Genomic DNA, 69,948 nt, shown 5'->3' with positions numbered 1-69,948 from the left:
ATATGATCCCTCTTTCTCGACGCGAAAGTGAAATCTTCCGAACGTCATCTCCATAGGCTCCTCCAGATACGCATATGCATCCAAACGGGAGGGCGGGTGAGGAACAAAATCGACAAGACCAGTTGCGATCTGTTTACCTCGATCCATCGCGTTGCTTGCGGTTGATGAAGTCGACGATCTTAAACGTGCCATCGAGATCGGATCCTTGACGCCTCTAGTTCCCACAGACGGCGCCAATTGACAAGGTATTAACTTGTCAATGCCTACGGGTTGTAGACTAGGGTTTAGTTGGAAGTAGAGGGCAAGTAGATCTCGAAGGTTTCAGCCGAAAAGTACTCGACGATTATAAAACTAGGGTTTGAGAAACAATGATTCGATCCTTTCTTTGTCCCTCGACTCCCCCTTATATAGGAGGCGGAGCCGAGGGATTCATATTGTACAAGTTACAGAGTCCGGGAAGGTTTCTAACTCATCCCGCAAGATTACAAATAATGCTTCCTATTACAACTCTAGCTTTCCTTAACAATATCTTGGGCTTCCGAATCTTCTTATTCCTCGGGTAGTGGGCCTTCAATAAACCCCGGGTACTATCTTTGGCAGGCTCATTGGGGATGCCTATGTCACATATCATATTATGAACATTGCAAACATGCAAATATTTATGTTTCATGTTGCTTATTATTGTTGGTATCCTTTCATTACTTGCATAACTATTGAGTATTCTTAGTTGCACGCTTCTTATTATGAATTGCATGAGCATTTGATCATGTAGTGAGAATATATACATCATATGAAGCAAATAGGTTCGTGAAAGTTTCTTTTATTGCACTCAATTGTCACTAAATTGCTTGAGGACAAGCAATAAGCTAAGCTTGGGGGAAGTTGATACGTCCAAAACGTATATACTTTCCCGAATACTTTTGTTGTTGTTTGCCCTCTATCTTGTGTGTTTTGAATAAAACTAACACGGACTAACGATGTTGATGTCTACGTTCCCCCTCCTTTCCTGTAGACAGTGTTGGGCCTCCAAGAGCAGAGGTTTGTAGAACAGCAGCAAGTTTTCCCTTAAGTGGATCACCCAAGGTTTATCGAACTCAGGGAGGAAGAGGTCAAAGATATCCCTCTCATGCAACCCTGCAACCACAAAGCAAGAAGTCTCTTGTGTCCCCAACACACCTAATAGGTGCACTAGTTCGGCGAAGAGATAGTGAAATACAGGTGGTATGAATATATATGAGCAGTAGCAACGGTGCCAGAAAATAGCTTGCTGGCGTGTAGTTGATGGTGGTAGTATTGCAGCAGTAGTAACGCAAAGAAACAAGAAACAAGCGATAGCGATAGCAGTATTTAGGAACAAGGCCTAGGGATTACACTTTCACTAGTGGACACTCTCAACATTGATCACATAACAGAATAGATAAATGCATACTCTACACTCTTGTTGGATGATGAACACATTGCGTAGGATTACACGAACCCTCAATGCCGGAGTTAACAAGCTCCACAATTAATGCTCATGTTTAAGTAACCTTATAGTGTAAGATAGATCAAAGGACTAAACCAAGTACTAACATAGCATGCACACTGTCACCTTCATGCATATGTAGGAGGAATAGATCACATCAATATTATCATAGCAATAGTTAACTTCGCAATCTACAAGAGATCATGATCATAGCATAAACCAAGTACTAACACGGTGCACACACTGTCACCTTTACACACGTGCAGGAGGAATAGAACTACTTTAATAACTTTGCTAGAGTAGCACATAGATAAATTGTGATACAAACTCATATGAATCTCAATCATGTAAAGCAGCTCATGAGATTATTGTATTGAGGTACATGGGAGAGAGATGAACCACATAGCTACAGCGAAGCCCTCAGCCTCGGGGGTGGATTACTCCCTCCTCATCATGGAGGCAGCAATGGCGGTGAAGATGGCGGTGAAGACGGCTCCGGGGGCAATTCCCCGTCCCGGCAGGGTGCCGGAACAGCGACTTCTGTCCCCCAAATTGGAGTTTCGCGATGGCGGCGGCGCCCCTGGAGTCTTTCTGGAGTTTCGTCAATTGGTACTGCGTTTTTAGGTCGAAAGGGCTTTTATAGGCGAAGAGGCGGCGCAGGGGGGCACCTGGGGGCGCCACACCCTAGGCCGGCGCGGCCTAGGCCTGGCCCGCGCCGCCATGTGGTGTGGTGGCCCCCTGGCCCCTCTCCGACTCTTCTTCGGTGTTCTGGACGCTTCCGGGAAAAATAGGAGGTTTGGCGTTGATTTCGTCCAATTCCGAGAATATTGCCCGAACAGCCTTTCTGGAACCAAAAACAGCAGAAAACAGGAACTGGCACTGTGGCATCTTGTTAATAGGTTAGTTCCGGAAAATGCATGAAAATGATATAAAGTGTGAACAAAACATGTTGGTATTGTCATAAAACAACCATGGAACATCGGAAATTATAGATACGTTGGAGACGTATCAGCATCCCCAAGCTTAGTTCCTACTCGTCCTCGAGTAGGTAAACGATAAAAGATAATTTCTGAGGTGACATGCTACCAACATAATCTTAATCATACCATTGTAAAGCATATGAGATGAATGCAGCGATTCGAAACAATGTAAATGCAATGAGTAAACAAGTGAATCATATAGCAAAGACTTTTCATGAATAGTACTTTCGAGACAAGCATCAATAAGTCTTGCATAAGAGTTACTCATAAAGCAATAAATTCATAGCAGAGACATTGAAGCAACACAATGGAAGATTAAGTTTCAGCGGTTGCTTTCAACTTGTAACATGTATATCTCATGGATAGTTGTCAATGCAAAGTAATATAACAAATGCAATAAGCAAGTATATAAGAATCAATGCACAGTTCACACAAATGTTTGCTTCTTGAGGTGGAGAAAGATAGGTGAACTGACTCAATAATAAAAGTAAAAGAATGGTCCTTCAAAGAGGAAAGCATCGATTGCTATATTTGTGCTAAAGCTTTTATTTTGAAAACATGAAACAATTTTGTCAACGGTAGTAATAAAGCATATGTATCATGTAAATTATATCTTACAAGTTGCAAGCCTCATGCATAGTATACTAATAGTGCCCGCACCTTGTCCTAATTAGCTTGGACTACCGGATCATCACAATGCACATGTTTTAACCAAGTGTCACAAAGGGGTACCTCTATGCCGCCTGTACAAAGGTCTAAGGAGAAAGCTCGCATTGGATTTCTCGCTATTGATTATTCTCAACTTAGATATCCATACCGGGACAACATAGACAACAGATAATGGACTCCTCTTTTATGCATAAGCATGTAACAACAATTAATAATTTTCTCATATGAGATTGAGGATATATGTCCAAAACTGAAACTTCCACCATGGATCATGGCTTTAGTTAGCGGCCCAATGTTCTTCTCTAACAATATGCATGCTTAACCATAGGGTGGTAGATCTCTCTTACTTCAGACAAGACGGACATGCATAGCAACTCACATGAAATTCAACAATGAATAGTTGATGGCGTCCCCAGTGAACATGGTTATCGCACAACAAGCAACTTAATAAGCGATAAAGTGCATAATTACATATTCAATACCACAATAGTTTTTAAGCTATTTGTCCCATGAGCTATATATTGCAAAAGTGAATGATGGAATTTTAAAGGTAGCACTCAAGCAATTTACTTTGGAATGGCGGAAAATACCATGTAGTAGGTAGGTATGGTGGACACAAATGGCATAGTGGTTGGCTCAAGGATTTTGGATGCATGAGAAGTATTCCTCTCTCGATACAAGGTTTAGGCTAGCAAGGTTATTTGAAACAAACACAAGGATGAACCGGTGCAGCAAAACTCACATAAAAGACATATTGTAAACATTATAAGACTCTACACCGTCTTCCTTGTTGTTCAAACTCTACTAGAAATTATCTAGACCTTAGAGAGACCAATTATGCAAACCAAATTTTAGCAAGCTCTATGTATTTCTTCATTAATAGGTGCAAAGCATATGATGCAAGAGCTTAAACATGAGCACAACAATTGCTAAGTATCACATTACCCAAGACATTATAGCAATTACTACATGTATCATTTTCCAATTCCAACCATATAACAAATTAACGAAGAAGAAACTTCACCATGAATACTAAAAGCTAAGAACACATGTGTTCATATGAACCAGCGGAGCGTGTCTCTCTCCCACACAAGCATGATGTAATCCAATTTATTCAAACACAAACAAAAATAAAAGCATACAGACGCTCCAAGTAAAGCACATAAGATGTGACCGAATAAAAATATAGTTTCAAGAGAAGGAACCTGATAATTTGTCGATGAAGAAGGGGATGCCTTGGGCATCCCCAAGCTTAGACGCTTGAGTCTTCTTGATATATGCAGGGGTGAACCACCGGGGCATCCCCAAGCTTAGAGCTTTCACTCTTCTTGATCATAGTATATCATCCTCCTCTCTTGACCCCTGAAAACTTCCTTCACACCAAACTTCTCATAAACTTCATTAGAGGGGTTAGTACATAATCAAAAACTCACATGTTCAGAGGTCACACAATCATTCTTAACACTTCTGGACATTGCTCAAAGCTACTGGAAGGTAATGGAACAAAGAAATCCACCCAACACAGCGAAAGAAGCAATGCGAAATAAAAGGCAGAATCTGTCAAAACAGAACAGTCCGTAAAGACGAATTTTTAATAAATACTTCCGTTGCTCAAATCAGAAAACTCAAAACTAATGAAAGTTGCGTACATATCTGAGGAACATGCACGTAAATTGGCATATTTTTCTGATTTTTCTACAGAGAAAACAGCCCAGATTCGTGACAGATAGAAATCTGTTTCTGCGCAGAAATCCAAATCTAGTATCAACCTTCGATTAGAGGCTTCACTTGGCACAACAAAACACAAAACTAAGATAAGGAGAGGTTACTACAGTAGTAAACAACTTCCAAGACACAAATATAAAACAAAGTACTGTAGCAAAATAACACATGGGTTATCTCCCAAGAAGTTCTTTCTTTATAGCCATTAAGATGGGCTCAGCAGTTTTAATGATGCACTCACAAGAAATAGTATTTGAAGCAAAAGAGAGCATCAAGAGGCAAATTCAAAACACATTTAAGTCTAACATGCTTCCTATGCATAGGAATCTTGTAAATAAACAAGTTCATGAAGAGCAAAGTAACAAGCATAGGAAGATAAAACAAGTGTAGCTTCAAAAATTTCAGCACATAGAGAGGTGTTTTAGTAACATGAAAATTTCTACAACCATATTTTCCTCTCTCATAATAACTTTCAGTAGCAACATGAGCAAACTCAATAATATAACTATCACATAAAGCATTCTTATCATGAGTCTCATGCATAAAATTATTACTCTCCACATAGGCATAATCAATTTTATTAGTAATAGTGGGAGCAAATTCAACAAAGTAGCTATCATTATTATTCTCATCATCAAATATAGGAGGCATATTGTAATCATAATCAAATTTATCCTCCATAACAGGTGGCAACAAAAGACTACTATCATTATAATCATCATAAATAGGAGGCAAAGTATCATCAAAGAAAATTTTCTCCTCAATGCTTGGGGGACTAAAAAGATCATGAAAACCAGCTTCCCCAAGCTTAGAACTTTCTATATCATTATCAACAATGGTGTTCAAAGCGTTCATACTAATATTACTACCAGCATGCAAATAAGATTCCATAAGTTTTTTAATTTTCGCATCAAACAATCCATATTTTAAATCAGGAAATAGCAATAGAAGCTCATTTTTGTCCATTATGCCAAACTAGTATAAACAAGAAACAAAAAGATGCAATTGCAGGATCTAAAGGAAATAGCTTTGAGTACTTACGACGACGGAAAATAGCTTGGTAGCCGAGGTCCGGAGTGTGAGTACCTTTTACCTTTCCTCCCCGGCAACGGCGCCAGAAAAGTGCTTGATGTCTACGTTCCCCCTCCTTTCCTGTAGACAGTGTTGGGCCTCCAAGAGCAGAGGTTTGTAGAACAGCAGAAAGTTTTCCCTTAAGTGGATCACCCAAGGTTTATCGAACTCAGGGAGGAAGAGGTCAAAGATATCCCTCTCATGCAACCCTGCAACCACAAAGCAAGAAGTCTCTTGTGTCCCCAACACACCTAATAGGTGCACTAGTTCGGCGAAGAGATAGTGAAATACAGGTGGTATGAATATATATGAGCAGTAGCAACGGTGCCAGAAAATAGCTTGCTGGCGTGTAGTTGATGGTGGTAGTATTGCAGCAGTAGTAACGCAGTAAAACAGTAAACAAGCAGTAGCGATAGCAGTATTTAGGAACAAGGCCTAGGGATTACACTTTCACTAGTGGACACTCTCAACATTGATCACATAACAGAATAGATAAATGCATACTCTACACTCTTGTTGGATGATGAACACATTGCGTAGGATTACACGAACCCTCAATGCCGGAGTTAACAAGCTCCACAATTAATGCTCATGTTTAAGTAACCTTATAGTGTAAGATAGATCAAAGGACTAAACCAAGTACTAACATAGCATGCACACTGTCACCTTCATGCATATGTAGGAGGAATAGATCACATCAATATTATCATAGCAATAGTTAACTTCGCAATCTACAAGAGATCATGATCATAGCATAAACCAAGTACTAACACGGTGCACACACTGTCACCTTTACACACGTGCAGGAGGAATAGAACTACTTTAATAACTTTGCTAGAGTAGCACATAGATAAATTGTGATACAAACTCATATGAATCTCAATCATGTAAAGCAGCTCATGAGATTATTGTATTGAGGTACATGGGAGAGAGATGAACCACATAGCTACAGCGAAGCCCTCAGCCTCGGGGGTGGATTACTCCCTCCTCATCATGGAGGCAGCGATGGCGGTGAAGATGGCGGTGAAGACGGCTCCGGGGGCAATTCCCCGTCCCGGCAGGGTGCCGGAACAGCGACTTCTGTCCCCCGAATTGGAGTTTCGCGATGGCGGCGGCGCCCCTGGAGTCTTTCTGGAGTTTCGTCAATTGGTACTGCGTTTTTAGGTCGAAAGGGCTTTTATAGGCGAAGAGGCGGCGCAGGGGGCACACAGGGCGCCACACCCTAGGCCGGCGCGGCCTAGGCCTGGCCCGCGCCGCCATGTGGTGTGGTGGCCCCCTGGCCCCTCTCCGACTCTTCTTCGGTGTTCTGGACGCTTCCGGGAAAAATAGGAGGTTTGGCGTTGATTTCGTCCAATTCCGAGAATATTGCCCGAACAGCCTTTCTGGAACCAAAAACAGCAGAAAACGGGAACTGGCACTGTGGCATCTTGTTAATAGGTTAGTTCCGGAAAATGCATGAAAATGATATAAAGTGTGAACAAAACATGTTGGTATTGTCATAAAACAAGCATGGAACATCGGAAATTATAGATACGTTGGAGACGTATCAGATGTTTTCAGCAGAATTTCTCTGGTGTCTTGTTTTGTGCAGAAATCCAACTTTCAGAAAAATTCCCGGAAAATATAGAAAAACCAATATTTCACCTGAAAACTCCCGGAGCCGGAAGACGAGACGGAGGGGCCACGAGGGGCCCACACCTACCGTTGGCGTGGGCCAGACCTTAGCCGCGCCAAGGGGTGGTCTGGCCGCCTCGGCCACCCCCTCAGCCTCTCCTTCGCACTATAAGATGCCCCTGGACCTGAAAACCGAGGGGGGTTCGATGCTTTTCCAGAAAGAGTTCCGCTGCTCCGCTGCTCCGCCACCACCAGAAACCCCAATCCGGGAACCAGAAGCTCCGTTCTGGCACCCTGCCGGGCCGGGGATTTGGAGGAGATCATCGATGCCTCTCTGTCAACCATCCATGATTCGCCCATCCATGTGTGAGTAATTCCCCGCTGTAGGCTGTAGGGGATGGTAGGGATTGGATGAGATTGGTCATGTAATAGCTATAATATTGTTATGGGCACAATGCCCAGTATCCGTTGTTAGTATTTTTGACATTGTTGCAACTTGCTATACTTAATGCTTGTCACTTTTGGCCTGAGTGCCATGATCTCAGATCTGAACATGTTATTGATTCATGAGGATAATTATTATTTTTTATCATATCTGCAAGTTGTATACACATATTGTTGTCCGGAACCCGAGGGCCCAAAGTGGCTTTAAATTGGAATAACCGGAGAGGATGGTTATGATGTGAGGATCACGTGTGTTCACGGAATGTTAATGTTTTGCTCTGGTACTCCATTAAAATAAGTACCTTAATTACCAGTAGTTTCCCCAGAGGCCCCGCTGCAACAGGCTGGTAGGAAAAAAGATGGCGTGCAAGTTTCTCATTGCGAGCACGCACGACTAAATAGGAACACACACCTAGGGTTATATTATGCTAGGATGCTTTTATCATTATTACTTGCAATGCCTATGTCTTGCTATTACATGGACTCTCTCATTCATGCAACACCCGTTCATCCATCCTTGTGCATACAATATTTTAATCATGTTGTCTACTGCAATCATCGCTACTGCTATTTTTATTTCGCTACTGATGTTACTTCACTACTACCACTGCTATAAAACTGTTACTACTGATAAACTGTTGCGAGCAAATCTATTTTCAAGTGCAGGTGAATTGACAACCCACTTGTTAAAGCTTATAAACATTCTTTGGCTTCCCTTGTGTCGAATCAATAAACTTGGGTTTTACTTCCCTCGAAGACTGTCGTGATCCCCTATATTTGTGGGTCATCATAGATCATCACCAGAGGCCTCTACATCGCCATGCCCGCCTCCGAAGTGATGCGTGAGTAGTTCATCCCTGGACTATGGGTCCATAGCAGTAGCTAGATGGTTATCTTTTCCAATTTGTGCCTCATGTTTAGATCTTGTGAGCTACCTATCATGATCAAGATCATCTTTATGTAATGCTACATGTTGTGTTTGCTGTGATCTGATTAATATTGAATACTATGTTGAGATTGATTATATACTTATCATATGTCATTTGTGATCTTGCATGCTCTCCGTTGCTAGTAGTTGCTCTGGCCAAGTAAATGCTTGTGACTCCAAGAGGGAGTATTTATGCTCGATAGTAGGTTCATGCCTCTAGTTTTCTGGAAGAGTGACAATAACTTCTAAGATTGTAGATATACTATTGCTACTAGGGAGAAAAAACAATATTTTATCCAAGGGTAATTCTATTGTTTACTTTACACACATTGCTTAATGCGATAATCTGTTGCTTGCAACTTAATACTGGAAGGGGTTCGGACGATAACCGGAAGGTGGATTATTAGTCATAGACGCAGTTGGATTACGGTGTATGTATTATGTTGTAATGCCCAAACGAATCTCATAGTAATCATCTTGTCATGTATGGTCTTTATTCTGTCAATTGTCCAGCTGTAATTTGTTCACCCAGCATGTTATTTATCTTTATGAAGAGACACCTCTAGTGAACTGTGGATCCCGGTCATTTCTTTTACACTGATACAATCATCATGTTCTGTTTACTTACTGCAAACATTGTTCTATTTAATTTCACTGCAAGCAATCATCATCTTTCCACACTATACGTCTAATCCTTTGTGTTCAGCAAAACCGGTAAGATTGACAACCTGACTGTAAGTTGGGGCAAACTATTTTGGTTGTGTTGTGTGCAGGTTCCACGTTGTTGCTGACGCCGGTAGTGTGTCTTGCCACAAATCAGCTAGCAACACCTTCAGAAGTCGCGCCTTTCTTCTACTGGTCGACTAAACCTTGGTTTCTTACTGGGGGAAACTTGCTACTGTGCTCATCATACCTTCCTCTTGGGATTCCCCAACGGTGTGCAATCTGCGCTCATCAATCTCCCAACCATGTAAACTGAAGCATGAATAGATTGTCTTGAATCTTCCTCGACGCCACATCCTTCGCCGGGTTCCATGACGAATGCATATCGACATGCAAGGCGATAGGGCTAAACCATCTCGAGGTATGGACCTTGGTGATCGCCGCTTTCTTGGGTGATCCTCCAACTCTTCCTCCCAAGCAAACTCATCCTCGTCTTCCTCGGTGAGATTGAGGCGGCTTAGCAGATCATCCTCTGAATCATTATTTCGCTACTTGATTCTCCTTTCTATATCGCCATGACTACAAATCAGAGAGATCACGCCATTAGGGATAGAGAGACTAAAGACGACTATGCCGTCGGAGGACAGTTAAACCCTAGGATTTTCGCCCAAACAATTGTTGCCGAGCAATTCTCTTCTTAGTTAATGAGATAAGACCACATTTTAGTCTTCCTTCGAAGAAAAATAAGGTTGATGAAGAGGGCCCTGCATAGACAAGCCGACAAAATGGTTTGATGCGCCGATGGCATTTATACTAGCTTGGGCTGTACGCTTCCAATGTAGTAAAGGAGGAGTACAATACAACAAATTGCGCCAACATTCCCCTATTTTCAGTGATACCATGTTTTGATGAATGTTGTCTGAACGTAGCCTATTTCTGAAGTTTTCAAAGTTTACTATGAGAACTATTCTACTCATTTATTATTAGTTACACATTTGAGGAGAAATCACCGTGAACTTATGTAGATAAAATACTCATTTGAATACAGCATACTAATATGAAAATTCAATTCTGCTCCTAGATGTATATGCTCCCTCCACCCAAAAAAAATTCTAATTGTTAAAAAATTTCTAATAATTTTGCATGTACAACTCGACAATCTATGTGTGTTGATATAGTTTCGCGAAAAACAATAATTTTTATGGTCAATGTAAAAAATACAAAAGGTGTCTCACAAAAAGCATTATTTTTAGCACCACATTTTGTTCTTTTTACACAGCCCAAACGACAAGTCGATTTTTCACGGAAAGACATTGTGCGCATGTGAAGATGACCACTTGAATTTTTCGTTTGATTTTTTTAAAATATTTCAAAATATATCAAAGATGCATTTTAAAATAAATGGATCATATAGACCCAAGAGCCAAAACATCACTCTAATACAAATATGGAATTCATTTTACAGTAAACTTATGTATACTCCCTTGATCATGTTACACTAAATTATCTACTACACTTAGTATTAGCTAACTCATTTATTAGCTAGTAACTCGTACTCCCTCCGTCCTGAAATAGTCTACAATTTAGCCCCAAAATTTCTTCTGAAGTACTCTACATTCTAGCTTTTAGTCAACAACAACACTGAAAACGAAATAGTTTTGCTCTCTTTATTGGTTGTTGTTATTTTCAATGTAGTTTGGATTGAGTAGTACTAAGGCTGGCCATAGTGCTAGTATCATGCATATTGGTCCCACAAAAATGATGGTGTGGCAGCTAATTAAGGAGGAGAGATCGAGGAGATTAGAGTAATATAGGTGGATACTGTATCATAGCACATATCACAAGAAAATTTAATGCCAAAGAAATCTTGGACACAAATTTGCATTGAGATTCTAAAAAACAATAAATATAGCATTGCTATGATAGTACTGTATAATACTACCCACTATAGAGATAGTATTATACACAAATATCATGATACTACTATATGATACTTACCACTAGAATGTAGAACAGATCAGAACGGAGGGAGGAAATAGATGCATGCTAGCTGACCAAATCGACCACATAACCCAAACAAGATAACAACAAAAGCAATCAATCAATGGAGAGCTGAACGGTGTTGCACGGAACTCTCATATCCACCGCCACCGCCGACACTTGAATGCTGCCTCCGCAGTAAACAATCTCACGCAATCAACTTCGTTCACAGCCCTCGGACGTTGCCGAGACTCGAGACACCATGATGTTTTACTTTCTTTTAGGTAACTTTTGTAGTAACATATAGCAATTGCGTCATTTCAAGGGCCCAGGAATACCTTTATTTGCTAGGGAGACCCAGCCCCTGCCCCCACAAAAAAAGTTGGGACAGTTTTGTTCCTATACCAGCGCAACTTTTTCCTCCTTGCACCAATTGTGTCCTTGTCATCAACAGTCACCAACCCTCTCTCCCTCAATCCATAGGATGCCTTCACAACCTCCACAGAGTCACAGGTGACCCAGCGGCGGCAGGAGCAGTTCATTCTTGGTAAGCCGCAGCAGAGCCACTACCCACTGTCACTGGGAGGTCAGTTCAGCTCACCTCACTGCTGCCATTCTCATGTTCTTGCAATCTTCCTCCTCCCTTATCCTTTTGATATTTCCATGTTTGGTGGTTGGGAAAACGATGGGGATATCTGGAGCTAGGGGGTTATGGTTTGGTGCTACTGAGATGGCGATGGTTTTGGCTCAGTTGCTTCGCCGCACTTGCTGATACCTAGCTGCTTGCATGGACAAGGTTCTAGCTAGTTGCCAAACCAACTTCTTCTCCTAGCTTAGAACAATCAATTTGTGTGGATATTGCCAGTGAGGTTTTCGTTGCTTGCTTGGCGTTCTTCCTTTCTCCAGTCTTGTTCCCCTTCCCATCCTTGCGAGTTGATGTAGACAATCTGCAGAAACAAGTGTATAGAGAGAGTATCAGTCTGGTCCTGAGTCCCAATTAGCGTAGCAGATTCATTAATGGGTTGTAACATTGAATTATAGTTTGCTGAAAGGGGTACTTGCGTTGGGTGCCATCCTTATCACATAAATGTATGGACAGTTCTAGTAATGTTGTTGACACAAAGCAGAAGCACTCAGCTAGTACTAGTAGTAATATTGGAGACAGGAGAAGCACTTGCTTGCATGCTATTTTTACCACACGTTTACTAATTTTGACTTGTGGGACAATGCACTTGGCTCACATTATTAGATGTTCTATGTACCTACCGGTTTTAAAAAGGCTTCACTGGTAGGTTGCTCACGGTTCGGGATCAATGCTAGTGGGCGGCCACTACTTGAGTTCTGGAAGAAGAGACAATCTGATGGCTAATTTTGTGCTAACTCTTTGGGAGGAAACGTAGTACATTTGGTTAAGAATCTAACCTTTTGGAGCAAGTGGTAGGTGCACTGGGGATATAACTGAGCAAACCTAAATATACTCGGCTGCTTCTTTTTTAGTTGGGTGTCGCTTTCTGTATTAGAACTCAAGGAAATTGCAGCTGGCAGAAGAAGAAAGAGTTGTTAATCTTGCTCGGTGGATTAGGTACCCATAGTTGCACATTTGTAGTAGTAGCAAACAACACATTTTAACAAAGTGCCAAAGAACAGAAATCGTGGAATCGAAACATTTGTGCATAAAGTTCACTGGGGAAAGATTAACCTTGGTATATCTATTGCATACATTGTTGGAACAACTTTGCAAAGTCGACGTGATGCGCATTTTGTGATTCTTTTCCCGAAGTAGCACCATGTATGTTACCTGATGTAAATATGTGACACTAATATTGCATCTACTTCTGGTTTCTAGGGAATATTTGCATATTACTGATTATTGGTGAAAATCGAGCATCCATTGATGGACCAGAAAACATGGCTTTGGAGAAAGAAAGCATCAGAAAGGACAGTTTTAGCAAAGAACAAATCCAATATACTAGAGAGGGAACAGGAGGTACACCATCTACACATTTAGATTTACAAGCTCATTTGGTACTTATTAATTAACCCATTTCAAGAACTTCAACTTTATTTCCATGCTGAAGGAGAAGATTGCACGATTGGAGAGATCCTTGCAAGGTTTACAAGAACAACTTTCATTTGCTCAGGCTGAATGCTTTGACAAAGATGTTATTTTAGCCAAGCAAGCAAAAGTAGCTGAAGAAGCCATACTAGGTACTACTCTATTCATTTTGCTACCATTCCCCACATGTTCCTGGTCCATTAGTTGAACATATGATCTGTTCATTCTAGAAGTAAAACTTCCTGATGCATGTATGATAAATGTTGGTTATTACATTTCTGACCAGCCATTTCTGGTTACAAATGTTCTTCTAGGCTGGGAGAAAGCAGAAGCAGAAGCTATAGCTACCAAGACAGAACTTGATGACACTCTACACCAGAAAGCCACAGTTGAGCAAAGGATTTGTCAGCTTGATGAGGCTCTAAATGTTACAATGGTAGAGAGGGAGTTATTGATAAAGGATACTGCTAAAATAATTTCTTGTGAGAAGGATAAAGTTCATAAGCTGGAAGAAAATTTAGAAGAGAAACAAAACATAATTGCTAGTTTGGACGATGAGTATAGCAGACTATCTGAAATCCTCTTAGCAAAAGAGAAAGTCATCTTAGATCTAACTGAATTAAATGCAGTGAAAGAGTCAGACTTAAAGGACCTTGTGGTAAAGCTAGAGTCAACAGAGAGATCAAATTCTTCTCTTAGATATGAGGTTTGTATGCTGCAGAAGCAACTTGATATTCGAAGTGAGGAAAGGAAGTGCAATCTCAAATCAGCTGATGCTTCACACAAGCAACATCTCGAAAATGTAAGGAAGATTACGAAGCTAGAAGAAGAATGCAAGAGATTGCGTTCAATGGTACGTAAAAGGCTACCAGGACCAGCTGCCATTGCAAAAATGAGAAGTGAAGTTGAAACACTGGGCAACAATATAGCTCAGACAAGGATGGGGAAGTTAAATTCTCCGGCATCATCCAATTCATATGATCCGGTACAGAATTTTTCTGACGCATCACATTCAAGTTCTTCTTTGCTTGCAAGGCTACATGTGATGGAAGATCAAAATAAATCCATGAAGGAATCACTTTCTAGAAAGGATGGTGAACTTCAATTTTCTCGTACTATGCTTGCTCGTGCAAACTCTAAACTTTCCCAAGTTGAAGCTCAACTTGAAGAATTATCAGGCGATCAGGCTGCCACAGAACTGGTAAAAAGAAGTCCTGCACTGGCTGAGAACCCTCTTTCATCTATCTCTGAAAATGGTTGCAATGAAGATAACGTCAGCTGTTCAGGTTCATGGGCGTCAGCCTTAATTTCTGAACTTGAACATTTCAAGAAGGGGAAGCTGACCACACCTTCTTGTCAGAGCACAGGAGTATCAGACATGAGTTTCATGGATGACTTTGAAGAAATAGAAAGGCTAGCGATGGTATGTGACAATAAACCTTCAAAATTGTATGATGCAAAGAGAGAGGCAATAGAATCAGCAGGCAAAGAGCTGGTTCCAGTTGATGGTCCGAATGAAACAAACGATCAAGTTCATCAATACAAGATTCAGAAGGGACTCGTTAAGTTAATTGAACTTGTCGAGGGAGTTATTCAGAGATCGTCAAAGGATCACAATAGAAAATTCGTGCAATCTGGTGACAACATGGGTGATCAGTCCACAGCTATAGATGGTTATTTTGCTCATGCGTTCTTGTGGAAAACATCAGAACTTACTTGTGTACTGCGACATTTCATTGTTGTATGCAATGAGCTCATGTATGGGAATACCGATGCCGAAAGATTTGTTCTTGAAGTGAACCTCACACTGGATTGGATAATCAACCACTGCTTTTCGCTCCAAGATGTACCAGACATGAGGGAAACTATCATAAATCATTTGGAGTTAGATAGCAGCGACGGGCTTGACGCCGTTGCAGCCAAGCAAATAGCAATCCAAACCACAAATGGCGTACATGAACCCAGCACCCCAAATAGCGTGCAGATGTCACTAATTTCTGTTTCAAGCCACGTGGATATTGGACTTAAAGCTGATAATGACACGCGCAGTATAACGAATGAAGTGCCAGTCTCTAATCCCCACGAATTGGAAGGAAAATCTTCAAGTTTGCGAGCAGAACTTAATGCATTGAAGGAAACAGGAAAAATAAATGCACAAAGTGTTAACTGTGAATCAACAGTGAGTGACCTTGACAAACACAAACCCATCTGTAACTCTGAGGTAAACAAGAGCAATCTACAGGGAAGCAGTTACTCCACTAAAGAGGGCCCAAAATGTGTTCCCGGAAACGAAGAAAAAAATCTACACATGGTAATATCCACGTATTACTTTTTTTTGCTGTTTCAAAGCTTGCTTAGTTCTAGTTTTATTTTAAAAGGAAGGAAAGCCATATTTTGAATTCACCATTATGTAAGAAATTTGCTTCATTGTTGTGATGTTCTTGTCGCAATATGTATGCATGTACATAATTATTTTCGCAAGACTATATTGATTTTTTTATTGTAGTACTAACCTTAGTTGCATGCAAACCTCAAATGTAACTTGGTAAATAGAAAGGCAACCTAATATTTTGTATAGGAAATAAGTAAATCTAAAATGAAAAATACTCTTGCTTCATTTTTTGTTTCATTCTGGCAATGGAACATAACATATCACTATCTTTATGCCATTTTTGCATGTTACAAATTTGTGATCATATATATGATGGCAAAAGACCATCTCGAGCAATAAGAATAACTGAACATGTATTTAGATCTATAATCAGTATTCTGTTGTGTGGTTTCTTGACTATACCCCAGTTTGAAGGATCTTTAGCCCATGTGTCATCTTCAGTTTGAAAGTCTACAAGTAAATTAGGCATGCTTCAGTGTGTCCCTCTTGGCCCCCCACCCCCCCCCCCCAAACTCATACCCCTTCATAAGTTTCATTACGAAGGGGTACAAAGAGATCTCAGCCTTTTATGTGTTTGAGGTTGAGAAAGGGCAAAAGTGCAAGTAAATATGTTTTAAGCTTAACATTTAATCACCTTGTTTTCACAGCAGCTAGAGATCTCGACGGCATCAGAGAAGCTCATCGAGTGTCAGGAGACTATCCTAAGCCTGGGAAAGCAACTAAAAGCACTTGCATCACCAAAGGATGCAACCTCAGCTCACCGTGAGCGAAAACCTCGGTCTCAATCACTAAATGAGATGCTAGCTGTGGATGACGGTGGATCTGATTACCTCAGCTCCCCGAAGACCAAGGAGATCATATGCACAGAACTAAGGTCAACACATGAAAGAAAATTTTCTGCTGACGAGGGATGTGACAATTCGGAATCATCATCTGGTTCTCACCCAACGCCAGTTGTTCTACCCGCGAAACCGTACAGAGTCAGTGGAACCCGCAAGAACGAAGCTGCTCCCAAGGTAGCATCCCTTGCCATTGTTCCAAGCAAGCAGAAGGGGAACACTAACTTGCTCAAGAGGATTCTGACAGGAAGAAGAAGAGACGCCATAATGAATCCAAAGGTGGTCCGAAGCGCTTAGTTGACAGAGAAGATGGTAAAATCAATTCATGGTAAATTTATTTTGTGTCTGTAAACTAAGCGTGTATCATTGCTTGTTTAGCTGTGTTCTTGTCAGGCTTAGGAAGAACCATGAGATGTTGTATATGTATTGCAGTATTAGTGTGCATTGCAACGTAGTCGTCGTCGTTGTTACCCTATTGCTTAGTTCGATGAACTTGAGTTTGCTCTCTGCTGGAAACGTGGTTAATTTATTATCATGGCCTTATGTGCATCCTCTCTGAAAAGGATTCTTGTTATGAATGTGTGATACTGACACGGTTGATGTCTGTCGTGTGAATCTGTTCCTGAAACCAGCTAAGAGCATGTCTAACATGCCCCTGCCCCGTATAACTCTCTTATTTCGCCCCGTATCGAAAAACTGCTCCATTTCGAGCCATTCCGTCTAGCAGACCTCGTATTTCGCCCCGTATTTTCAAAAATAAAAACCCCGGGAAGTTCATCTTCATTGATCATACTACGGATCATACATACATTCCGATCATACTACGGATCATACTACATCTAACTACGGATCAACCTACGTCTACTCGTCAAGGATGACGTAGGGGATGAAGGCGATGGAGGCCGCCTCCTCCTGCGCCTCCCGCTCCTCCCGCGCCTCCCGCTCGCCGCCTGCTCCTCTGCCTCCGCCCGAGCTTTCTCGGCGGCATCCGCCTCGGATTCGGCCACCGCACGGCGGAAGGCCGCCTCCTCCTCTGCCGCCTCCTCTTCCTCCTCGCCGCCTCCGCTTCCTCCGCCGCTGGTGCTGCCGATGGTCGCCCTCCATGCCGCCATCGCCGCGCGGTCGCGCTGCCACTGCGCGCGCCACTTCTCGAAGGCTTTGCCGCTCATCGGCTTGAGCGGCGGGTCTTGCCGGTACCACCGCCCACCCGCGGCGTACTCCCGGAGCGGATCCGGCACGTACAGCGCGCCGGCGTACTTGCAGGCCGCGCGACGGCTCCCCGCGGCGGAAAGCTTGCACTTGAGCCGCCAGGCTTCCTCCACGGTGTCCGGCGAGCGGGATCGCTTCGATCCGCTCGCCGGAGAGGCTCTACTACGGCGGCGGGAGTCCATGCAGGTGGCGGCGGGTGGAATGCGGCGCGGGGGAGCGACTAATTGCTCGCCGGAGCAGGAGGAGGAGGCGGCGGCGCACGGCGGAGCTAGGGTTGCGAGTGAGGGGTTAACCCCTCACTCGCACCTGCGCCCACTATATGTACGGGGCGACGGGGCCGATTTCCTGGGCCCCGTATTCCGCCGAAACGGGGCGGCCCGAATACGGGGCCTGCTAGACGGCCCAAACCGCGTCTGCCCCGTATGTCGCCGGAATTTTACGGGGTGGGCGGGTTATACGGGGCCTGTTAGACATGCTCTAAGTGGCTTGATTTCGTACACGAATACTCGTTGTTTCTGTCCGTCATCAAGGGTAGGCATGATGGCTTTTGGGTTCAACATTATGGCTACGAACTGTGTGGCAGAATTGAACTAAGCGGATGGAGCATGTGACGTCAAATTAGCACGTTCAGACTTCGAACCGAAATGGAGGAATAATCAGACTGACCTCCTTCCGCACAAGCTTGGGTTTGCGAGACGTGCGGGCGGCGCCGCAACCGCGTCCTTGGTCCCCTTCCGCAAGGAGGAGCGGAGGTGGAGCCGGCCAATGCCGCGCCCGCGCTTTCCGGCGAGCTGAGCCATTGGCTACGGTAGCGCACGGCTGGCTTCAAGAGCACGGCTGGCCGGAGTCGGCAGAGAGAGGACGGGCGAAAGCGCCGAGCGGATCGTTCCGGTGGGGAAAGGAAGGGAGCACTGGGCGAGACGTGGAGCGTGTGTGAGGATTCCGGACCGGCGGCGACGGCGGTGCGCTCTGCGTATCGGCGGCAATGGGAGAGCTCGAGAGGCAGGGGATTTACAGGCCCATACCATGGTGTTTGGGTTCATGGCTTCATGCTGGGCTCAGTAGTCTATCTATTTTATATTTCCCTCAAAAAAAATCTATTTTGTAGAGCACCACGATTTTGTCACCAAATTTTTCTTTCTATTAAAAAACACGATTTACCAGAGATAGGGGAAAATGTTAATTTTTCTCTCTGCCCTGAAAGCAACTTAATAATTACATAATAAAGTAAAGTAAAATAGACAACCCGCATAATAAGGAGATGCGAGAACCAATGTCTCGTTGGATGGTTAAGAGGGAAGTGATACCCAGCCTGAGTTTAAACCTCAGGTTTTTCACTTTAGTGTCTTATGAAAAGGAAGAATATTTTTCGTTAGTGGAAGGTGATATTTCGTTGATAGCGAGACATATGTGGTGACTTCGTCAATCTCAAGACTCGTCGGATCAATTTTTTGAACTCAGTCTCTCAGAGATGCTCATAGAGCCAGGGTGTGCGTGCATACATTCATAGAGATGAGTGAATGGTTTTTGAGTCACTGTATAGTCGATGTATAGTCGTCGAGTTGTTTTCCAAAATCACGGTGACTCGGTACAACGACTTATGGCGACTATACATCGACTTTGGTCGACTATACACTGAGTCAAAAATTAGGTGAGTGTATGTACGTGTATATGAGCATTTCTGCCTATACCATGTTTTGCAAAAAAAAAAAAAAAAAAAGAGGCCCATGAGAAAGAACAATGACCAGAAGTCATCCATGATTTTCCACACACGAGTGAGAGTTACATTTCTTGAAAGAGAGAGCCCACGCTATATAAGGTCAAGTTAGAGATCCCAAGCTTCATGGTTCCTTTCTAAAAAAGTTAGAAACCTCATTTTAAAACTTTGCAGAAACATGACTCTACTTTCTATTTAATTTATTTTGAAAATGATCAATTAGATGATCCGTAAATTTTTGCCCGATCTTTCATACAAAGTCAACAAGATAAATAAATCTTCCAATCACGTGATGAACGTAACCTGAAAAAGAGAAACCAATTCCAGCAAGCAATGTGATGATGATCAACACACCTCAAAGCATAATAATTCTTGACGCACACAGGAACCTTCACACAATCTTGATTAAATCTAGATAAACGGTGGCGGCGTTCTCGGAGGGATGCTTCACCCTGAACCACAACTCAATGCCTAACCCTCTAAATTCTAAATTTCCTAAACCATAGCTGTATTATTTTTACATAGGAGGCTAAAAAACTATTCGATTGGATAGCCCAACCAAAACACAAAATAAAATCCCAATGGCACATAGCATGACCTGACTAAACATAACATAGACACAAATGGAAATCGCAACCAACTCAAATATCTACATGGTTCAGTCGCCTCCTTAGCAAGCCTCTAGGTCGATAGAGTCTTGAAATTGGGCTTCACATCCTCCTTCAACAATAGAAGTAAAGGGACGCTCTCATCAATTGTTCTTATCTAAAACTCTCATTTTTATCAACCTGAAATCTAGAGGCTTTGCTAGTATGGACTAAAACTATGTATTTTTGCGAACAAGAAAATGTCATTAAGAGAAATATTAAACAATACAAAGCACCTGAATAGAACTAATTTAATTGTATAGGACTAATTTTCCACTAATTAATTGTGTGAGAAGGGTGCCAAGACACATAGGAACAGAGCCAGCGCCGCCTGCTTCTCCGGCGACTTGACTGCGAAGCTCGCCCCCCGCCAGCGTTCAACCGTCCTTCTCCGCCGGCCATACCCACGTTAAGTCCCGATCCGTTTCGCCGCCGCCACCTCCCCTCGCCGGCCTCCTCCCCTCGCCGGCCTCCTGTAGGCTGTAGCTGAAACAAGCGCTCGCCGGTAGGCCGCATCGTCTCGTCTGGAACCCTAATCGTCCATCAAGGGAGGCGCCGCAAGTCGGAGCCCCTCCTATTCCTTGGGTCGAAGCGGGACGAGGACAATGGAATCGGAGGTACAGAGGGCGGAGATGCTGCTGGCGCCGACGATGGCGTTCAAGAAGGTGCAGATGGCGGACAAGTACCCCAAGGGCCAGTCCCGTGGCCGCCAGTGGAAGCACCTGCGCTTCCTCCTCCAGGCCGCCGACGCCACCTCGCTTCCCCCGGACCGCCCCAACTGTGAGCGCCCTTGTTACCTCTCCGCTGCTGGATTTCTCACTTGTCTGAGATTTGATCTGCAAATCATGTGGAATCGTAGATTTTAGGCTTCCTCTGCTGCGCCTGGATTCTTGTTTCTTGGACACGAGCGATTGCAGCTAGTTTAGGCGTTTTAAAAGAATATTTATGATCCACTTCAGGCCTATAATAAACTTGTGGTGGCTTGAGATTGGGAATTGTTTATAGATTTTTCTTGCCCAACAGTTCTTTGAGATTGCACATTGTGCTTTTTTTCCTAACAAATAGCAGCAATTGATTTTCTTCTTCTTAGGTTAGAAGATGCAAACTTACAGTTTAGCTTAGGCGTTAGATGCAAAAACTTCTGTGCTTGATTGAATGACATGCTATAGAATCAAAAGGCTGCTGGATTTTGTTCAAAATTCGTGCCTTCTGTAATATTAGCTTTCTCTGCTAAAATGATAAGGCAGCTCATATCTGAACTTGTTTATCTCATTACAAGTACAAGGCTGGATAATAGAAAAACAACTTGATATTAGTGAGTTTGTGTTATTGATGTGTCAAATTGGTTTACATGTCTAGTTTATAGAGCAAACTGTGGCAAATACAATGTTTAAGTACGGTCTTTTATGCAGATCTAAATATTCAGTCACCGCCATCCATTTATCCACCAAAGAGATACTGCGACGTAACAGGTTTTGAGGTAAGTTTCACCCCATTACTGAACTTCCCCTATTGATATGCATACCCTGGAGTGTTTGTGAACAATAAGTTTTGAAAATTGAAGATATTTACATTCAAAATAGATCATAATGTTGTGTTTGATGTTTACCTCTAAGAAGGTCATGTAAAAGTACATATGTACCTTAGAAATCCCAGAGAATGGTAATTTCTGCTGTCTTAACACGGCCTATAAGTTTAAAGGGATAAGCTGGTGCTTTTTTAGATGAAAGGCTTATAGCCCTACTTATCTTTTTTTGAAACGGGGCAAAAGCTTTGCCTTTCATTGATATAGGAGAAAAGAGTTGGCCCGTTTATGAGAAAAACTGGCCGAAAAACCGTACAACACGACACCACACTTATCATTAAGCAAGAAAAACAGAACAAGTTTCTTACAACTCTAAAATTAGCTGGGGACCTCCAGCTATCTTTACAAGCCCAGGGAACCGATAAGCTGTGAAACAACTACACCACCACCCAAAAGAACGAAACTGTCAACAAAAGGAGCAGCAAACAACTCTTACTCCCTGACTCCAACCTTAAAAAACACTACTAAAGAAAGACAGAAACAAGACAACAAGCTTAACACCAACTCCCACCAAGCAAAAAAAAACTTCAGGTTTCTCGTTCTTCTGTTCAGAGCTTTAATCTTCTTCTTGCACCTCCTGATTGCCCAGTCAAACACTCCCTGCATCCTTGCGGGCGCCATGACTGTAAGAAAGATATCATTCAAAAAACTGCATCAAATGGCTTCTTAAGAACCTTGTTTTAAAAAATTGGTTTGTTGCAAATGGTCCATAAGCTGGCACTTATATATTTAGTTATGTTGTTTGCCCAATAGTTGGCTTATAAGAAATCTTTAAATTTGTGTATCCATCCATGCGGTAGTGCTAATATAATGTCAGTCTAATATAATACTGTTACAAACTTTTAGACCTTGTTTGATAGGGGTGTATTTTAGGTACCAAGGGGATTCAGGATGGGAGGGGATTTGTTGAATCCCTCCTCTTCACCCAATCCCCTCTATATAAATGTGGTTTGGTAATCAGGGGTTAATGTGTGGAAATACATTTATGTGAGGATGCATTAAAAAATCAATCAACCTTCTGATACAGTGAAGAAATCTGGATTTTAAGATGAACACATGATGAATTTTAGCTGGATGCATGGTTTAGAGAGTATCATCAAAGCATGAATAGGCAATAATCCATCACAGCAGCTACCAATCAATCCAGAAAGCAAAAGAAAATCCCCACACCAGGACATGAGACCTCACAAGAATCCCCAGGGAGAAGAACCGGACCGGCAACTAAGACCAAGAACTGGCCTGGCTCTGGCTGGCATTAGGATGGTTGGTTAGGAGCCGTGAAGATAGGCTTGGGATGGCACAGGTGCGCGCCGGAGAGCGAGAAAGGGGAGGAGTTGAGGAGAGGAGTAGACCATACTGTGGAAAAGGCCAGCCCCGCAGCTGAGAAGGGGATGTCGCACCAACAGAGGAGGAGGCAGCCACGAGAAACTAAAGTTTCTTGTGGGATGTCGTACAAAGCTGGCCTGCCAAATAACGAAATGAGAATTTCTTGGGATCTCGGGTTAGGCGGGGAAAATACTCTGCAAAACCTGTCAATAACGGCCTGCCAAACAAGGCCTTAAGGGGAAGCTGTAGTAGGTTCTTGATTATTGTAGTTAAGGGATTGCATAGCTCTTATAAATGGTTTGTGACTCAACATTTGGCATTGGAGAGATTCAGTTAAGATAGGTTTGGGATCAAAATTCAGATTGCATTACTGCTTGAATTGTGTCTCATTTAGAAAATGCTGACGACATCCATTGGGGGAGAGGACAATAAATGAGAGGGGGCTTATAATCTCTAACAATCTAGAAAAGCTCTCTGAACTTATAATCTCTAACGGAGGGAGTACTTATGAATAGCAATTCCGGAGAATTGCAAAACTGACAGTGTGGTTAGAACAGTTTGAACCTGGCATGAACAGCCCTACACATATTCAATTGAAGTCTGCTGCTCTAACAAATTCCTTTACGAATAAACTGAGAACCTGCATGAAAAGTAAGTGATAGATATCTTATAGTCAATATTGATGATATAACAGTCCCCATAAGAAGTGAACTTAAGTGAATCAGATATATGGTAGGTCTTAGAGGTGAAAACTTGATAAGTTGGTTTGGCTTTATCACTGATGTTTTAGAACAGGCAAGTGAATTAAAACCAATAGTTTTGCCTGCCGAGTGATCTTTTCACAATTCTTCTGTCTCTCTTGTGTCCTCTATTGGAATTGGAGATAGGGAAAGCGGACCTAGCCTTGATTTTGCTTGAAGATTGTGGTCTACTCCTTCCATTCAGCAATATAAGATGTTTTAGCAAACTGATTTAGTTCGCCAAAACGTCTTATATTAGTGAATAGAGGAAGTAATGATGTCGGCATTTGCATGAAAGACATCCATGTCCGGAAATGCACATTTGATCCATGTGCATATGCTCCTGCTACTGTAAAAAATATTGTTACTAAGTGTTTAAAAAATTCCAAACAGAAATTTGGTGCGCACAGATTGACATTCTATGTGTGCACACCAGGTTTCGTGGATAATCAACTTATTTTGTGTCCTGTGTAAAAAAAGATAAAGAAATGTCTCACGAAGAGCCTTTTCTTAGCACTAAATTTTGTCTTTTTTACATATGACACCAAAGATATCGGTTTTTCGTGAAACCACTTTATGAGGACATAGAACATCAAGATATACTCATGACTTTTTGTGCCGGATTTTTTTGACATTCTAAAATGGGTTTAAAATGCATTTCAAAAATTACGAGCATATGCACCTGGGTGCAAAAACGTCATGTCCTTCCCACCTATGTTGCTAAAATGTGTGTTCCTGATAATTATAACCAAAGATGATGTATCTCATCTGTTAGAGGAATAGCAACTTGTATTCCACCGACACCAAAGGCCACAATACATAGTACGTGTACAGTGCAATATGCAAGAAACCCCCTAACTGCGGGGGAAAATACAATATGTAAATAGCTCACTAACATCATCAACGAGTTCAAGTACTGCGTTGTGTATGACTCATCTATTGCTACATACATGCCATCACTGATTATAGATTTTCATCGGCACTGGCTGATGCATTATTTGTGAATGCGTTTTGGTTGTGCATTAGATGCCATCTTTTGTGCTTCAGTTATGGAGTACTTAGCAGGCCTGATATTTTTACCTTCAAATCTTCATGCAGGCACCATACGTGGATCCTAGGACGAAGCTACGTTATGCTGATCCAGAAGTGTTCAAGCAAATCAGAAATCTTCCTGATGAATATGTCCAAAGATATCTGGCCGTGAGGAATGCAGCAGTTGTACTACGATGACAAATTCCCCAAGTTACTGGAACTATTCTACTACTCCAAATGGAGTAGCAAGTATCCAGCTCTGTAATCCAAATGGAGTTTGTTTACCTTCTAATTGTGCTGCTGCTCGCATGAGCATTCTGAATGTAGACCTAGGGTACTGAATTATTTTGTCATTTCAATGAAATATTTTGCCCATATATATTATGTTGTGCCCATGTATAAGGCTCTTTGTTATCTATGTTGTTCATGTTGTGATAATTGATAGTTAAATATGTTTGTAGTCCGCAATAGGCTGAATGAGACATGGATACTGGCACAGCTGCAATTTGCAACAGGCAGCTTTTTATCATAAAATAGTTTATTAATGGTTGTTTAATCTCAGTGACTGAAAACCGTTTGAAAAGGCACTGGATATAGGCTGAATAAAGATATTACAGTCCCTCGTCACCTCATGTGTATATAGGATAGTAAGATTAAAAATCCTACTGCACTTACCAGTTTATCCTACTCCATTTGTCTCTGACTATCCATTAAACTTACTTAAGCAGGCAACAATGACACCATGGGTGCTAGCTATTCATCGCGGAACTCAACGACGGACAGCACCACGGGCGCCACCTCCGGGCGCTCCCTGATGCCATCCAACCACTCTGGCCGGCCCTCCACCCATTTCTTGAGGAACGCCACCATGGCCCCGCCGACGAACCGCCTCATGGGCGCCCTGGCCTCGCCGCTCTTGCAGACGGCGCGCGTCGCCAGGCCCTTGGCGCCAGTGGTCACGTCGTCCATCATGTCGGTGTGCCCGTAGTCCCTGGCCACGAGGTGGCACGCCGGCGCCGCGCACTCCTGGTAGAACGCGGCATGGCTCACGCCCAGCGGCGCGCACGGCGGGCACAGGAAGTTGCGGGGCACCTCGCCGAGGCCCGTGCCGATGACCATGATGGGCGCCGGGACGCGCAGCGGGGTTTCTTTGTAGGTGAGGATGGGCGGGGGCGTCTGGTTGCCGAGGCCGGTGCCGTCCACGGGGTCGACGGCGATCAGGGCCGCGAGTGGCAGGGAGGTCTTGGCGTGGCCCAGCGCGAGCGCGAAGGCCACCTTGCCGCCGCGGCTGTGCCCGGAGATGGACACCTGGTAATGGAATCGTTAGTAGATGATTGTGCTATGGATTATTGCAGATACAGAGCAACCGCTCGATGGCATGGGTAACTTACAGCGGTCAGTTTGGGGAGAACGTTGGGTGGGAGCGAGGAGGACAGGCCGTCGTCGGCGAGCCAGTCTATGACGGCGGCCGCCGAGTTTATCTCTCCGGTGGTGTCGGGCCCGGAGAACGTGTAGAGCTGCAATTCGTTCGCGCGCGCGCGTCTTGAGGAGGGGAAGGAAGTCGATTGCAACGCTGCAGAAATTAGCTAGCATGGTTTCTCGAGAGTACGTACCTGAGGGCCGACGACGATGAAGCCATGGGAGGCCACATGCTGGAGCAGCTGGGAGTAGAAGTAGTTGTTGGCGAGGTAGCCGTGCAAGAAGACGACCACCGGGTACTCCCCTGCGTCGCACGGTGCGGCTACCAGAAGCGGCTTTGGCGGGCCGGCTACACTGGCTGTGGCTGGAGAGCACCTCGTGGTCTTGGCCTCCTGGACATGGGCAAGGCTGGTGCCGTGGCGTCCATGGTCGAACACGTCTCCTGCAGACGCCATGGTGAGAAGCAGTAGACCGTAGTAGTATGCTAAGCCCACGAATCTTAAAGAGGAAGTAATGTTAACTCTGAGTTTGTGGGGGTTAGCACGTCCGCGGTCCCAGCGGCTCGACGTAGACTAGATTGTTCGTGGAAACATAAACGCGGCCAAAATTTGGGCGGTGAATGTTTCTGCCCCTTCAAGCCCTTGTTTGGTACTAGAGTTTTAGTGGGGATTAGCGGGGATAATCCGCTCGAAATTTTAAATCCCCACTTATCCCCAATGCATGTTTGATACTAGAGTATGAGAGAGTTTAATCCCCACTTATCCCCACTTATCCCCACTTTTCCCCCAAATTTTAGTGTAATTTTTTCAATCCCCAATACTCTACCCCTACCTAGCGGATTGGAGATGGGGTTTTGTGGGGATTGGGTGACAGCAGTAATTCACCCAATACTCTAGAGTATTATCCTCAGTAATCCCCACTGATACACTAGTACCAAACAAGGCCTCACTTGGGTCCGCATCAGCGACCGCGCTTGCTTCATTTTCTGAGCGCTAGTACTTGTTGCGCTGCGTTAATGGCGCGTCACAACCGATGCGTTAATGGTGTACCTCGCCTTCTGCACGCCTGCGATGGCAGCGTCGCTGCGGCTTCAGCAGCCCAGCCTTTTTAAGGGGCACTGGCGGCGGTCATTTCCTCGCACATGCCATTGCCGTCGTCCTAGCCACCCGCCTTCTCCCGACCTACGCCATGGGCAAAAGCTGACCCTTCCACAAGACAAAGCACGATGGCGAGGCCGACTCCTCGCATGGCGGCAAGAAGCCGCGGAAGCGCCACTACGTCCTGATAGCGTTTATGCGGTAGCTATGGGAGGAGAACCGGCCGGTACCATGATTGGATGCCGGCCTACCGGGAGGAGGCTGGTACGAACTCCGGCTGTGTGCGTGTCCCTCCTATGCCGTGTGCAGGGTGAGAGTGGCGCGAAGAGGTTTGGCACCGCTGATTCATACTGCCGCTGGATCTGCGCGACGATCCAGCGTTCTCCCTCAACTTGTACAACTTGATCACTTTCGGAACGTGGAGTTCGACCCACGCCGCCGAGCGGGATACCTTGGCAACGTGGAGTTCTTCAAACCGGAACTCACCGACGACGAGGAGGAGAACAAGGACGGCGACGATGACGGAGCCGGCGACGATGACGGAGCCGGCGACTTCATCGAGGACGCAGACAACGACCACGGCGACGAGCAATTCGACAACGATGGCGAGGTGTGGGATCCGGAGCACCAGCCGCCGGATCTCAACGAGGATGGGGCCATCGAGCTCGCCATTGCCTAGAGCGAGCTCGCTTACCTTGCCCAATGGGATGGCCTCGCCGTCTAGCTTTGTGAGTCTGCGCTGACGCAGGGGACGCAGGTTACACCTCTTGTGACACCCAGCATGAGGCGGGTGGGTCGTCCGCTGCTCCTTCCATGGCGTGGGATCGGTGGTCCGAGTCGGCGGTGTTGACTCCCCTTCCTCCTCCTCCCCCGTTGGTATACCATCTACCACCGCTGGTGCCAGACTGGCCATGGGAGATGCCGGAGATCATCGACCCTACGGCGATGACTAGACGCCCAAAGTTGCTCCATTTTTAGATTTTCCCATGTTTATTTGTTTAAAACTATGTATCTCTATCAACGAATTTTTTTAAAAAAAAATGCGTCAGATCGCTTGGCACCCGGGACGCAAACGGTCGGCGGGTCTTTTCCAGCCTATTTCACGTCATGACCCGACGCAAACGGACATACGCGATCACTTTTGGTGACCGAAATACGTCGGGCAGCTGGAGATGCCCTTAGGAGCGCATGTGGCTACTTAACGGCCGTGTGTTCTTGGTGGTGTTCCTTATCTCCACGATTCTGGATATTTTGCCGGACAGTGTCTGTCTTCACATGCACCATGCTCTTGCCTTACGTTTAGATGGATTGGGACATTCCCTTGCTTCCATCTTCGACTGGTCTTATGTTCACATGTCAGGTTCACATCCTATGCTCCTTGAGAAAACGGTGGTATCAGATTTTCACCGCTGTTGTTGGCTGATTATGACATTGAGCTCACTGGTATAAAGCATAACGAAGCTGCAATAAATTATCTGAGATACATCAGAAACATTCATAATGATACTTAATTTTGTCCTTGGAGGTGAATCAAAATCACCCCTATAGTAAAACTTGCCAAAATAATAATTCCAACAATCTCAGCTGAAATATGATCCTTCGTTGCATCAAAACACAACAACATACAAGAACTCCACTTCGGTTGAGTTCCGGAAGGCTCCGCCGGCGAATGTAACAGTGCTTTGTGCCTGGAGTTTGCTGGATCGGTGGTATTCGGTCGTGCGCACCCATGCTTTTATTCCTACCGATTGGTTCTGGAGGGAGCGGCGCGAAGCTCTTTTTCTGTGTTGACATCAAGTGACTATGGATCCATGATGAAAGTCGGAAGAAGAGAAGTACATGAAGGCCGGAGGGGAGGACTAGCTAAGGGAGGTTCAAGTCTTCGCGCTGTTGAGGGACTTGCTTGGTGTTCCGGGCCTCACAACAGCGGTATGATAGTGGGGGCGACAACACATGTGAAGTTCAGAGTCCTACCTTTCAGGGTGAAATCCCAAGGTCTGGCCTTAACTGGTTGTGCCTGGCAATGACCTTGTTGGAGGCATTGTTTTGAGAGTGGGGACTATCTTCAGGGTGAAAACCTTAGATCGTTGATCGGGCGACGACGGTGTTAGAGCACTGTTCCCTTCTTGGAGGCGTCGTTTTTGGAGAGTCTGTATTTCAGGTGTTGTCTTGGCGGTGGTTGTATTGTTGTTGTTAGGCCCGAGATGCTGTAGCGGGACTTTTATTTTTTAGTTTTCTTTTCCTTTTTTTTGGCTGTGTGCATCCGTAGTGCCATTAGGGTGGTGCGTTGTTGCAGAGGCTGGGTGTATTTGATATCTTTTTGATATTAATATATTCCCTTTATCGAAAAAAAGAACTCCACTTCGGCTTCACAACAGGGTGCTGTCTACGTCGGCTACAGCTAACCGCATTGGGAAGCCTGTGGTTCACTTATTTCTCCAATCCAATATTAGCAGGGAAACAGAAAAACTAAGCAAATTGCAAGGACACTTGATCCAAATCAGGTTCTGCAGAAACAGCAAAAAGACCACATAAGTTCTACAAATATAGATCAGTCAAAAAAAAATCTCCAAGCAAACATCATTAAAAGAAAATGTGATGAATATACAGCTGTTGCATTTGAGCCGTTGGTAAACACTCCACGCACCTCAGGGAGACTATAGAAATAAAATAGTGCACAAATGCCTTTAGGTTATATGGAGTAGAAGGTGAAATGAATCTAACAATGATTGCTACAGGTGAACTCAATACAGAGAAGACATGCAAGACAAATTTGTCATTGTCATGAAACAATCAGTCATTCCGAGAACGTTCAAACAAGATCATGGTAGGCTGCATAGGTAGCGGATTGCAGAACTGGAGAAAGGGAAGACAGGCGACGAAGATCGACCTCGGTCACCGATGATGGCGTACTTGAAGGTGTGGGCGGATGGCATCTTCAACCGCCTACTCGGATTGGGGAAGCAGGGAATTAGAGTTGATTCTGTTGGTTTGGGGCTAGGTTATGGGGAGGGGGTTGATTTTTAACCCCACGTTATTTGGGACCAAAATAAGGTCGCAGCAGAAAGGTTAATTTGATTACAATTTTGCTGATGGTTCAGTGATAGATAGGGCTCGAGATCATCGTTCCGAGCCTATCACTAGTGTATGTCTATTTGCCAATCTCCCAATAGAGTGTGCTCCCCATGTATTATTGTCGCGATAGAGCACTGCATCTTCAGATCACCTGCTTACTGAAATGCAACGTGGACATTGCTATCTAGGAGAGAGTTCTCTCTGCGCCTGGGGTAACTTGTACTACTATACAATCTAGGGAGTATTGCACAGCCGACACACACAGAATTATCCCTGGATGCAGGATTGATGGGTGGTCGCTCGGTACACGCAGAACGTATGCAGGACAATCCCTGCAAGCAGAATTGATGGAATCTATTACTACTATACAATCCAGTTGTTTCCCACAATACAGTACAAACACCAAACCATAAATACATCTAGCATTAAGATTGCATGTGACATGCCTTCAGCATTCGATTGTTCCGTTTTCAGAGGTTTCGCGGAACATGAGCTACTAACGGCTAAATTTACAAAAGCACTGCTTGGAACTTGGAATTTCATCGTGGTAGTGCAACATCTAATACATACACACACTACGTTAGCACATCTAAAAGGATCGTCCTACTGCATAAACAGATCACTAGGATTTCTCAGCTTCATCTGCCTCCATTGCCCCATCTTGTGCCATGAGAATCCTGTACACTCTTTTGGAGCATACCGGTCCCACCCTCCTGCTTTCCTCACCAAGGGAATCTTCGCACTTCAAGTCTTTAAGCAAAACCTCCTTCTCGCGATCCTGTTACATAGAGAAAGTTAAGAGCGCCTGGAGGCATACTGTCAAACTACTGCACTATACAAGGGTGACACTCACAGTTTTACTGGGATCCATATACACATTCAGAAGAGATCTCATGGTGTGGTACTTCTTCCAGATTGCATGGGCAAATCTTGGCTGGACTTTAGGGATAGCTAGTAGGGACATGAACCTGTCACAGGTGAGAGGAATTAGCATTAGCATAGGATATACATGTTACACTGATTCGAAAGTTGGAAGTCTGAAACTGACGAGTTAACAATTATCAAACTGCGCTTGGATGAACAGTTGGAAGTAAGGGCAAGCTTTTTGTTGATGCTTAATATTGCCGCAACTAAAGTAAGAAGATTATTGGGGCCACAAAAAATGCGGCAAACAAAATGGCCACCACACCACAGTTGTGGCAAATTTCGGCAAGAAATTGTATCTATGACGTGTGAACATTGTGGCAAGCCAAAGTTGTGGCAAATAAACAAATAAATGCCTAAGAAACTGTAGCAGAGCTATGGATACTCGTCTCAACATTAGGCTGCAAACCAAACAAGCCTTAAAACTCTCGGTGGCGCGAGAAAACACCATCGAGTTGTACAAAATTTGAAGTGGGCACAAGATAAAATTATACAGTTCCTAGTGTCCTAAATAGCCTGACATAGTTCCAAGATGTGTTTTTTTATACACTAAGAGGTATGTGATTTTATAAAATCCCACAACCACACAAACGTTTTATCAGCTAATTCGTTAGGTCTGCACTCCGCCATATGATTAAAGATTCACTGTATTTATTATACTCTTGTTCATCATCATTTATTGTATGAAACTTTAATTGATTTTCTTGTATTAGTTTACAACTTCAATCACAATTCAATTCCACAAAAGGAAAACAAAGGTAAGGACCAAACTGAAGGCAAACTTTTGCAGAAAGGGAATATAGCAGAAATGTGCTGCTTGTAATTTAAAAAGGAACAGTTTTCAATCTAGTAGTAGACAACAAATTACACAGAGAACATTAAATGGAAATGAAATTCAATGTATACTTCTAAGCTCAACTTACCAAGGATCCTTGTTAAGCTTAGCTTTATCCACAAAACCCGTCGGGATTATCACACCTTTAGCATGCACAGATAACCATGTCAATGGTTTCCTGCAGAACAGACAAAGGGAACAATGATAAAAATGGAACTGCTTCGAAATTCAGTAGAACCACATACATGAGCCATGAAGAAAAAACAAATGTGTTCGTCACATGTTATATTACACTTGGCCATGAAGGCCATCTGAATGGACCTACATGACAGCAATCATTATTATATTACACTTTGAAGGCATTAAGAGGTACATGTTCTATAATTGTCTGCTATTGAGGGAGAGCAACAGTTATCAACACGAACTGGTTGTTACATCAAAACATCCAGGTCATACTGGATGAGTTTTACTATGGTAACAGAGGTCACAGCCAAGGCACTGTGTTTTTGTGTCTTTCTGCAGAAAGTTTAAAGTGTTAGAGGTGTGACTTATGACTTAAGTATATACAGGAATCTTGACAAATTTGTGCCCTGATTTTGTCAAGAGAAGGACCAGCCAATAGCAAAGTAGCACATGAACTGGAAATTTTGTGAAACTGAAGTCAAAGAATTTATGCACCAAACATTACTAATGTAAGGTGCATCAATCTACGATCTAAAATCATGAAATGCCAGTTGTAACTTGTAACACAAAAGTTTGGCTGCCTTAAAATTAGCTAACATTTATTCTTATACCAATAAAACCAGAATATAATACATAGTGCTATGAGTTAAGGCATATGTAGACAGGTATATCCCTACTATGATCGAATTGGTCGGACATAGAAATGTTTGAATAGCAAGACCACATTCCCCTAAAAGAAAGCACAGACCACACAAAGCAATCAACATAGTGAAGCAGAAAAAAAAACAGATTCAACTTGCCTGAATTGGCAATTTGCAAGACTAGTTGTCAAGCCAACAACATGTTCTGCCACTTCAGATTCGTCTGTGCATTGCTTTGAGTGAACTCCATCATAGTGTGTTACTAATTTGCACAGAACCTAAACATACAAGTTCGTTAAATATTTTAGGGAGAGAAGTTCAGAATTTTTTTAAAAACAGACCTGTTCCACTTGTGGAGATCTACAGCCATTGGAGCCGGATGAGTTCTTATACTGACTTTGCTCACTGAAATGCCAAAATAAAAGATAGGAAAGTTTAGCAGGATTAAGTAAGGGAAGATGGTTTTGTCTACACTTACAAGTTACAACATTAGCGGAAATATTTCAGTAATGACATGCAGAATGAATAGCACAAAAGAACATTACAGGTGCAAGCTGTCAGTAGCATGTAAGTAACAGCAGTACAGAACTCCATACTGTCGGTGCATTAAGAAAACTATGAAACATAGCCAAAGAGATAAAACATGCATATGAGACAAAAACAGTTGAAAATGGTAATTCAGACTTAGAAGAACCAACCTCTTATTTATGTATTTCATCAATTTATTAGTGACATAGCAAATAGTGAATGTTGGATAGTGATTTTGAACTTCTACAACATGATCCCAGAACACTCCACTGTTTATACGATCACAGAATTCCTCAGCTTGGAGCACAAATAGAATATATGGCACTTCTGACACTGAATCTGGGTGCTGCATAAACATATGCCACTCTTAGGATATATATCAAATAGTATAAGCACTTAAGACAATTTTGGAAAGCAGACGCACAAAAATAGAAATACAATGAAGTTATGAACCCTGATTGAACAGGATAAATTTCACATGTTGTGAACTGAAATGTCAGGACTAATCAAAGTATGAACTGAGGTTGGGCTGGCAGAAGTGACTGCTGAGCTACATGACTAGCACTATCTAAATTCTCAATCAAATCAAAAGCATCAAAATGTCACGGGTTGTAAGGATAAATCTAACCACTTAGCCAATCATACATTATATTTCCACTAAAAGAGGGAACAGATTTTTCCATGAGAAAGTTTTACCAACTTAGAAATGCATGTTGTTCTAGCATCAGTTTAGTTATAGCCTAAAAAACCGATTGAGGCCATTGAGCCAAAACGACTCATACAAAATTTGAGATGTGGCACAGGCTCACAGATTCCTAAAGTCTTAATATGAACAAAAGAAACATGCATCACTGTATGATAGCTACCATATGATTGATAATCACCTGATCATCTTTACGGACCATCTTCCACAAAATCGATCCCCTCATTGGATTTTGCCCAACTTGATAGTTAAGTTTCTTCTCTGAAAACCTTGTCAGAAGAGGACCTGGTTTCAAGGTCCAGTCGCAGCAGTAGAGAAAGGTGAACACAATGCACGATAATTGATACTAACATGGTATTTTGATATGACTAACTTGATTTGCCAGGGTTCAACATACCTCCTATTGAGCCAGCTTCAATGATTGCTGAGTCGATCTTGGCGACAATAGATTCTAAAGCATGTTTTCCTGAATCCCAGTCTGCCTTTTGTTTTTCCAACTTCTTCTGCTCTGCTTGTTGAGCTTTATTAGCTTCTCTTTCCATCTTTCGTTCCTGCAAGTAAACAACACCCTCTCATACTCTCTATTCTCTGTCATGAACCACAACATGTTCTTCTATAACCGCAAAAAAGAACATGTTCTTCTACGAAAAACTTTACAAGCCAAACCTCCTGCTGCCGTTTTTTCTCTTCAGCTATTTTGTCTTTCTCTTCCTTACTGAGTCTCTTACGTTCCTATAAATGCACAAAGATCTCGTATTCAAGTTGCATCGTTCTGAAGCTGAATTAATAAATTACATGCTAAATCAGCCAGACCTGTTTTTTCGTTGCTTCTTTGATTGGCTGAGCATTCTCTTCCATGCTGTGTCTCTCCTCATTCTGCAGAGTAGAATTTGCGCAAGGCGGAATGAACTGAGCAAACTTATCTCTAGACCCAAAGTCGTCCAACTCATCATCACTGCTGTCCACAGGTATCGGACAAGAAGCTCCTGTAAGGCAAACGTACGAGTAACTCAGTCACTCCTACAAAACTGTATGCAGAGTTGCAGACACTAGAACATGCGTTCATCTAGCAGTTCATGTGATTGCATAGGACGTTTCCCACATAAGTAATGGAGGAAATAAAAGGAAAGCTCTCTAATAGCTAGGAGCTGAAATTCTCAGTTAGTATAAATAGGTTCGTATTTGAAGAAATCTAGCAAAAACAATATAATGAGCAGCTTCATATACGGTTGTAAGTAACCAACATGATGCCCGGAAGCCTGTTATTATAGAGATTAACTTGGCTATGGTTTGGGTATGATATAGGTTTATCTTTGAAGAAATCTAGCAAAAAACAATATATAAATGAGCAGCTTGGTATACGGTGTAAGTAACCAACATGATGTCCGGAAGCCTATAGAGATTAACTTGGCTATGGTTGAGAAGCCACTTGTTCTCCACCAGCTAGCATCAAATTTCGCAGCAGAGCGAACAGCACATGTAATGCTTATCTAGTGTGGGAATTGCCGGTATTGGGGTTGCAAACATTCACTTCCACAAAAACCATCAGCGCAGTTCCACATAACTCAGAGTTTCAGTGGTGCAATATTCGATTCTTTAAATGCCTGCCTTTCTTGACAAGTTGAGCTGCCCCATGAAGCATTAATTTCCATCTATTTAGCCACATAGCATCATGACTGCTCAACAAGATGATTATCAATCCATTCTTCAGTGCTCGAGTCTAGAGGAGTTAATCAGCTACGAGGCTAAGAGGAGAAGAAACTTCACCCGACGATGCAGGCACGCGGCCGGTAGAAGAGAAGACCGGGGCAGCGGAAGAAGGCCCAGTAGCCGGGCGCGGGGTGGTGAACCCCGGAGTCCCAGCAGCGACATTGTCGGGGGTCTCCGAGACGTACGGCGAGGTAGGGGTGTCGTCGTCGTCGTCGAGGATGATCGGCGGCGCGGACGGGCGCCGCTTCGGCGGGGGAGGGGTGTCGTCGTGGGAGGTCGGGGTCGCGGAGACGCGCTGGTTCCAGGGGCGTATCGGGGAAGGGCAGAAGGCGCCGACGAAGTCCCGGGAGGACGTAGCGGGTGGGGTGGGGGAGAAGGCGCCGAGGAAGTCTGGAGGCGTGCTCCTGCTCGCCGCCGCAGTCGAGGGAGTGGCAGTGGCACGGGGGCGCTTGCGGTTGCGGGGGCGGGCGGGGGTGAAGGCGGCGGGCACGTCGTCGTCGTCGTCGGTGATCTCGACCACCGGGGCCTGGGTTGCCATCGTCTTCCCGGCGTCCGTCGTCGGATTTGGGGAATGGGGGCTGGGGGATTCGGCTCTAGGGTTTCTGCGGAGACGGTGGGGAATTTTTTCGATTTTTGGATTTCGCGGCTCGATGGGTTTCTCGACCGCGGCGTGCGTGGACAATATTTCGGTGGCCACCGAGCCACGGCCTTTGCATTTATCCAACCTTCTCCAATTTGATCTACTCCTTTACTCCCATGAAGTATGTCTGAGATTTTTTTTAATTTGAATTATCTAGTTACTAAATAGTACTATTAGGTACATCCAAATTCTAACAAATCTCAGACAAATTTTATGAGGACGGAGTAGCTCCATTCCAAAACATAAGGTGTTCTGCTACATTTTGGGACAAAGGAAATATAAGTTACCATACAATCTACATTACATATATATCTAGCATAGCATTCTATGTGCCAGCATACAATTTGTGCGGACCATATTAAGAACTGCCATGGAACATAGCAGGCAATAAGCTTCATTGCATAAACAAGGTGTTGAAATTTCAGCTTGCCAGTGCAACACCTAATACATACTACACACTAAACATGCTTCATTATTAAGCGGGGAGTTCAAATTTCAGCTTGGTGGTGCAACACCTAAATACATACTATGCACTAGATTAACAAGCTTTGTTACATAAGTGGGGAGTTCAGATTTCAGTTTGGTGGTGCAACACCTAAATACATATGCACTAACTTAACAAGCTTTGTCACATAAGCAGGGAGTTGAAATGTCAGCTTGGTGGTGCAACACCTAAATACATATGCACTAGCTTAACAAGTCCAAAATGGTCCGACACGACTTCACGTATCAACCATTAGGATTTACTCGGCAGCATCTGCCTCCATTCCTCCGTCTTGTGCCATGAGAGTTTTGTACACCCTTTTGGAGCACACTGGTCCCACCCTTCTGCTTTCCTCACCTACACGATCTTCACACTTCAGATCCTGAAGCAAAAGCTCCTTCTCGCGATCCTGTTATCATGCACAAGTTAAGAGCGCCGGAAGGAAGACCTGTCAACCTATTGCACTACTTACGTTTGTGGTGTAGGGGAAGAACTCACAGTTTTAGTGGGATCCATATATACATTCAGAAGAGATCTCATGGTGCTGTACTTCTTCCAGATTGCGAGGGCAAACCTTGGCTGGACTTTGGGGATAGCTATCAGAGCCTTCATCCTGCACGGATGATTTACTTACTCATTAGATAGGATAAAAGCAGGATAAAGGACATGTAATTCTAATCTGAATGTTGGAATTTTTATAAATAATCTATGCATGGATGCTAAAAATGATGGATTTGACTAAAAAAATTGATACAGAATTAGCATCACCATGGTCAACATTTTAATCTGAAGGACAGCTGTGATGCTTCAATCCTGTTGCTCAGCTTTAGTTAAGCATTGTGATCATTTATCAGGTGGTTTCTCTGGATTAAGTTAGCACAAAAAACAGAGCCAAGTTGGTAACTAGCTTTACATGTAAGAGAGCTGAAGCCAAATCTTCTCAAATCTAGAGTTTCAACTACCAATTCCATACAATTCAACTTGCCAATCTTCTCAACTTGCTTAATCGAGTTCATAACTCAGGTAACGAGACAGGAAACATTTACTCTAGATAGAAGAGAATGAACTGTTATAGTGTAGAACAAGCAACTCGTTTTTTATTAGTAGTATGTAACCGGTGCAATTTTAGTTCCACAGAAGGAAAAGACAACAAAAACCGAACTGCAAAAGTGCAAATGGCCTTATGCAAAAAATGATATACTGGAAAGGTGCAGCTTATAATATATGAAAAAAATGAACACTTTTCAGTTCAGTAAAATAGAAGTATTCGAAGAGAGGGCGATACTGAACAGAATCTGTTTTGGTAATATAGCTCTAAGCACAACTTACCAGGTATCTTTCTTAGCCAGATCTTTATCAATGAAATTTTTTGGAATTACTGCACCGTTAGCATGCACAGATAACCATGACAGTGGTTTCCTACACAACAATCAATGGGGAATATTAATGAAGCATGGAGCTGCTTCCAAATTCAGTAAACCAACATATGGGCAGCAAATGGGCAGCAAAATGATATCACTGAATATAATTACCATATTACACAAAATGAAGACATTAGGAGTACACAATATGAAGACATTAGGAGCTATATACTACTCCCTCCATCCTAAAATAAATGTCTAAATTTGTTCAGATACGGAAGTATCTAGATGCATTTTAGTTATAGATACATCCGTCTCTAGAAAAAGTTGAGACACTTATATTAGGACGGAGGGAGTACATAATTAACCTCAGAGGAAAAAAAACATCAAGTACAAACTATAACGAAACAGTAACAGAAAGTTTACCGTATACAGGCTTTCAGTGTCTACAAGAACCTTAGAATTTCTCCTCTGGTTTTGTGTATGTGGAAGACTAATGTAACACTTGTACCCACTAGAAAAGTAACACATGGACTGAATTTGATGTGACCTAAATCAAATTAAGTACATCCATCTAGCATAATCATGTGCATGACAGTTGTACAATGAAAAAAAAGCTTATATACAATTAATATTTTTGCTTCTTATATTAATGATCAACTCTAGGAAGCTTACTGTTCCACTTCAGTCTGATTTCAGTATATTACGATGTACTCCCTCTATCCCATAATATAAGATGTTATCAAAACCAATATACTCCTATATTGACTGTGATAACATCTTATATTATGGGACGGAGGTAATATAACAGATTTATTTTCAAATGCCTTTGCTAATTCACTGTTATTTTCCAATAAAATTATAAAATGGTTCCACAAGCTAAGGCAAATGTATATGATTATACCCTACTGTGATAGAAATGGTTTAAATGTCTAAATAGCAATGACGGGACAGAGTAACTGGAGTACAGAGGAACAAAACAAAACAAAAATCAGTTGAACTGTCAAAAAGAAAGTACAAGACATAGTGAAGTTTCATTCTGATCTATCAGACGAAACTTACCTGAATTTGCAATTTGCAAGACTGGATGTAAGGCCAACAACATGCTCTGCTACTTCAGCTTCATCTAAGCATTGCCTTGAGTGAACTCTAGCATAGTGTGTTACTAATTTGCAGAAAACCTACAAAAGAGAAATCCATTACACATTCTAGAAAAAGAGAAATTCATTAAAAATTTGATAGAGTTGAGAACAGACCTCTTCCACTGGCGGGCGTTTCCAACTATTAGAACAGGATGGGTTCCTATACTGAGTTCGCTCACTAACACGCCAAAAAAAAGATAGGATGTTTTAGCATTCTTAAATAGCAAAATATGAGTACATTTTGAACTCCTTAAAAGTGAATGCAGGAATATTTCCAAACTGTTAGTCAGAGTGCAAGTCAGTTTTTCCACTTTTCCTGGCCATTCTTGCATAATTTTCCAGGCATTGCTAGTTATGATTTACATAATAAACAGGACAAAAGACCATCACAGTGAATAATGAAGCGATGAGTGGCATGTAACGGCAGTCAGAAAATCTCCGCTGTACATTCGTCAGGTGAACATAAAACAATAAAGTCTAGGAAAAATTATCATGCCAAAGCTAGAAATAATGTTGTCAGCTACTTATTAGTGCATGAAAAACAAGGGATTTCATAGGTGCACATAAGACATAAAAGATCAACAAAAAACAGCAGAATAAGGTAACATAGATTTGAGGAACAAACCATTTATTTATATAGTTCATCAATTTATTAGTGACGTAGCAAATAGTGAATGTTGGATAGCGACTTTGTACTTCGCGAACATGATCAACGAAGAATCCACTGCTGATAAGATCACAGAATTCCTCAGCTTGGAGCACAAACAGAATATATGGCACTTCAGACACTGAAGCTGGATCCTGCACAAATGTCACTTAAGAATTCGGATAAATACGAGGGCACGCTGCTGACTATGCAGAAAGCTATGCTACTTTACAATATTTATGGTATCATTATAGATTAACAATTATAAGTTTTTAGGACACAGTACCTTTGATCTATATCTACTGCAATTTTGTGCCATAATGATATCTTTTTCATCCCATGGAACATTAACAGAAATGACACACCTAGAAAGTGTTTTGACTTACGTTCTACTTTACACAGCAGGGAATGAGTATGGGTCTTTCTTTTATATTATGGCATACCTACATATAACTTGAACATTCGATGAGTAACACCTAGCTAAGGCCAAAAAAATTCCTCCAACAAGACAAATGGTATGTTTATTTGTAAATTTTCAAGGATTTGGTCCACAACAAGACCCTATGGAATAAAGAAATTCTGGAGAAAAATGGAGGATTGCAATGCTAAGGAAAAAAATTGTATTCTTGCTCTTTGGATCATAGCATTACATCAAAGGAATTTCATAGAATAGGGTTTTTTCCCAAAGAATTTCGGAGGAAACCAAACATGAGGTCTATCCTGGTGGAGAGTTTACTTTGAGAGTTTGCAGTATCCACTATCCAAATGCCTCTACGCAACAATTATTGTAGTTCGGTTTCATATAAGATTCAAATGTTAGCACTAATCTTGAAGTTTGTTAGCTAGAGGCTGTTTGCATGTGTACGTGCGCGTGTGGGTGCGGCCAGGTCGTGTGCTGTTTACAGATATTCTAGGAGAAGAACAAGTCTGCTAGCTGTTGGTGGCTTAGTGCATGGATAAGCATAGATTTAGTTAGTGGCTCCTGATCGCATGCGTGGAGTTAGTGGCTCCTGGTCGTGTGCGTAGCAGCCGGCCGGGTTGTTGCCTGGCGTCAGCAGCTATTTATATCTTGTATGCATCGAGTGTAGAAGTGTGGGGCAAATAGAGAAGATGTAGTCTCCGATAGGTTTAGTGGCCGGCAGGCAGGTCGCCGTGGAGGACCGCCGGGGCTGCCGAGGTGTGTGTTGGAGTGTGTCTCTCTATTTGTAATAGCCAGCTGAAAATGAAAAAGACTAGGGCGTTGGTGCGCCCGTGGCGGCGTTCGTGCGCCGGCAAGAATTCTGTGTTGTGTCCCTTTCTTCTACCTCTGTCCGTGAGCAGTGAGAGAGAGAGTGCAGCCTCGGGCTGCACCAACATTTGGTATCAGAGCCTCGTGGCTCGGGGCCGTGGCGCGGCGAGTCTGCGGTGAGCACGGCGGCAACCGCGTGCGTGCGGCGGATGCCGCGGAGGCGCTGCACGGCGGCGTGGAGGCTACGACAGGGCGACCGTGGAGGTGCAGCTGCGCGTAGAGGCGCGTGGTTGACGTCGGGCGGAGGCGTTCGTCGCCGAGGCGTATGTCGCCGTTGTGCTCGAGTTCGTGCTCGAGTTCGGCTACATCCTTCGGTGTTTGTCGCTGGAGGCTGTCCGGCGTGTGTCGCGAGGAAGAAGATGGTTGCTGCGACAGCGTGTGGCGCTGTCCCAGGTCAGCTTTGCGTTGGTGGCGCGCGAGTCCGTGCTTGCGTTCGTGTCCACCATGTTTCTCAGGTCTCGCGGAGGAGCAGGCTGCTCACGAACGAGGAAAAACGGGTCGCCAAGGCGTTCGTGCGCAGGGCGATCGTGAAGAAGACGACGACAATGACTAGCCGATTCATGATTAGGAGGGAAAATGTTAGCACTAATCTTGAAGTTTGTTAGCTAGAGGCTGTTTGCATGTGTACGTGCGCGTGTGGGTGCGGCCAGGTCGTGTGCTGTTTACAGATATTCTAGGAGAAGAACAAGTCTGCTAGCTGTTGGTGGCTTAGTGCATGGATAAGCATAGATTTAGTTAGTGGCTCCTGATCGCAAGCGTGGAGTTAGTGGCTCCTGGTCGTGTGCGTAGCAGCCGGCCGGGTTGTTGCATGGCGTCAGCAGCTATTTATATCTTGTATGCATCGAGTGTAGAAGTGTGGGGCAAATAGAGAAGATGTAGTCTCCGATAGGTTTAGTGGCCGGCAGGCAGGTCGCCGTGGAGGACCGCCGGGGCTGCCGAGGTGTGTGTTGGAGTGTGTCTCTCTATTTGTAATAGCCAGCTGAAAATGAAAAAGACTAGAGCGTTGGTGCGCCCGTGGCAGCGTTCGTGCGCCGGCAAGAATTTTGTGTTGTGTCCCTTTCTTCTACCTCTGTCCGTGAGCAGTGAGAGAGAGAGTGCAGCCTCGGGCTGCACCAACATCAAAAAGGCCCAATCATGTGTTCTTCCTATTGCTGCGTTCCAAAACATGCCTATGTTGATAACGTATATCTCTACTACTTAAAAAACACGAATGTGTTCCGTCGTCAATGGTACGTCGTGTCGCTTCGTCAATATGTCCTCGACAACCATCCCACTGCGCCGACACATGGGCCCCCCAAGGCCCAGTGCTAATCAGCTGAAATCTCTCCGCTAATTCTTCTTTCCGGTACACACCTCACAAATGTAGCGGAGCCCCAAGATCATGTACCGCCCGCTACGGGCCATGGGCGTTGTCACTGGCACCACCAACAACATCGCTGCTTCCGGCCTCGGCCTCGTGCTCGTCGGTCGGACAAGCTCGTCGCCGTATCAGCATTGGGTCGCCGAAAGTCTTTGAGCGGAGGACAAGTTCCGCGCGCGCGTGATGTCGATGGTGGCTCGCTAGATCAAGGAACCTAGGTGGGGGAGCAAGTCACGATGAGGCGAAGCCGTTAGGAGGAGAGCATTGCCGGCGGTAGGTGATGGCGGCCAGAGCGAGAACAAAGCGCCACCCGCACTCCTGCACTCTGAAGACGACCACGAGCTATGCTACTCTTCTTATAATACGACGCTCCTTTTCACTCCCCAGTTCAATCATTTTATAGTCCTCTGCCTTCTCAATTTCTTGGTGTAAGGGAATGCACTCAAGGTGTTTGACGATTTGCTAAGCTTTAACCCGAGATCGACTTTGGGTCTTCTTCCCCTTTTGATTTTGTCTGCACGGCCAGGACGGACGCGTCTATCCCTGGCCTCAGATCCTACCTTTGGAGTCTTGAGCTTATACTTCCCCTACTTCCGGCGTCGTCCTATGTGGAGCATCTTGAGGGTCCGCTCTGCTGCTGGAGCACCATGGTGGATGCTCCTTTCGCTCCATGGTGCCTGCTCCTTCGTCATCGTTCCTGCCGCTCTGATGCGGCCTCGCGAAAAGTTCGTGCGAGTAATGACTGCTGGCAGCGGCTTGTGTTGCGCAATAGTCTGATGCGTTGAAACCAAGCTAGGTGTGGTGCTGCGGTAGATTCCTGCATACTGAAGATGGGGCTTTTCACTCCTCATTTTCCCACTCAGACTACTGCTGATTTGAGTAATGCGCATCTTTTGATAGTCAAGACAACAGGTAGGCGGAGGCCACCGTGCAGCACTGTGTTTATCTTGTGCGAGCCCCACAACATCGCCCAGGTCTGCTACAAAAATCTTGCTATGCACAAGTATGCCGATGCTCTCAAGTCAGGTTAGTTCGTATAATTGTTTTAGATAACCAACCTTGTTGCTAACTGAAGAGTTATGTTCTTCATTAGCGAAATTTCCTACCATTGGAGTATGTATTAATGTGATACACACTAAATGATGAAGGATTGATGTTGTTGTATTGTTTCTTTTAGCTAGCCCTAACACATCAGGAGAATGGAAGAATTAAGCTTGGCATTTTGTAGCAATCACTGTGAAGAAGACAAGAAACATAATACGCCTCTTATGTACAAGTTGTCCTTATTCTTGTTCTATAATGCTTGATTCCTTATTCAGTTCTGATAGAGCGTTGGGAGCGAGCGACATCACTGTACCCAAGCCTCATCGCCCAGAAGAATGCGGACTTGGAAGCCGGTGCCATCCCATACCGGCTGAAATCCATGGCCATGTTGTGCATGTCAACGCCTCTTTGACCTTTTGCGAGTAACTTATGTGTTTGTCATCTCTGCTAGCAAATTGCATCATCTTTCTTGTTCTTACAGACCGATTAATCTACTGTTTCCATGAGCTAAATATATGCAAATCAGCACAACCATTACACGACTTGCAAGAATTGGCGTGATTGTTTGTTCTGATTTTGGATCATTACGTAATGCTATTCGTTAGAACATTTTAATTATGTAAAAAATCCATTTGCAAATCATAGTATATTTATGTGATTGTCATAAGACTGCCGGTTACAACTTCACGTGTTCAACTTCTGATAAACTACAATCTGAAAACAGTTAGACAATGCTCTAAAAAATTGAGAAGTCTTACCTTACAATGTGTACCAAACTTGTCTAATAATGGATGGTTAGTTGGCCACTCTTGTGAGCCTGGAGATTTTCAGCAATGGTTGTGACGGTAGATCATCGGGGTGGATTCCACCTTTTAGCTATGTTCCGCTCAAGTAAATTTGGTACCCTGATGTGACAATTTTTCTAATATACAGACACAGTATAGTCTTTACTTTTTTGCAGTCACTCTGTACGAGCAACTTAATCGCTGCATAACCGCATCTGGTAAGTGGCTTCTAAGCAGATGGATATGCCATCTGCTAAAGGATTTAAATGCTATAAATAGAAGGCTTGATATTGTTGAGGGCGGGGTAAGCTCTATTAAGCTTCAATTGAGTTGTTTCTGCACTCGATTTGTCGGGTAGGTACTCACGTTTTTTTGTTTCTGCACTCGATTTGTTTAATCTGAATGTGATGGTTGTTCATGTCAAGCTGGAGGTGGAAGTCGTGTCATGCAGCAGGGTTTAAATGTAGCGAGCTCGGCCAGTGCCTGTTCGACGACAAATTCAGATATCTCTTGTTCTTTTTTCTCTAACTGAGCTTGTCTTTCTATGTTGATTTGTAGCAGAAGGTGAAGTTATTTTATGCTTGTTTTATGTACTCCTTAGTGGTAGTTTTAAATCAAACTTCTTAAAAAAGGACGTACCCAGTGCTGAGAGCTCCCGCACTATGCGGGGTCTGGGGAAGGTGTTAGTGGCAAGCCTTACCCTCACAAAGTGCAATGTGAGGAGACCGCGACTCGAACCTGGGACCTCTTGGTCACAGCCAGTGAGGCTCTATCGCTGCACCAGGCCCGCCCTTCAAAAGGAGGGATGCAACACGAGGACTTCCCAGGAGGTCACCCATCCTAGTACTACTCTCGCCCAAGCACGCTTAACTTCGGAGTTCTGATGGGATCCGGTGCTTTAAATCAAACTTCTTGGTTGACTTATTTTATATTGATTTGTTAAGGAACTGTCGAACTGAACATCATAACAGTGGAATGTACCATTCCTCAATGACTGATATTCCTCAATTAATGGCAAGGACATTTATTGATTTAAAGTGGTCTAGATTCAAGCATCAATTAAAAAACTTATGCTGATTCCGCTGATCCCATTTCTTTGTGCTGATTTCTTTGTCAAGCAATGTAGATTTAGAACATAGATATTGCTTCAGAGCCTACAGAATGAAATGAATTTGTGGTCAAAAGCAAAAGAGTTCTTCTTTATGCCAAAGTATACAGGCACCAACGCCTCGTGCATGAGGAGCCTGTTAGTTTCATTTGTGAGAGAGATGGATAGATAGAGAATGAGAGTTCTGAGAGTGCATAGGAGCTAGAAGATTGGGGACAAGATCACGATGCTTCAAGGGCTGGTTTCTCTTTACGCCAAAGTAAGTTAACCATTCATGTTGTGGTTGTGTGAGAGATTGAGAGTGGAGAGACCAGGTAAGTGTATTGTTGTGCTGATGTTTATTGTGATCTTGAATAACTGTCGAATGAGCTGGAGTTCATTGTTATGAATTATTACAACATTTTGGATTATTGTTCTATTATGTTTCGAGATAGAGAAAGTTGATAGTTACAAAACATCAGAGAGTGATATTTTGGAGAGTCCATGACAAAGAGAAATACAGATTTAATTTTTTTGGAGGCTCTCCAAACAAATTTGGATAACGAGAAGGGAGTTGATTCTATGATTTTGTTCTCATACATATTTTTATATTTCTGTATGTTAGTCCCCTTCTCATCTCCCAGTTTTTAGGTACTGCTAAAGCAATATCATGCCTTTGCTATTGACAACGATGCTTGATATGGACGGTAATCCTGAAATTATATGTTTACATTGATTGTGTAGAACCATTAGAATATTTATATTTTCCGTTGCAACGCACGGGCATATTACTAGTTACAATATAAGATCCTGACTAAATCTGACTATTTTCTGCAATTTATGGTTCACCTGACCATGGCAAAAATCCATTTTGCAACAGTTACTTCGCTCCAGCAAAATGCTTCCAGTCAGTTCTTTTTTTACAAGTATTTATAATCATTTTATTATCTTCCACAAGAGAGCTTTGTTGGATGATAATTACTATACGAGATGGGCGACCACTTTAATTCTAAGGGAAGCTCATATTCTATGCACAGAAATATTATTTGTTACATGACAAGAGAGCTTTGTCGCATGATCAAGTTTTAGATTGAGATCATCAAGGCAAAAGTAGTCATAGAAAATTGGGGTGCTGGGATTTCTTAAGGCTAAAAGTAAAGAGAGGAAGCATCAATTGCTACATGAGAGCTACAGTTATGACCAAAGAGCTAACCTCGCCAATTGGAGGAACCTCCATTTTCCACAAAATTGATCCCCTGAGTGGATTGACCTGAACTCGATATTTAAGGCTCTTCTCTGAAAACCTTGTCAGGAGAGTACCTGTTTCCAAAGATACAAATGTTTCAGCAATAGAGAAAGATGAGGACAAATTCACGATAGCTGGGACCAATGTGATAGTTTGACGCAGCTAACTTAATTGTTCAGGGTTTGAAATACCTCCAAGTGAGCCACTTTCAATGATTGTCGAATCAATCTCGGCGACAATAGATTTTAAAGCGTGTTTTCCTGATTCCCACTCCTCTTTTTCTTTGGCATACTTCTTCTGCTCTGCCTTTTGAGCTTTAGTAGCTTCTTTCAGGAGCTTATTTTCCTGCAAAGTAAACAAAACCCTCTTATGGTATCTATTGCATCTATCCTTTATCATGCGCCGTAGTAAACATTTCTTCACGAACCAGACCTCTCGCTGTCGTTTCTTCTCTTCAATCAATTTTGCTTTCCCTTCCTTTATTAATTTCCTCTTTCCCTAAACAAGGCAACAAATTTTATTAATTAAGTTGCGTCAATTGTGAAACTTGAACAGAGAAGTTTGTTTGCTGACATGCTTATTCAGCCAGACCTGTTTTGTCTTTCTTTCTTCTGCATTGTTGTTGTTCTCTTCTTCCTGCAAAGTAGAATCTTCACAGGGTAAAATCAAGTTGCTCAACGGAGCTTCGTACCCAAAGTCATCCAGCTCATCATCACTGTCCAGAGATATCGGAGAAGAAGGTCCTGTGCAGCACAAACTAGAGTTACTCAGTTACTCCTAAAGAATTGTATCCATTTAGTGATTAATACAATTACATAGGGCACCTCTTACATAAGAAAGAGAAAATACAAAAGTAAACTTCTCTAAGAGGCAAGCTGAAATAAATGGTTTTGATGTTATAGGCTTAACTCTGAAAGAAATCTAACAATAAAAAGTAGAGTGTTATCTACTAACTTAATTGCTATCCAAAATATTACTCCCTCTTACCAATAATAGAAGATGTTATAGTATATTGGTTGTAATAACATCTTATATTATGGGACAGAGGAAGTAGTTCTAGCATGTATACACAGCTCAAGAATCAAGATGATACAGTTCTAAATAGACAAGTGTTGCATTTAGCCTGTGCACTTCTTGACAACGCATTTTCTCAAACGGTCCTCAGTCATATGCCACCATATCAATTTCAACCGGTTAAGTCGTCAAGGAATTTGCACACATTTGGCCTACATACAGCAGATGCTAAAATAAATATGAACCAACAAATCGTCCAAAATCGCATGACGAAGCAAACAATGCATAACTTGGCAGTCTTGCTTGGGAACTACTGGAGTACTGGTACCATCACCAATACCAACTCGCACAAAAGCAACAGTGTTATACGATGTACTCAGCAAGTTCAGCGATATAATAGTCGATTATTTACCCTTGAGACAAATCTAAAAAACAAATAAGAGCTAAATGACTTGCAACCTAAAGCACAACTATAACCAAATTCATACATCTTGCATTGGAGCAGCTTCAACAGATGAAGCATGTGTCCTCAGTGCCCACAGCTCAACAAGATGACCGTCGTTTAGTTACGGGGTCTAAAAGCGAAAACAGCTACAGGCCTACAAGTAAAGAAACTTGACCAAGAAATTTATGCAGAGGGGCAGCAGAAAAGAAACCTGGCAAAGTGGAGGGTCCAGCCACATCAAAGGGCGACGGGTTCCAGAATCGTGTCTCAGCGCCGACGGTGTTGGGGTCAACAGAGCCCAGGAAAGCCGGCCCAGGGATCCCCAAATCAGCGGCAGCCGCCACATCGAAGTCGAACTCAAACGAGCGCGGGAGAACGGAATGAGGCATAGCAGGAACAGCGCCGCCGCGGGGGTGGGGGCTGAGCGAGCACGGGACGAATGAGTGGGGAGTCCCGGTTACAGTTGGGGCACCGGAAGGCCGCGATGCGGTGACGGGGTCTGGTGTGTCCAGGTTAACAATGTCGGGATTGGTGGAGCCGGGGACGGCCGGCCCAGGGATCCCCAGATCGGGAGAATCGAAGTCGAGCGGTAGAACGGAATCAGGCATGTCGGGAGCGGCGGCGCCGGGTAGGGGGTCGAGCGAGCAGGGGACGAACGACTGGGGGGTCTCGGGTACGGTGGTTGCGGCTCTGGAAGGCCGCGGGGTGGTGAAGCCCGGGGTCTCGAGAACGACAATGTTGGCGTCGCCGGAGCGGGGGAAAGCCCGCCCGGGGATCTCCGGATCGGGAGAGTCGAAGCCGAAGCGGGACGAGCTCCGGAGAACGGAATCGGGCGTATCGGGGGTAGTGGCCCGGGATCGGGGGAGCGAGCACGGGACGTGGTGCCAGTCTGGAGTCTCGGGCACCACGGAGCCCGGGGCTACGGACTGGCGCCGCTTCGGCGGCGGGGGAGGGGTGTCGTCTTCGACGAGGATGGGGGACGCGGGCGCCGGCCGCTTCGGGGCGGCCAGGGACGAGGAGAATGCGTCGGGGAAAGACGGGGTTCTCCCGGAGGTGGTGATGCGGGAGCGGGCGCGGAGGGCCGCGGGAGTGGAGGCGGCGGTGTCGTCGTCGTCGTCCTCGACGTCGACGACGTCGAGGATGCGGGCGGCGGAGACCCGGGAGGCCATCGTCGGGGCTAGGGCGCTGTCGCCTGGGGCTTCCTCCATGGATGGATTTGGTTTGCGAGGAATGGGGAATGGGGAATCGAGGGTTTCTGCCGGAGACGGGGGACAGGGTTTCCGTTTGCGAGGGTTCGAATTTCGAGGTTCTGCGTGGTGGGCTAGGGCCTAGGGCCGCGTTGGAGAGAGGCCGGTCGATGCATTGCATGGGACGGGAGTTCCGGCCATTTCGGCCCGTTGTGTGTCTGCGCAGTCCGCACTTACGTCCAGCGAGGAAAACGAGGCCTAGTCTAGATGAACGAAGTTCCTTTCTTTTGGCAGGTCACAAGTACTCACTGAAAGTTGGCAATTTCAGATTGACTCATGATGAAATTTCAAATTGATCATATACAAACTAGAAATTCACAAATAATATGAAATTCTAGTGTACAAACATGATGAAACAAATTAAACGGTTTTTAGATTTATTAATTTGTGTGATAAAAATCGTACTAAGTAATAACACAAACATTACAATGAGTGTTTTGTATTTAGTACTTTTGCATGGTTACTTTTAAGTTGGTCAGCATTATATTTTGTTGTTTTTTTGGGCAATAATTCCTTTCTATTCTATATGTAAGGTTTTCTGTTATGGTTATTATCACATAATCTTTTTTTCTTCTACCATGCTATTTTTTCTATAACTTTTTGTTGGGGATGTCATGATGATAAGAAATGATTCAGGTAGCATTACAAAATAATTTATCTGGTCTTCGGTATGTAGCATTTAATGCTTATTATTAACCTTATGTTTAGTAGTGGAACATTTCCGCGAATCTAAATCTTTCAAGGCTTATCTGAATTTCGGCTCTCATTAGTTCGAAACAATAATCAGGAGTAATATAAACACTAAATACCTCAAAGTTCTAATATTGTTGGACATATTTTTATATTACACTTAATCTAGTAGAGTGCTTAATATTGATATTAAATACTTAATATATATTTTTTGTGATTTAGAATTTTTCGATTAATTCGAATAATATTTCTAGGTGAATCTCTTTTGTTGCGTTCTCTCTTAGAAAATCTTTCTTCCAATGTCTGATACGTGAAGAAGAAGAAGGGCATGAGCATTCCACCAAAAATTTAGTTGTGGGGCTGGAATAATCATATTGTATATAAATGTATAATTCCATTTCAGTATCTCTAGGTACATACAAGGAGGTCTCTAAAGTGTGTTATCTGAAAACTATCTTATGTATGATTGTCAATCTTAAAGTGAAGGGGATATATATAATGTACTTGTGGTGTAGGTGTAAGAAATAGAAGGTTCTACGGTACATGATATGTGTGCAAGGTTTTGTTGTCGCATGCTTAACATCTTGCTTGTTAAAGATAGTGTGCTCTATACTCCTCTTCGAAACAGGCTAAATCGATACAGTGACAAGGAACTCCTCTTGAGAACAAATCAGAGATGATCAAAAAAAAAAAAGCACCGAGCTTACCACCGGAAACGCCATGAGACTAAGGAGACAACGCCCCTAAGGAGGTCACGGTGCCAAAGACATCGTTGTTGCCAAGACCATCGAGGTCTAGGGTTTTCACCTGGAGCCCTAATGTAGAGAGGGTAGCCACGACGACGCCCTCAAGAGGGTCATGACAACCCGTAGGTGTCGTCGTCGTTGGCGCATGAGCGTTGGGATTTTGCCCGAAAAAACCCTCGCCACACCTGGTCCCTCAACCAAAAGTCATCCCCGGGCCGAGCTTCTACAACGTGGTTTGGGCACTGACCATGCCAAGGCGCCGCCAACACCATGAGCTCCCGATGCCCACTCCTCGCGACCCTCGTGGACTCAAGAGATAGCCATCATCACCGCCACGTCGCCCCCCGCCGAGCCACCATAGTCCACCTTTCGGGGCCGCCACCCTAGCATCCGCGAACTCACGTCCGTGTCATGAGGTCCATCACGTGACCTGCGAGTTAGAGAAGGTGGGACGGTTGGAACCAGATGACGACACAACCAACCGGAGGACGTCCTCCACCGCCACCGGTGGGTGCCGACCGGGTGCGGAAACTAGGACACACCAGGCCCTGCAGGCCCGTTCGGCCCCAACTTGGGCATGTAAAGTCGCCACCTCCACGATGCTGCATGTAGGCCACCACGAGGATATCCTCCTGCTCCGCCCGGCACCACCACGTCCACTCCAAGGGCACCATCGACGAGAACAGCCATGCCTAGCAGGCCCACATGGAGCCCACATGACTCATATCTGGGCCAACAAAGACTTGCCGCCACCACCGCGAGGCGAACAGACATCACCGAGTTGAGCCAGCTGCCTCCGCAACCAGCCGCCGATGTTTGAGACGCCACCGTGCACTGCCGCGTGCCCACCAGCCTACGCTGGGTAGAAGAGAGGCCACCCCCGCCGGCAGTGCCCAGGCTTTTCCCGGTGGCTCCCACCATCGACGCCGATGGGGTAGGGAAGAAGGAGGGTCAGGGAGGCTGGGTTGCCATGGAATCACCCATGAGGGGGCAACCCAATGGGGGTTTTTCAATGTCTTGGCATTAAAATATACTTGGTATTAGAATATCAGTGTCTTTACTAACGCGTATTTTCAGAACATGGATACTTACGAACCCGATTAAACTTACCCTAGCCTTAAGGTACATAGTTACCCGATCCCAAAGTTACAAAAATTCCAAGAGAGCGATTTTCATTCATACTACTACTTAAAACCTGTCAGGTTTGTCTAAGCTACATACTTTCAAATTTATGTATGAAAAATGGCATGCACGTGCATTCATTCATCCTTTACATGCAAAAAAAAAAAAAATCAAAATGTCCTTGAAATACGGATTTTAGGGCGCTACAGGGTTGCGGGACCAGGAGTACCCAAGACTCGTGTTTTTACATTAAATTTTCGATATACTAGCTCTAAGGGTGATCTCCAGCGCCATGATCAGGACTGAGAATGTTCGTTTTAGTCTACGCGAACAAGTGGATACACTAGGAATGCAAGTCTGCGCGGATACTGATCCGTCTGCTCCCCTCTTATCTAGATACAAATATATCTACACACTAAAACATGTCTAATACTTGCGTATCTAAACATTAATTTTCAATTTAGAACGGGGGTAGTCACTGAAGTTTTCTTTTCCTTGGCTGTTAGCATTAATCTTGATTAGGAGTCAGCACTTGTTCTACTAGGTTACTTAGTTGGCATGTATTGTCTGATTTAGGCATGCATGTGAGTTTTAGTCCTAGCAGAATCGTGCAAGAGTTGGTACGTGAGTAGAGTAGGAAATAGAAGGTGAACTAAGTCCAAAGGCAGTTGCTGTGTCCGAGTTGTACTAGGAGGTCATGTACGGGTAGGACTAGGTCTAGCTGTGTTGGGTCGGTTGGTCGTGTATTTATACACGAGGTGTTGCGTGAGTTTGTAACAGGCAAGTATTGAGAAATAAACAGAAAAAAAAGACAAGGCACGATACGTGCCTTTGGCGATAATTCTTTGTGTGTGTTAGTCTAGTTTCATGTGATTGATCCGTGGGCGAACTCCAACAATTGGTATCAGAGCGAGGTCGAAGATTTGAAGCTACGCTTGCCCCGGGGAGGCGACCCTACTAGCGCCTCGGGGCGGGCGACGGTCTCTCAGCGGAGCGACCGGGTGGAGCAGGCGCCGCGCTGCTGTTAGCGAGGCGGCGGTCGATCGTTGCTCGGTGGAGCAACACGGAAAGGTTGACAGTGTGTCGTCGTTGGCAAGGCGAGGTGGTGGATGATCGTTGATGGGAGAGGTGGTGCCGAGGTGTGGTACCGGGAGTCTCGTCAAGATCGTCGTCCGCGGGTTTTTCGTCAAAGTCGTCTTCGGAGGAGTCTGATGAGTCAAGGAGTCGTGGTCGTGCAAGTTGGCACGTCGGGTTGTCATCGAGTCTGTGAGTCGTCGTTGTGTCCAAGTGCTTGTCTCTGTGAGGATCTATTGCAGTTGAAGCGTGTGGAGGTTGAGGGACTGTCCGGTGAGGGATATCACCATGGGCGAAGACGCAACAAGAGGATAGCGGGTAGCTGTCAGCGTGCCTCAACCAAGTCGTCTACGTGTCTCGACGAGAGGATCAATGTCAAGTGTGAAGGGGGCGGTAAACCAGTGAAGGGGAGTCTCTTTAATGAGGACCTGTCTCTACATGAGGCTGGAGTGGATGGTGTAGTCCACGAGGTAGTCGGCATGTATTGCGCTAGGGTGGACGGTGTGTTCCACGGTTGCTAGCGTGGCTGGGTAGTCCGGATCATGTTTGAATTGTTCCGTAAATTCGCCAAGTTAAAATTGGGGAGAGCCAATTAAACTTGTCATGGAGCGAGACCTAGACAAGACGCGGATATGCATGGAGTCAAGATCGGAGAAGCACGAAAGGCAAAGTATCGTCAATTAAGATTAGGGAGAGATTGTTAGCATTAATCTTGATTAGGAGTCAGCACTTGTTCTACTAGGTTACTTAGTTGGCATGTATTGTCTGATTTAGGCATGCATGTGAGTTTTAGTCCTAGCAGAATCGTGCAAGAGTTGGTACGTGAGTAGAGTAGGAAATAGGAGGTGAACTAAGTCCAAAGGCAGTTGCTGTGTCCGAGTTGTACTAGGAGGTCATGTACGGGTAGGACTAGGTCTAGCTGTGTTGGGTCGGTTGGTCGTGTATTTATACACGAGGTGTTGCGTGAGTTTGTAACAGGCAAGTATTGAGAAATAAACAGAAAAAAAAAAAGACAAGGCACGATACGTGCCTTTGGCGATAATTCTTTGTGTGTGTTAGTCTAGTTTCATGTGATTGATCCGTGGGCGAACTCCAACATTGGCAAACTACAATGAAGTTGGCAATGGCAAAGGAAAAGAAAAAACCCACACTGTCGTGATTTTCCCCGTTACATTTCAGGGCGGGTCATGAAGGACGAGCACAGGTATGAGGTATCCATACCGTCGCCTACACAGCGTTTCATGCAAACCCTGTCTCAGGCTGGTGCCAATGGGGGCGGGAGTGGAGGCGGTAGCGCCCGGTTTGGGGCGAGGCAAAGCGCGGAGTGGGGGCGGGACGCCGCCGCCGGCGCCAGGGCTGGCCGCGCTATCGCTTCGCCGCCGCCGGCTACCGCCCGCGTTGGGGCGACAGCGAGGCGTGAGAGGGGCGACAGCGAGGCGTGAGAGGGGCGATAGTGGTGCTAGTGGGGGCGGTAGGGAGGCGAGAGTGGGGTGAGAGATGGCACTATAGCCCGTGCACTGGCACCGTGGGGTGAGAGTGGGGTGAGAGTGGGGGCGAGAGCTGACGTGGCGAGGCTATAGTGTGGTGATGCATTGGCACCAGCCTCAGCAGCACGCAAGTGCGCGGCGTCGCAGTCAGCACGCAGGTCGCCATTATAAAACTGTGCACACGGCAGCGGCTCTGACATGGATTGCAAGCAACAGAACGCAAGTCGCTCAGAGAGAAGAATCCAAGGCGCGTACCTACCTACGCAGGCGCGCGCACAGGAACAGGAGCCACGGGAGAGGCAGCCAGCACCGAGACAATGTGGAACAGAAAAGTGTGTTGTGCTTGTGCCCGTGGCCTGCGTGCGAGCGCCTGCAGGTCGAAGCCAAAACCCAAAATGCCAAAGGCGAAGCATAGCATGCATGCACGTTCGATCAGGCTTTTCGTAACGGGTAAATTATTGCACGTCACGGCTTTCCACAGGTCTCCCCGACGACGTGCTGGTCTAAGGATCGGACTCCTTTGGAAGAACCCAAGATATTCCAACGAGCAGACAGTGTGTGGGTTCTTTTTTTTTGTGCCTAAACGACGTTTTTTTTAAGATCGAGCAAACTGTGTAAAGCATAAGAAGGACTCATGCAAAATCTCGGCACATTAATATTTTATATCATCTTAAGCATAATCACTTTGTACAATGGTAATAGCAACGAAGCAGAACCTACAAACCTACCGATAATGAAGTTTGAGTGCCATCTAGATTGCGCTTGCAATGGCAAAGCTTAACCTTTATTTTAACTTTTTTAAGATTCGCTAAGATTAAGATTTTTGGATATCCCTCGCTCCATGTAGCACACCATCAAATCATTAAGCCACCATCGAACATCTTGCTAGGCAACTCTATCTTGGTAATTCTTTCTCCCAAAAAAAACTATGTCCTGGTAATCTTCATAGGTGAGAATTGAGAAGGCCCGTCTTCATTAAAATGATGATCAAACTCAGAGACAATAGAGTCTATAGCAACATAGAAGTTGTCAGCACAATAAAAAATAATCAACGGTGACATGTTTATTTGCCCCCTTTTCTTGTTTTACCATATTTTGTTACCATGGTATCCATACTTGAGATTATGATGTTATTTTCAATACGAAATGATTGAGTGACTAGTCTATGGGCGTGATCAATTTTTAGGCAGTGGCACTGGCACTAGCAAATTAAGGACTAGCATTTTGAGAGCTATGTATTTTTGCACATGCGTGCATATATGCCCTTTATTTTGAAATGCATCTTGGACACATTTTGAAATGTTAAAAAATTTAAAACAAAAAATTCACACATACATCTTCACGTGCTACATGCTCACAAAACCGTTTTATGAAAATTGAACTTGTCGTGTAGCATGTGTAAAAAATATAAAATTATGTGCTAAAAATAAGAGTTTTCACAATAATTGTTTTCTCTTTTTTTACATACAGTAGATCACAATAATTATCGGTTTTTCACGAAACTTGTCAAACGCACATATATCGTGAAGACGTAGATTTAGAATGTTTTATCAAAATTTTCTGACACTTCAAAATATAATTTTCTGTTAAAGGAGCGTATGACCCGGGAGCCAAATTAAGTTTATGTTTGTTTCAGAGTTAGCTACATACTTACACTCATTGCCCCCGGTCAGGAAACAGTTTTGGTGGGATTGGATGCCAAAGCCTGCTGACAAAGGAACAGCGGCTCTGATCGAGTACCACAACGGCTCCCTACTGTATCGGTCCTCGGACTCTGAACGACTGACTAGGTTTCAGTAGAAAAACTATTGAGGTCTGAAGAACAATGCAAGACTTTAATCTTCGCTGGAGCTAGTATTCCAGGGAATGGTACGAGCACTACTCTGATTCAGAAATTAATCCGAGCAGAAGAACGCATGTGCTTCCTGGCGCTGAGAAATAATCTGGAACATCTAGCAAAAACCGAACAGGGCAGAAGATGTAGAGATGATGAACCATGACAAAGTATTGTATCAAATCAGGTTCTACTCCTAGCTAGCAATCACAACACTCTGTTGCATACAGAAGATGTTCGTTACTCCGACGGCTACGAGGAGAAGAATCGCGTGGTGAAGTTGGACGACGACGAGGAGGCCCGGTTGGCGTCGGTGGCGACCGTACCGGGCCATAGCGTCACCGGCGGCCGGCCATCGTAGAAGCCCGCCGCCATCGGCGGAGGGCACGCCAGCACTCCCAGCGGCGGCAGCTTCCTCATCATGGACAGCGGCGGCGAGAACGCCCCTTCACCCTCCTCGGTAATCCCGCCCGGCGACGGCGAGGCGTCCGGCGTGTCGAACGGCGTGTCTTCTTCGTACCCGCCAGGGGCGGCAGTGGTGCGCCGCTCGTACACGGGGTTGGAGATGCGCAGGAAGCCGTCGCTGTACGCGGAGGAGGAGGACTCGCGGGCGGTGGGCTCGGACCGCGGCGGCGACGGCGACGGCGAGGAGCGGCGCGCGGGAGACCACTTCCACACGGCGGCCTCGAGCTTGGGGATGGCGAGGAGGAGGTCCTTGCGGGTGGGCGCGCACATGACGCCGTGCGCGTAGTAGAAGGGCGGGGTGCTGGAGAGCGCCTCGTGCGTCGCCGTCGTGGTGGTGGTGGCCACCGACGCGTCGTCGGCGGTGTGCGGCGGGGACGACGCCGGGACGCCAAGCTTCGGCCTCTTGTGCGGCGCCATCTCGGCGTCCGCGCGGAGGCGGCGGCGTCGGAGGTGGGAGCAGAAGAGGTCGGCCAGGAGGAGGATGACGATGGTGAGGAAGACGGCCAGACTGAGCGCCACCATGATGCTCACCCCCACGGTCAGCTTCGACATGCCGTCGGTGAACATCACGGCCTCCGCGCCTTCGGCTCGCTCGCGGCGCCGCGCTTGCCAAGACTCGATGGTCAAGTGGAGTGGAGTGGCTACTGGAGAGTGTGCGTGGGCTGTACCTGCAACAAGCCAACATGTGTAGTGGTCACTGGTCACTGATCACTTGGTGGCAACAAAATACTCTCTCGCTTAGAGCAGCTAGCTAGCCAGCTGATTTGCCTCTAATTTGTCTAATCTAAATTATCTAGTCTAATGTACCTGTTTGTCTCGTAATGATCAACTGCCATCGCCATCACCGAGGCGAGTTAGTACTTCCAAAAGCTATGGCCTAGTACACTTAGCACCATAGACAATGTCGCAATGGTGTTCTTGTGTTCAGAAACCACGATGTACAGCAGCGTAGCTGAACCCTTTCGGTGCTGAAGGGCCCCGTGCACGGTGTAGGGTAGATTGTCAGTGGAGTACAAGGTGATTCTGCGAGGTAAGCTGCGCAAAGCGTGGGTAATGGTTGCGTTAATCGGTGCCTGATCATTGGGCGTAGAGAAAGGAGGAGACGGGGGTGGTTTTGGCGGGAGGTCTGCGATCTGTTGCAGGTGCGAATCCAAAGATTTTGTGGTCTATTTGTGCTCTGACCACACGAGCACGAGTCGCTTTTTCATCATTAGAGGGGATGAGACCATTGACCGTCGCCGTGTCCCTACCGCATGACTGTCATTTGTAAAGTTATAGCCTATCATCTCAGCTCAAATGTATAGTCAATCTTCAAACATGCAGCTTTTCGTATTTGTCAGACCCCTAAACTTTGTGACAGACACAATAAGTTAGTGAAAACTGTCAGCTTCTCTAAAAACATCAAATACTTCCTTCAATCCAAATTAATTGACTTACCTTTCTAAACAAGTTTTTTTTACTAAATACATTTCCTTAGTAGCTCAACATATGTACTCTTTACCTGCTTCTGCATTTATAGCACAATGTCTGCTTTATATACTTGATACGTCTCAAACGTATCTATAATTTCTTATGTTCCATGCTACTTTTATGATGATACTCACATGTTTTATACGCACTTTATGTCATTATTATGCATTTTCCGGCACTAACCTATTGACAAGATGCCGAAGAGCCGCTTGTTTTCTCACTGTTTTTGGTTTCAGAAATCCTACAAAGGAAATATTCTCAGAATTGGACAAAATCAACGCCCAGGGTCTTATTTTTCCACGAAGCTTCCAGAAGACCGAAGGGGATACGAAGTGGGGCCACGAGGTGGCGACACACCAAGGCGGCGCGGCCAAGGAGGGGCCCGCGCCGCCCTAGTGTGTGGGCCCCTCGTGACGCCCCTAAACCTACCCTTCCGCCTACTTAAAGCCTTCGTCGCGAAAACCCCAGTACCGAGAGCCACGATACGGAAAACCTTCCAGAGACGCCGCCGCCGCCAATCACATCTCTGGGGATTCAGGGGATCGCCTCCGGTACCCTACCGGAGAGGGGAATCATCTCCCGGAGGACTCTTCATCGCCATGATCGTCTCCGGATCGATGAGTGAGTAGTTCAGCCCTGGACTATGGGTCCATAGCAGTAGCTAGATGGTTGTCTGATGACCCACAAGTATAGGGGATCGCAGGAGTCTTCGAGGGTAGTATAACCCAAATTTATTGATTCGACACAAGGGGAGGTAAAGAATACTTATAAGCCTTAACAACTGAGTTGTCAATTCAAATTGCACACCTGAAAAGCACTAGCAACAAAGGGTGATGTGAAAGTAGCAAGAATATGAGAGCAAGAGTAACACAGAAAGCAGTAATAGCAATATGAGAGCAATGGCACCAGAAGATAGTTGATACTACTTCCAATGACATATAGAACGAGTATATAATGATGAGAGATGGACCGGGGTTCCCAGCGATCTACACTAGTGGTAACTCTCCAATAACAAGTAACAAGTGTTGGGTGAACAAATTACAGTTGGGCAATTGATAGGAATCAAAGCATTAAGATAGAACATCCAGATTATTAATTATGTAGGCATGTTTTCCGATTATAGTCGTACGTGCTCGCAATGAGAAACTTGCACAACATCTTTTGTCCTACCAAATGGCAGCAAATGGGCCTCTAGGAATCTATCGGATATTAAGGTACTCCTTTTAATAGAGTACCGGAGCAAAGCATTAACACACCGTGAAAACATGTGATCCTCACATCACTACCATCCCTCCTAAGTTGTCCCGATTTCTGTCACTTCGGGGCCATTGGTTCCGGACAGTGACATGTGCATACAACTTGTAGATACAATCTAAGCAATAATTATAGAGCTCAAATCTAAGATCATGCCACTCGGGCCCTAGTGACAAGCATTAAGAATAACAAGATTGCAGCAACAATAACTTCACAAACTTTATAGATAGACTAATCATAATGTATCATCCATCGGATCCCAACAAACACAACACCGGTTACATCAGATGAATCTCAATCATATAAGGCAGCTCATGAGATCATTGTATTGAAGTACATGGAGGAGAGTATACCGACATAGCTACTGCTAGAACCCGTAGTCCATAGGGGAACTACTCACGGAGCATGATGGAGGCGATGGCGTCGATGGAGATGGCTTCCGGGGGCACTTCCCCGTCCCGGCAGAGTGCCGGAACAGAGACTTCTGTCCCCCGAATTGGAGTTTCGCGATGGCGGCGGCGCCCCTGGAGTCTTTCTAGAGTTTCGTCAATTGGTACTGTGTTTTTAGGTCGAAAGGGGTTTCATAGGCGAAGAGGCGGCGCAGGAGGCTCGAAAGGGTGGCCTCACCCTAGGCCGGCACGGCCAGGGTCTGGCCCGCGCGGCCCTATGGTGTGGGGCCCCCCTGGCTCCTCCGACTCTTCTTCGGTGTTCTGGAGCCTTCCGGGAAAAATAGGAGGTTTGGCGTTGATTTCGTCCAATTCCGAGAATATTGCCCGAACAGCCTTTCTGGAACCAAAAACAAAGCAGAAACAGAACTGCACTGTGGCATCTCGTTAATAGGTTAGTTCCGGAAAATGCATGAAATCATCATAAAGTGCAAGCAAAACATGTAAGTATTGTCATAAAACAAGCATAGAACGACATAAATTATGGATACGTCGGGGACGTATCATTGTCTTCTCCTCTTGTGCTATCATGTTATATCTTGTGAGCTGCCTATCATGATCAAGATCATCTATTTGTAATGCTACATGTTGTGTTTGTCGGGATCCGATGAATATGGAATACTATGTCAAGTTGATTATCAATCTATCATATATGTGTTGTTTATGATCTTGCATGCTCTCTGTTGCTAGTAGAGGCTCTGGCCAAGTTGATACTTGTAACTCCAAGAGGGAGTACTTATGCTCGATAGTGGGTTCATGCCTCCATTAAATCTGGGACAAAGGATGAGAAAGTTCTAAGGTTGTGGATGTGCTGTTGCCACTAGGGATAAAACATCAATGCTTTGTCTAAGGATATTTGTGTTGATTACATTACGCACCATACTTAATGCAATTGTCTGTTGTTTGCAACTTAATACTCGAAGGGGTGCGGATGCTAACCCGAAGGTGGAATTTTTAGGCATAGATGCATGCTCGATAGCGGTCTATGTACTTTGTCGTAATGCCCGATTGAATCTCACTTTACTCATCATGATATGTATGTGCATTGTTATGCCCTCTTTATTTGTGAATTGCCCAACTGTAATTTGTTCACCCAACATGCTATTTATCTTATTGGAGAGACACCACTAGTGAACTGTGGACCCCGGTCCAATTCTTTACATCGAATACAATCTACTGCAAACATTGTTCTTTACTGTTCTTCGCATACAAACATCATCTTCCACACCATACATTTAATCCTTTGTTACAGCAAGCCGGTGAGATTGACAACATCACTGTTAAGTTGGGGCAAAGTATTTGGATTGTGTTGTGCAGGTTCTACGTTGGCGCCGGAATCCCTGGTGTTGCGCCGCACTACACTCCGTCACCAACAACCTTCACGTGCTCCTTGACTCCTACTGGTTCGATAATGTTGGTTTCTTACTGAGGGAAAACTTGCCGCTGCACGCATCACACCTTCCTCTTGGGGTTCCCAACGGGCGTGTGCTTTACGCGTCATCAATACTCATCACCAATATATTGCAGGGTTCATTAGAACATCTCCACCGACGCCCCCGATAGCGATTTGGGGCCCGGAACGAAAATGGGCTCGCATCGGCGCGCCCCAAACGGCGCCGGCCAATTTTTGATCTCAATAGAATCGCCGGAAACCCCCGGCCCCTTCGCTAAGGGCGTGAATCGGGCGCGCCGGTGCCTCGCGAGGCTGAAAATTTTGGGCGTGGGAGCCGCCTGTCAGTCACAAATCCCCAAAATATACATCATCTCCCCCAAAACCCTGTCCCCTCCGCCGCTCATTTCTCCCGCCCCGCCGCTCCATCTCCCATCCAGCCTCCAACCCCAAAAAAAACCTCGCCATCGCGCCATGGCACCGAAGAGAAAGGCTCCGGTGAAGGCAGGAAAACCGCTGATGAAGGCGCCGCCGAAGACGCGCACCGTCGCGCCGAAGGAGAAGCCGGCGACCATGTCGCAGGAGGAGTGGGACAAGGAGATGGAACGCCGCTCCTTCATCACGGCCGACCGCAGAAGACGCCGCATCGCCACCATCGACGCATCGAAAGCGGCGGCCACTGCGGAAGCGTGCCTCAGCTTGGGCGGCGGCCTCAGCACCATCTCGAGCTCACCGTCGTCGTTGGGTTACTATGCGGGGTACAACGCGGATGGGCTGTCGACCTCACAGATGCGACTGGCAAAGATGGAAGGTCATGCTGCTGCCATGAAGGCCACCAACGAAGCGACACAGCTATCGTTGGCCAAGATGTCTCAAGAATCCAAAATCTTGATGGCCGACATGGAGAAGATGGACCCGTTGGCAGCACGAGATGTACCGCGAGCGCATCGGCCAAGAGGTGATGGCGGTGCGAGCTGCGTCGGCATCTCCCCCAGCACCCTCCACGTTCATGTCTCCGCCGGCACCGGCACCGTCCACGTTCATCTCTCTGATACGTCTCAAACGTATCTATAATTTCTTATGTTTCATGCTACTTTTATGATGATACTCACATGTTTTATACACACTTTATGTCATATTTATGCATTTTTCGGCACTAACATATTGACAAGATGCCGAAGAGCCAGTTGCTGTTTTCTGCTGTTTTTGGTTTCAGAAATCCTAGTAAGGAAATATTCTCGGAATTGGACGAAATCAACGCCCAGGGTCTTATTTTTCCACGAAGCTTCCAGAAGACCGAAAGGGAAACGAAGTGGGGCGACGAGGCGCTGCCACACTAGGGCCACGCGGCCCAGGTGGGGCCCGCGCCGCCCTAGCGTGTGGCCCCATCGTCAGCCCTCCGACTCTACCCTTCCGCCTACTTAAAGCCTTCGTCGAGAAAACCCCAGTACCGAGAGCCACGATACGGAAAACCTTCCAGAGACGCCGCCGCCGCCAATCCCATCTCGGGGGATTCAGGAGATCGCCTCCGGCACCCTGCCGAAGAGGGGAATCATCTCTCGGAGGGCTCTTCATCGCCATGATCGCCTCCGGATTGATGTGTGAGTAGTTCACCCCTGGACTATGGGTCCATAGCAGTAGCTAGATGGTTGTCTTCTCCTCATTGTGCTACCATGTTAGATCTTGTGAGCTGCCTATCATGATCAAGATCATCTATTTGTAATGCTACATGTTGCGTTTGTTGGGATCCGATGAATATGGAATACTATGTTATGTTGATTATCAATCTATCATCTATGTGTTGTTTATGATCTTGCATGCTCTCCGTTGCTAGTAGAGGCTCTAGCCAAGTTGATACTTGTAACTCCAAGAGGGAGTAATTATGTCGATAGTGGGTTCATGCCTCCATTAAATCTGGGACAGTGACAGAAAGTTCTAAGGTTGTGGATGTGCTGTTGCCACTAGGGATAAAACATCAATGCTTTGTCTAAGGATATTTGTGTTGATTACAATACGCACCATACTTAATGCAATTGTTTGTTGTTTGCAACTTAATACTGGAAGGGGTGCGGATGCTAACCCGAAGGTGGACTTTTTAGGCATAGATGCATGCTGGATAGCGGTCTATGTACTTTGTCGTAATGCCCAATTGAATTTCACACTACTCATCATGATATGTATGTGCATTGTTATGCTCTCTCTATTTGTCAATTGCCCAATTGTAATTTGTTCACCCAACATGCTATTTCTTATCGGAGAGACACCTCTAGTGAACTATGGACCCCGGTCCATTCTTTTACATCGAATACAATATACTGCAATACTTGTTCTTACTGTTCTTTGCAAACATCATCTTCCACACTATACATCTAATCCTTTGTTACAGCAAGCCGGTGAGATCGACAACCTCACTGTTACGTTGGGGCAAAGTACTTTGATTGTGTTGTGCAGGTTCCACGTTGGCGCCGGAATCCCTGGTGTTGCGCCGCACTACACTCCGTCACCAACAACCTTCAACGTGCTTCTTGGCTCCTACTGGTTCGATAACCTCGGTTTCTTACTGAGGGAAAACTTGCTGCTGTACGCATCACACCTTCCTCTTGGGGTTCCCAACGGACGCGTGCTGTACGCGTATCACTCTCCGCCGGCACCGTCGATGTTCATGCCTCCCCCGACGACCGTGGATCCTGTTGCAACGACGGAGCTGCCGCCGGGGCTCGCCGCCGATGAGGACGTCGTCGAGGTTGAGCCACCCGTGACCTCGTTCATCTGATCAGCTGGCTTGGAAGCCCTTCTTTTCGCGTCGGATACGGCGATTTGGTGGCCGTATGTTGGCCCAAACTTCATATTCGAAAACCTATTCGAATTTGGTGGCCGTGTGTTGGCTCAAACTTTAAATTCGTGAACTTATTAGAAATTCTTTGCTTTTATTCAAAATTTCAAATTCAAATCATCTATTGGGGTCGTCGTATGGGGCGCGCCGGTGTGGGAGCAGCTCCCCAAACGGAGGATGTTGTGCCGGCATCCCCCATGCGACGGTGACGGTGCCCTTGCCGGCGACTATTTGGGGGGCGCCGGTGACATAGGCATCCCCAATGGGCATGCCGAAGATGGTACCCGGGGTTTGCTTAAGGCCCACGACTCGATGAATAAGAAGATTCGGAAGCCCAAGTTGTAATCAAGGAAAGCTAGAGTTGTATTAGGAATACTACTTGTAATCTTGCGGGACGGGTTGGAAACCCTCCCGGACTCTGTATACTTGTATGTTACGAATCCCTCGGCTCCGCCTCCTATATAAGGGGGAGTCGAGGGACAAAGAAAGGGATCGATTCATTGTTCACGGAACCCTAGTTTTCATAATCGTCGAGTACTTTTCGGCTGAAACCTTCGAGATCTACTTGCCCTCTACTTCCAACTAAACCCTAGTCTACAATACGTAGGCATTGATAAGTTAATCCCTTGTCAATTGGCGCCGTCTGTGGGAATTAGAGGTGTCAAGGATCTGATCTCGATGGCACGTTCAAGATCGTCGACTTCGTCAACTGCAAGCAACGCGATGGACAGAGGTAAACAGATCGAAACTGGACTAGTTGATTTTGTACCTCACCCGCCCTCCCGTTTGGATGCATATGCGTATCTGGAGGAGCCCATGGAGATGACGTTCGGAAGGTTCCACTTCCGCGTCGAGAAAGAAGGAGTGCATCGTCTCGAAATTCCGATCTCGTCGGGATTATCAGCGGTCGATCCCGATTTTTCGAGTTCAGCATCATCAATCGAGTCAGGCGACAAGGAGACTTCGTCGCCACGCTTCATCAGCACCAGGGCAAGTGAAAAACTCGCCAAGATCTTCAGCGACATGTCCTTCGAGTCATCCGCGGACTCCGATATAAGCGATGACTCGAGCAACATCGACAGCTTCAACTTCATCGTCAGATCCACTACTGTTGGAAAGGTCTTCACCAATCTTTATGATGGTGTCACCAAACCCAGCAAGGTTCAAAATCCAAAATATCATCAGATCTATGCCATCGGAGAACCAAGTCGCGATCAGGAGGAGACATCAGAGGCTTTCGACGATTTGGGAAATCCATACGTCAATCCCGCTGACCTTAGGCGAGGTCTAGGCACTAAATATGTTGGGCTTGTGATACGTCTCCGACGTATCGATAATTTCTTATGTTCCATGCTTGTTTTATGACAATACCTACATGTTTTGTTCACACTTTATATCGTTTTGATGCGTTTTCCGGAACTAACCTATTGACGAGATGCCGAAGTGCCAGTTCCTGTTTTCTGCTGTTTTTGGTTTCAGAAATCCTAGTAAGGAAATATTCTCGAAATTGGACGAAATCAACGCCCAGCACCTTAGAATTCCACGAAGCTTCCAGAACACCCGAGAGTCACCAGAGGGGGGCCACAGGGGCCCCACACATGTAGGCGGCGCGGCCAAGGGGTGGGCCGCGCCCCCCTATTGTGTCGTCGCCTCGTCAGCCCTCCGACTCCGCCTCTTCGCCTATTTAAAGGTCCCTGACCTAAATCTTCGATACGAATAAGCCACGGTACGAGAAACCTTCCAGAGCCGCCGCCATCGCGAAGCCAAGATCTGGGGGACAGGAGTCTCTGTTCCGGCACGCCGCCGGGACGGGGAAGTGCCCCCGGAAGGCATCTCCATCGACACGACCGCCATCTTCATCAACGCTGCTGTCTCCCATGAGGAGGGAGTAGTTCTCCATCGAGGCTAAGGGTTGTACCGGTAGCTATGTGGTTAATCTCTCTCCTATGTACTTCAATACAATGATCTCATGAGCTGCCTTACATGATTGAGATTCATATGAGTTTTGTATCACTATTCATCTATGTGCTACTCTAGTGATGTTATTAAAGTACTCTATTCCTCCTCCATGATGTAATGGTGACAGTGTGTGCATCATGTAGTACTTGGCGTAGTTTATGATTGTGATCTTTTGTATATTATGAAGTTAACTATTACTATGATGGTATTGATGTGATCTATTCCTCCTTTCATAGTACGATGGTGACAGTGTGCATGCTATGTTAGTACTTGGTATAATTGTGTTGATCTATCATGCACTCTAAGGTTATTTAAATATGAATATCGAATGTTGGGGAGCTTGTTAACTCCGGCATTGAGGTGCTCTTGTAGCCCTACACAGCTAGTGGTGTTCATCATCCAACAAGAGAGTGTAGAGTGGTTTTATTATGTGATCAATGTTGAGAGTGTCCACTAGTGAAAGTATGATCCCTAGGCCTTGTTTCCAAATATTGCAATCATCGCTTGTTTACTGTTTTACTGCATCTCTACTTCCTGCAATATTACCACCATCAACTGCACGCCAGCAAGCACTTTTCTGGTGCCGTTACTACTGCTCATATACATTCATACCACCTGTATTTCACTATCTCTTCGCCGAACTAGTGCACCTATACATCTGACAAGTGTATTAGGTTTGTTGGGGACACAAGAGACTTCTTGTATCGTGATTGCAGGGTTGCTTGAGAGGGATATCTTTGACCTCTTCCTCCCTGAGTTCGATAAACCTTGGGTGATCCACTTAAGGGAAAACTTGTTGCTGTTCTACAAACCTCTGCTCTTGGAGGCCCAACACTGTCTACAGGAATAGAAGCGTGCGTAGACATCAGCCTGCACCGCGTTTAAGGGTTCAACTTCCACAAGAAGCGTGAGATAGAGCCGCAAGAGCTATAGATGGTACAGAACCAATGGCTACAACTGCTACGTCGAAAGAATTGCAAGCGTACCAATATAAACTCGCCCGCATTGGAAGAGAATTGGAAAAACAGACAGCTACTCTGAACAGAAGAAGGGAGGCAGCTTCTGCATCAAGCAGGCGAAGGGCGGAGTTAAGTCGACATTCAGGAACTTCGGGAGATAGTCACAGAGAAGCTCGAAACAGAGCAAGATCTCGGCTGCAAAACATACCTGAGGCTGACAGAGAAAATCTAGTTCAAAACCTCGACATGTCCTTTATGTCGATAGACACGAGAGGGAACATTATCCCTAGGACGCCAGAAGCTGGCTATATGGCGACACAAGCCTACATCCTCGCATCCAAACCACCTGTCGGAGATCCAAGAGAAGCACTATACAACATGGCTATGGAAGGAGTAGGAGTCATGGGAGCGGCGTTCGTAAACTCACCTCCCGAAGGATCGGCAAGGCAAAATAGTCCACGACCTGCTGCGGCAGCACCAGGTCCCGAGAGAACCAGCGGAGCAAGAGACACAGAAATTCAAGCAAGGGTAGACAGAGCACGGCAAAATAGAAGGGAGCATCGGCAGTCTCCAGACATAGCCGAAGAAGATATGTGTGGGTTACCATGCTTTACAAGGAGGGTCCGAAAAACTCGGGTGCCTTCAGGGTTTAAGCTACCCGATAATTTCAAAAAATTCGACGGCCTGCAAGATCCCGAGGATTGGCTAGTCGATTATATAGAGACAGTGAAGTTGATAGGTGGAACCAGAGCAACAGCTATGTAAAGCATTCAAGTACACCTAAGTGGAGCTGCACGATCTTGGATAAAGAAGCTTCCTTCAGGTTCCATAGACAGCTGGGATGACTTTGAGGATATATTTGTCAAAAACTTCCGGTCCACTTGCAAAAAACCCGCATCGCTAGAGGAGCTGAGGTCATGTCGACAAAAGCACGATGAGTCAATGAGAAAGTACATCCAGAGATGGAACATCATCAAAAATTCGGCAGAAAACATATCTGACGAAAGAGCAATAGATGCATTCGTGGCAGGAATTCGACGGGGAGATTTCGTCGAGGATCTGGGGAGAACCAACCCAAAGACAGTATCCGCGTTAATGGAGATAGCAAACAGTTGGGCAGATGGAGAGGATGCTGTCCACAATAAGCGACACAGGTCGCCAGAGGAAGACCGCAATCGCAATTTTCAAAATAGACGACGTTTTTCTCGACAGTTCTCGAGTTATGATGCTCCTGGTCAAATATCGGCTGGCTTTCGAGGAAACAGTGGAGGAAGCAACAGAGACGACTATCAAAGAAGCAACGATCAGCGTGGCGACAATAGAGATGATCCCCGAAATAACAGACAAAATAGTGGACCAAGGTTTCAGAGACCTTTTGTGTCTCCCGAGGATATGATGAACGGGCCATGTCAGATGCATTTTTATGTTGACAATAATGGGAAGAGACAGTCAGGACACCTGCAGAAGGATTGCCGAAATTTTCAGGCAATGCTAAGGTTTGCAGGGCAAGCCAATGCGCAGGCAACAAATAGAAATCCTCAAGGACCTAGGAGCGAGATCCACCTACCACCTCCTCCCGCAATTACGGAAGAAAACCGACACCAACTCAGAATAGCGGCAGCACCACAACCACCCCCATACATCGACCCCAACTCCAACGGATCGGTCTCGATGATTCAGAAGGGAAGGCCATCCAATAGAGCTCAGAAAGTGATTTCGCGACAAGTGTTCATGGCAGAAAAGATGCCTCCACTAACGATTGAGTACCTAAATTAGTCAGGGCAGGACATTGGCTTCACAATTGCGGATCATCCGCAGCAAGTTCCTCGACCAGGGCAGTCAACACTTATCTTACCAGCAGTGATCGCAGGATTCGATGTTTCTCGAGTATTCATAGATGGAGGCAGCAGTCTAAACCTTATGTACGCAGATACGCTAAGGAAGATGAACATATCTCTAGCAAACCTGAAACCAACTGATACACGTTTTCATGGCATCACACCAGAAAAGCCAAGTTATCCGTTGGGGAAGATCAATCTCGACGTTCAGTTTGGGACCCGAGAAAATTACAGAATAGAAAGGCTGGAGTTCGAAGTCATGGATTTCCCGTCGCAGTATCACGCCTTGTTGGGACGACCAGCGTATGCCAGGTTTATGGCGGTACCACATTACACGTATTTGCTATGGAGGCTACCAGGACCTAAGGGACCAATCACAGTCAAAGGAAGTTTCGCGT

At 45.0% G+C, this 69,948-nt stretch overlaps 6 protein-coding genes and 1 pseudogene across 9 annotated transcripts; 2 read left to right on the top strand and 5 right to left on the bottom strand.

Moving 5' to 3' along the window:
* Window positions 1-11,983: 11,983 nt before the first annotated feature.
* On the top strand, window positions 11,984-17,372 carry LOC127336900 (filament-like plant protein 7). Of its 3 annotated transcripts, none has more exons than XM_051363765.2 (5): window positions 11,984-12,122; window positions 13,383-13,523; window positions 13,621-13,744; window positions 13,907-15,903; window positions 16,632-17,372. In XM_051363765.2, exons 2-5 carry the CDS (start codon window positions 13,431-13,433, stop codon window positions 17,118-17,120), a joined length of 2,703 nt encoding a protein of 900 aa, XP_051219725.1. In that variant the 5' UTR covers window positions 11,984-12,122; window positions 13,383-13,430; the 3' UTR covers window positions 17,121-17,372. The 3 variants fall into 3 exon arrangements, with proteins under 3 accessions (XP_051219725.1, XP_051219724.1, XP_051219723.1); XM_051363764.2 differs by having other exon boundaries at window positions 13,615-13,744; window positions 16,635-17,372; XM_051363763.2 differs by having other exon boundaries at window positions 13,615-13,744.
* Window positions 17,373-20,687: 3,315 nt separating this feature from the next.
* Window positions 20,688-25,458, top strand: LOC127336902 (protein EIN6 ENHANCER). Its single transcript, XM_051363767.2, has 3 exons — window positions 20,688-21,176; window positions 21,809-21,876; window positions 25,146-25,458. Exons 1-3 carry the CDS (start codon window positions 21,002-21,004, stop codon window positions 25,275-25,277), a joined length of 375 nt encoding a protein of 124 aa, XP_051219727.1. The 5' UTR covers window positions 20,688-21,001; the 3' UTR covers window positions 25,278-25,458.
* Window positions 25,459-25,654: 196 nt separating this feature from the next.
* On the bottom strand, window positions 25,655-27,020 carry LOC127336901 (chlorophyllase-2). The gene is made up of 3 exons (XM_051363766.2): window positions 26,693-27,020; window positions 26,471-26,596; window positions 25,655-26,387 (listed from the first exon to the last, which is right to left on the bottom strand). The coding sequence occupies exons 1-3, from the start codon at window positions 26,951-26,953 to the stop codon at window positions 25,833-25,835; spliced, it is 942 nt and encodes a 313-aa protein (XP_051219726.1). The 5' UTR covers window positions 26,954-27,020; the 3' UTR covers window positions 25,655-25,832.
* Window positions 27,021-31,068: 4,048 nt separating this feature from the next.
* LOC127336904 (crossover junction endonuclease EME1) lies at window positions 31,069-35,484 on the bottom strand. Its single transcript, XM_051363769.1, has 10 exons — window positions 35,298-35,484; window positions 35,151-35,216; window positions 34,882-35,035; window positions 34,666-34,769; window positions 33,952-34,127; window positions 33,595-33,658; window positions 33,413-33,531; window positions 32,518-32,607; window positions 31,524-31,638; window positions 31,069-31,448 (listed from the first exon to the last, which is right to left on the bottom strand). Exons 1-10 carry the CDS (start codon window positions 35,340-35,342, stop codon window positions 31,293-31,295), a joined length of 1,089 nt encoding a protein of 362 aa, XP_051219729.1. The 5' UTR covers window positions 35,343-35,484; the 3' UTR covers window positions 31,069-31,292.
* Window positions 35,485-37,212: 1,728 nt separating this feature from the next.
* LOC127336903 (crossover junction endonuclease EME1) lies at window positions 37,213-50,004 on the bottom strand. 2 transcript variants are annotated; one of them, XR_007873571.2, is made up of 12 exons: window positions 48,948-50,004; window positions 47,869-48,020; window positions 47,710-47,775; window positions 47,469-47,622; window positions 47,245-47,351; window positions 40,447-40,622; window positions 39,936-39,999; window positions 39,742-39,860; window positions 38,648-38,737; window positions 37,817-37,931; window positions 37,350-37,727; window positions 37,213-37,275 (listed from the first exon to the last, which is right to left on the bottom strand). XR_007873571.2 is itself a non-coding variant. In XM_051363768.2 (11 exons), exons 1-11 carry the CDS (start codon window positions 49,942-49,944, stop codon window positions 37,578-37,580), a joined length of 2,190 nt encoding a protein of 729 aa, XP_051219728.1. In that variant the 5' UTR covers window positions 49,945-50,004; the 3' UTR covers window positions 37,213-37,577. The 2 variants fall into 2 exon arrangements, 1 of the variants encoding a protein (XP_051219728.1); XM_051363768.2 differs by having other exon boundaries at window positions 37,213-37,727.
* On the bottom strand, window positions 45,747-45,869 carry LOC127337744 (5S ribosomal RNA; annotated as a pseudogene).
* A 6,918-nt stretch (window positions 50,005-56,922) lies between the features above and the next one.
* LOC127330813 (uncharacterized) lies at window positions 56,923-58,092 on the bottom strand. The gene has a single exon (XM_051356898.2). The coding sequence runs from the start codon at window positions 57,966-57,968 to the stop codon at window positions 57,189-57,191; it is 780 nt and encodes a 259-aa protein (XP_051212858.1). The 5' UTR covers window positions 57,969-58,092; the 3' UTR covers window positions 56,923-57,188.
* Window positions 58,093-69,948: the final 11,856 nt, after the last annotated feature.

This window comes from Lolium perenne, chromosome 2 (assembly GCF_019359855.2).
Source record: "Lolium perenne isolate Kyuss_39 chromosome 2, Kyuss_2.0, whole genome shotgun sequence".
NCBI lineage: Eukaryota > Viridiplantae > Streptophyta > Magnoliopsida > Poales > Poaceae > Lolium > Lolium perenne.
Note: the sequence above shows the minus strand (reverse complement) of the source record. Positions and strands in the feature narration are given on the sequence as shown.

Coding starts and splice junctions, on each gene's coding strand:
- LOC127330813 (XM_051356898.2), bottom strand. CDS start 57,968: ATGTTCACCGACGGCATGTCGAAGCTGACCGTGGGGGTGAGCATCATG.
- LOC127336902 (XM_051363767.2), top strand. CDS start 21,002: ATGGAATCGGAGGTACAGAGGGCGGAGATGCTGCTGGCGCCGACGATG. Junction 21,177..21,808: donor TCCCCCGGACCGCCCCAACT/GTGAGCGCCCTT, acceptor TCTTTTATGCAG/ATCTAAATATTCAGTCACCG. Junction 21,877..25,145: donor GCGACGTAACAGGTTTTGAG/GTAAGTTTCACC, acceptor ATCTTCATGCAG/GCACCATACGTGGATCCTAG.
- LOC127336900 (XM_051363763.2), top strand. CDS start 13,431: ATGGACCAGAAAACATGGCTTTGGAGAAAGAAAGCATCAGAAAGGACA. Junction 13,524..13,614: donor TACTAGAGAGGGAACAGGAG/GTACACCATCTA, acceptor TCCATGCTGAAG/GAGAAGATTGCACGATTGGA. Junction 15,904..16,631: donor AAGAAAAAAATCTACACATG/GTAATATCCACG, acceptor TTGTTTTCACAG/CAGCTAGAGATCTCGACGGC.
- LOC127336901 (XM_051363766.2), bottom strand. CDS start 26,953: ATGGCGTCTGCAGGAGACGTGTTCGACCATGGACGCCACGGCACCAGC. Junction 26,597..26,692: donor TCATCGTCGTCGGCCCTCAG/GTACGTACTCTC, acceptor AACGAATTGCAG/CTCTACACGTTCTCCGGGCC. Junction 26,388..26,470: donor TTCTCCCCAAACTGACCGCT/GTAAGTTACCCA, acceptor TTCCATTACCAG/GTGTCCATCTCCGGGCACAG.
- LOC127336904 (XM_051363769.1), bottom strand. CDS start 35,342: ATGGAAGAGAATGCTCAGCCAATCAAAGAAGCAACGAAAAAACAG. Junction 34,128..34,665: donor TGGTCCGTAAAGATGATCAG/GTGATTATCAAT, acceptor ATGTTTATGCAG/CACCCAGATTCAGTGTCAGA. Junction 33,659..33,951: donor ATGAAATACATAAATAAGAG/GTTGGTTCTTCT, acceptor TTGGCATTTCAG/TGAGCAAAGTCAGTATAAGA.
- LOC127336903 (XM_051363768.2), bottom strand. CDS start 49,944: ATGGAGGAAGCCCCAGGCGACAGCGCCCTAGCCCCGACGATGGCCTCC. Junction 47,776..47,868: donor AAGAAAGAAAGACAAAACAG/GTCTGGCTGAAT, acceptor TGCCTTGTTTAG/GGAAAGAGGAAATTAATAAA. Junction 47,623..47,709: donor AGAAGAAACGACAGCGAGAG/GTCTGGTTCGTG, acceptor TTTACTTTGCAG/GAAAATAAGCTCCTGAAAGA.